Here is a 72,089-nt window from a genome sequence, read left to right as displayed (position 1 = left end):
CCAACATATGTCTAGCATGCAACGGGTCCTAGCATGACACTAACCACCACTTTGCGTGCTTGATAACCCTATCTATCTGAGACTCCTCTCCCTATGGTCTGATAGCACGTGGAAACAGCAGGTTTTCTATCCCCGATGAAAGTTATCTGATCTTTACCACCCTAACCGTTACAACAACAACAGAAACAATACATTTCACTGTCTTCGCTAACTACAGAATAATAAAGTTCGATAAGAATAAAATCTTCCGATGTTAACACAGTTTACCAGTAATATGGAAATTAAGCAGAAATTGCCTCGCTTTTAATAGTTGATGCTTGCAAGAGACCAATCGGTCGCCTTATATTGTTCTAGAGAAGCGATTGGGAAGGAGAAGGGCCTCTCACCAAAAGCCGTGCTCAGGTGTTTTATGGGGTTGTTGTCTGGTGGTGGGTTCATGGAAAAAACCACACTAGCTGATGCTTTTTCACTGATATATGGAAGTTAAGAGGAGGGGTAGGAAGTGGGATATTCTGACGGAAGCTCTCCATCAACTCTCGTTTCCGGCTACCAGACCTCTGTAGCGTCATTCAAGCGGAAATGGCTGCCATCAAGGTAGCAATATATGTACTGCTCCGAAGTGTAACTTTCTTTAGAGAGGAGTGCATTCAATTCGATAGCCGAGCGCCTATATTGGCTTTGAGAACACTCATCTCGTTAGCTGTAATATCAAGCTTTTTCCATACTCCCAGTCACAAAGAAAATGCAGGACATTTTTGACGGACGCTCTTGGCTATAGCTGTACAAAGAAAGGCGAGGTGGAATTATCCTGCCACTTTCTCTTATATTGCCCGCCTTTCGCCACAGACTGAGCTTGAAGTATCAGTAAACAAAAGTTCGGTGAACCTAGCGAAGTGGCTGGAATTGATATTAGCCGCCTTAACAAATTCGTGGTTAGCTCAAAACTCTTCGTTAATCTATGACGATTTTAGTTGTGCGGCTGAATGGTAAAAGCATGGATCCATTCGATATGTATCTTTAGCAAAAATGATCAAGCAATCATCATTTATTTTTACTAATATTTTAAAATCACACTTCCTTCTTTTCCACAAATATACTCGTTAAGTATGAAGAAAACTAATTGTGAATAATGAACATCGTCGCTGTAGGGCCATAAACTGACATAAAAACTATTTTATTGCAGAGATCATATAATGGCTTCTAGTTTGTAATAACACTTCTCATATGCGTATATCATACAAAGTTAATTTAAGAATCTTCGAAATCACTACGATTTCACTTCAAAACATACAAAAACATGATATTTTTTCTAAACAACGCCATAAAACAAAACAAATATGTTGAAGTCGTCGGTTCGGTTTAAATTGAAAGTCATAAAGTCCCGTATAAAGAAACGAGAAAATTATTAAACAAACAAAAAACAAAAACACTTAAGGAAATCGTTGAAAATCATTGCAAAATCATAATAAGCATATTTTTTTTTGGTTTAATGAAAACAATTCCGCAAGATCAAAACAAAGTATAGAAGACAAAACATTAAAGTAAATAATTCTTATTCAAAGGTGAGTTAAGTAATCTTTTCGCACTTAGAACCTGAAAGTCGTTGAGCTGCTGAGTATGATTTAATAGCTTAAAGAACAATAACATGAAAGGCAATTGCAAGTGTTATTGAAATCTCCAAGTGGTGAGCAGCTTATGTAAATCGTAAAATTTTAAATCCAGATGAACATTAAAAATGTATTTAAAAAGTTAAAAAGAGACAAAAGTTAACAGATATGTTAACAGATATGTTAAAGTTTGTAGGACTGAAAGTATAGGTGCTCATTTATATAGAAAGATGTTGAGTTTTTTTTTTCCTTTTTTCAGCTCAGCCCTAAGTTCCAAAAAGTGAGAAATTCTCTTTTGGAAGTGCCACTCATTTCTGCGGTTGTTCACAGTTTGAGGGCAGAGGAGAAGGCATTTCAAAAACCAAGTATATATTGATCGGTAAGAGACACTTATTAATATGAGGATTGTCTGCCAACATCACAAGAGCTACAACAATTCCTTCGTGAATTTCTCATCATTAGTTTTACTCTTGTTAAACCGTCAGAGGTGATCTGTTGACTAATGCCCAGAGCATACTGAAATTTTGAAGGGACAACTTGTTCCTCCTACTGAATGGCAGTGAAAGCATAACACCCGGTTTTCTAATCGATGACAATGGAGTAGACATTCCATTGACCGACCATGAAGAAGTTCGCATATCAATTACCCATCTGAAGAACAACAAAGCGGTGCGGTTCGATGGATTGAAGGCCGCGCTATTCATATACGAACAATAGCATGACCGACGGTTGGAATTTTAGTTTGTTCTGTAGAAATCCACAAAAAAAGGGACCTCACAAGCCTCCTCAACATCGCATATAAGGTTTTATCGAGCGTATTGTGGGAAAGATTAAAGCCCACCGTCAACAACCTCACATCTTATCAGTGGGGTCTGAATTTGATCAATACCAAAAGATCCGTCAGGATCGGAAAGGACCTCTCCGAGCCGTTCGATACCAAACGAGTTTTAAGACAAGGCGACTCCCTATCGTGTGATTTTTTCAATCTTCTTCTTCTTCTTCTTAATTGGCGTAGACACCGCTTATGCGATTATAGCCGAGTCAACAACAGCGCGCCAGTCGTTTCTTCTTTTCGCTACGTGGCGCCAATTGGATATTCCAAGCGAGGCCAGGTCCTTCTCCACTTGGTCCTTCCAACGGAGTGGAGGTCTTCCTCTTCCTCTGCTTCCCGCGGCGGGTACTGCGTCGAATACTTTCAGAGCTGGAGTGTTTTCGTCCATCCGGACAACATGACCTAGCCAGCGTAGCCGCTGTCTTTTAATTCGCTGAACTAGATTTTTTCAATCTACTCCTGGAGAAAATAGTTCGATCTGACGAAGGTAGCAAAGAAGAGAAGGGGTCTGGTAGTGAACGCGGGCAAGACGAGATATTTGTCATCAAACCAACAATCGTCGAACTCGCAACTTGACTCCAACGTCACTGTTGACATTCATAACTTCGAAGTCGTAGATAATTTCTCCTATCTTGGAACCAGCAACAAAAATGTCAACCTCGAAATCCAACGCAGAATAATTCTTGCCAACTGAAGCTACTTCGGACTGACCAGGCAATTGAGAAGTAAAGTCCTCATTCGACGAACAAGAACCAAAATCTATAAATCACTTATTATTCCCGTCCTGCTATATGGTGCAGAGGCATGGACGATGAACAACGGCCTCAGGACTGTTCGAGAAAAAGGTTCTGCGAAAGATTTATGGGCCATCGCATTCGATGGAACGAGTTATAAGACGGCATTTCCATAGTTCAGCGAATTAAGAAATTGCGACTACGCTGGCTTGGTCATGTCGTCCGAATGGATAAAAAACACTCCAGTGAGTATTCGATGCAGTACCCGCGGGGGGAAACAGAAGAAGAGGAAGGCCTCAACTCCGCTGGAAAGACAAGGTTGAGACCGACCTGGCTAGATTTGTAATCTTCAATAGGCGCCAAACAGCGAACAGCTGGTGCGCGGAGTAAGCGATGTCCGCGCCAATAAAGAAGTAGAGGACGTTTGCAAGAAAGCTATTGTTTATATGGACAGACGGACATATGAACATAGCTAAATCAACTCAACTCGTCACCCTGATCATTTATATATATATTTTATAGCTGTGTATCGTATTATTATTTTTTTCATTTGAATTCAATCGACATAAAGAAATCTTCAAGCAAGTACAAAAAATGACACATTTTTGCGCTTAATTGCACATATAAGGAAATATTCACTTGGAAACTAGCTTCAGGCTATCAAATCAAATGAGAATTATAAGATTTATTTTTTTCTTTAAGACTCATCCAAACACATGAAAGCTATATTGTAATTTATTTTCGGGAATTTAACAGAGTTCTATTGTTTATACAAATGTACATAAGTACACATGAGCATTAATGCTTATTTTTACTCTACACGTGCAGATGATATTGTAATTTATTTTATATTGCCATTATTAAGTTAAATACGCTCACATACACACACACACATAGACACACCTTTATAAGCAGATACATATCAAAAAGCGTAGAAAAAGGTGTCATGTCGGTGGGTATCAAGTGGAATGAGTCGATAATTCGCAACATGAGTAGATGATGTGGCTAATTGATTTGCGTACACATAAACATACAAACACACATATGTATGTATATGTGTACAAAGTGAAGTGAGTTGGTCAGTTTTGCGAAAGCGTGTGATTTATTCACCTTTTTCACACAATGCTTTTAGCCACGGATAAAGTAATTCTGGCAATTAAATTATGAACGCAGGTATGTACATACGTGTGTATATACATATGTGTATAAGATATTATAGTATATAAATATAAATGAGTGAATTTATATACGTAAGGCGCATATTGTGTGTGCGTAAAGTGCGTGTCTTGGATAGACAATTACATAAAGCACTCGAACCTCACTTGAGAATTCATCTAACGAAACTTACGAGACCAATAAAAAGTTCTTTGAGTTGCTCTTTAAGCGTTAATTAACCCTTGTTGAGTGGGAAAATTAATGAATTTCGAAATAGATATATACTTATATGTATGTAAGTTTATACTGATATGGAATATGTTAAGATCGTCCCGAAGTTTAAACTACCCAAAAAGAAAAAGGGAGACCCTAAGTAATGCAAAAATATACCAGCGTGACAAGCTGAATTTTTTTTAGCTATTTCTGTCAGTCTGTATATACGTATATGCATCAGTTTTTGAGATATCGACAAGAAATTTAGCAATAAATCGCACATTTGATGGAACCGCCGATATCGGATCCTTATAGCATATAAGTAGCTGCCATATATACTGATTGACCAAAGTCAAGCCTTTGAATGGAAAACTTTTTTATTTGAAGAGATATCCTCAATAAGTTTTGCGTAGATTAAATTACTGCCTAAGACATTGCTATAGTCTGCGAATATATTGTTGAGATCGGACCTCTATAACATATAGCTCTCAATCAAACAGATTGTATAAGAAATTTAGCGTTCGTTAAATTTAGTTTAATTTTTTAAGTTACCTTAATTTAATTTTGTTTAATTTTAATTTATTTTGATAATATTTTAATATTTTTTTAATTTTTATTTAATTTATTAGTTAAGTATTAAATTAAATTTTTATTTTATTTTTAATTATAGTTTTAATTTTTATTTCTAATTTTAATTCTTTTTTTTTAATTTTATATTTATTTTTGGTTTTGATTTTAATTTTAATTTAGTTTCAATTTAAATTTAATTTTATTCTTTAATTTTAATTTTACTTATTCTTTAGTTTTAATTTTACTGCTAATTTTAATTTTATTTTTAGTATTAATTTAATTTTAACTTAAATTTTAATTTTGACTTTAATTTTTATATAATAAATTAATAAATTAATAAATTTAATTTATTTTTTAATTTTAATTTTAATTTTAGTTTTAATTTTACTACTAATTTAGTTTTATTTTCAATATTGATTTTATTTTATGATTTGATTGATTGATTTTAATTATAATATTACTTAAATTTTAATTTAACCTTTAATTTGATTTTTTATATTTTATTTTAATATGATTTTTAAATTTAACTTTAGTTTTAATTTAAATTTAAATTTTATTTTTTTAATTTTAGTTTTAGTTTTAATTTATATTTATTTTTTACTTTTAACTTATTTTAGTTTATTTACTTTAAATTAGCTTAATTTAATTGTGTCAAATTTGATTTTATTTTAATTGATTTCATTTGTCTTGATTTTTACTACTTGTTAAATTATTTTATTTCGACTCATTTTAAATAATTATTTTATTTAATTGCAATTTATTTAATTTTCCTGAAAACCCACATCCTTTCATTTTTATTTGTGGCATGTTCATTGTGATTGACATCTTGTCAAAATAAGTAAACAACTGTCAAGAATTTTTAAAGATGTCACGAACGAAATACGTTACATGTTGATCATTTATTAGATGCAACAGTACGTGCGCTTTTTATAAGATTTTCTTTGCGTAATCATTAAAAATAGCAAATAAATTACATTTTTTATATATATACCATATACCTTTATATGTGAATAAGAAGTTACAAAAATGTTAATTTGAGAAAATTTGTCAGCATCAAAATTTCAAAATCCCATCCCAAAATCCGTATGTACGCTTCTTCATCTCAATTTATAATTCAGAAACCCCATTTACTAACCCTATTTATTACAAAAATAATAGATTTTTTAACTTACAATATGTAATTACAATGTTCACGCAGTGAGGAAGTTCTCTGAGCGCCCTTCACTTCGGAGTGGCCAGAAACGTTTCTTTTACATATGGCTCAAGCAGCTCACGACTTCCGGGTCTTCAGATCAAGTAAGTAGTCCTCTAAGAAGGCTAGCTAAAGAGAGAAGGCGAATCATCCCTCCCCAGGAAAAGGAAACAACAGTCTTCTACAAGTTTAGTTCCCATAAAAAAGTTGTCACTACTTTCTATATAAAAAATATTTGGTTTTAGTTCTTATAGTGTTAGATCGTTAAATGGAGTACTGGTCGACAAACTTACATATTTAAATTAAAATGTTGGTAATCTATAAAATCTAATTTTTAAACCAAAATCTTTAAACTAAACAAGTAAGGAAGGGCCAAGTTCGGGTGTAGCCCAAGCTTTTACACTCTTGTAACTAGCAAAAATCAAAGAACGGGAAATCCCTTCAGCTGCTGGTAAAACTTTTTATTAAGTATCGACTTTAGTATTGACCGGATTTTATCTATTTTTGCCAATTCCAAACTATTCATAAAGTACTTTACATACAGTCGCCATTCATATGAAATAAAGTCAACCGGATGTTTGAAAATCCTCATTTTAGTTACTGTTTCATATATTTTAGGCAAAAGGATACAATCTAATGAGTAAAACACGCCACTTCTGTTTCATTGAGATAACTCAAATATTAGCCGATATACATATATGGTATATGCCAGGAACTTCGAAAAACTATATTTTATGTATATGGGGACTCAAGGAAGTATTGATCCGATTCAACACACAGACATGTTATTAACAAGAAATAATTTTCACTGTGTTTCAATTTTATATCTCATACATTGTCCGATATTTGCGATCTATAGATACTGGAGTATAAATAATCGCTATATAAGGGCTTGAACAGTTTTTATTGGATTTAAACTATTTTTGGTCATAAGGTAGCACAAACTGAAGACATTATTCTTGCTGGTGGATGGAATTTATGATATTGATGTATACGGGAAGTAGGCGTGGCTGTAGTCCTACTTCACCCATTTTTACACTGTATCATAGAAATGTGAGACAAATACCACATACCAAAATTTGGTTGAAATCGGTTAGGCTAATATCGAGTTATCACCTAAAAATAGACGGAGCCACGCCCATCTTCTAATTTTGATCCCGGCTCCTTTAAAGTCCTTTCATACCTTTTTTCAGTCAAAATATTATTGTCTCTGGAGTATCTAGTTATTGTTTTATAGCGCTTTAAGAGGTTTTTATCATACCTAGGGGGTTATCATCTGATTCATCCCCTTTCACATGTTGACGGTCTGAGTTCTCAAAAATATTGTGCACCTAAGGTGAATTTGATTGTTGTGGCTTAACTAGTTTAAGTTTTTGCTTACTTCAACTGCGATCCACTGTGCCAAATTACAGTTCAATATCTTAATTTAGTGCTTAGTTACGGCACTTTAACATCATCGAACTCGTAATTTTTTCTTGTAACTACTAAGGAACCCACATACCAAGTTTCATTAAGATACCTCCTTAAGTTACAGCTTGCACGGACGTATGAACGGACAGACAGACAGTCATCCGGATTTCACATCCTGATTATTTATACATATATAACGCTACATCTATCTCGCTTAGTTTTATATGATACATACAACCGTTAGGTGAACTGATTACTCTGAGGCAACATATTGCAAGAGTATAAAATTTCAACTTTTATTCAAAATGTTCCATAATGTTTCCAGCCAAAGCCTCCGACCTTCTCTTACGATATTATATCAGACTATCAGTCTATCAGGATATATCCAAACGAGAAAAGTAAGCTTTCAGGATAAGAAGAAAATCGAAAGCCTATTTCCATCAGCTACTAAGGAAATATAATTTCTTTTCAACATTCTTCGCAAGAGTATAGGACAAAGTTTTAGATAAAGTTTTACTCAAATATCATAAGCGCCGTTACTGATTTTAGATGCTACTGAATGTAAAATGTTCTCTAGAACTTACTAGAGACCGTATAACGTTAGGCATACATTAGGTCTAGATAAAAAAAACTATCAATAACAGCTACATTCCGCTTATATGTCAAATTAAAAGTTTTAAAGTATTTTCAAATAGTAATTAGAAATATAACAGTATTTTAATAACATTGCTACCGTAAGACGGAAATCCTACACCCTCTAATTACTGAAACGCTGAAACAGTTGAAGACAGTTAAATTTTAACAGTACAATAATTGTGGTGTTTTGCGAAAAAACGGTAAAACTGACAAATAAATAAATCACCGCAGAGTTTTGGTAATAAATTTTTCCAACATTGTTAGATTTATACTGCAACTAAGTGACCAAATCACTGACTGAACGCCTGACTCACAGGCGACAGTAGCGAGTGAGTAGTCATGTGACGGAGGGTGTGTGCGCGGCGGGTGTGCTGGAAGAGGCCATGAGTGAATGACCTCTAAAGTATCTTCTGAGATATAAAATGACTGAAGAGTAGTAACACGTTTATGCATAAATCTATGAAATAACTATAAAATAGGTAAGTAGTAGCTAGCGCATGAAGTAAGCAAAGGCTATTAGATTAGGAAGTCAGCGGCAATTTGGTTAATTGGCAAAAAGAGAAGAAGGAGTAGAGAGACAAGCAGAGGCTCACACCTTCAAACATTTGAGTTCCTTCCGCTTTTAATTAAATTGCCAACGCATGACACACGCACACACACACTACTACAATCACGCTTGTATGGGGGAAGTTGAGTGTGGTCACGCCTTGAAATGCGAAAAAGCCGTTATTGGGTTTGGTCCCAGCAAAACAGTGAATGCCTCGCTTCTTTATTTTTTATGAGAAATACATAAATAAATGAATCGCGAGATTCACCCGTATTACGTAAGCCTTTCCTACAAGCGAGTAGTTGACTTCGAAAACACTATACGGAGTATATAAACACATACACATATACTATGTTTGAGTATATTCTAAAACGTACGCAAATGAATTCTTTAACCAATACGGTCGTCACTGACCAGCCGTTGCTAGCGCTATCGCTTCTTAGCGCCACTGGAGGAGTTGTCTCTGATGTTGATGGATGTGTTGAGACATGTTGGTGGCACATGCAAATTGCGTATAAAATACAAAAGCAATATTTATATTAATGATTTTACAGTATTGTAATAGTTGTTCTAGAAAGTTCTGATTTGAGTGTGGTCTCTAAGGATATCCATTGTCTTATCGTTGTGTATGTGTGTACACGAATGAAGTTGGAAAACGGCAGAAAGTGAAAAATTGCACTTGCGTGGATTTCAGCACAAGATAAGTGTTTTAATAAAGAATTACTGGTACATCTATTATTAATTGTAATATTAGAAAAGAAGTGAGAACGTTTTCATATTTCTTTTTAGTAATTTCTTCAACGGCCGTATATCGGTGATTTCGTCCTGCAAATAACGCTATGTAATAACTGCTGTTGATGGTCTTTTCTTTTTCAAGGTAGTCAGTAAAAATTATTGCATGCGCATCCCAAAATACAAAGGCCATAATCTTGTCAGCAGACTGTTGCATTTTTATACACTTGGAAGCGGCTTCATCGTGTGCAGTCTCGGTTGACTGCTGATTGGACTGCGGAGTGAAATGATGGAGCCGTGTTTCATCCGCTGCCACATATCGATGCAAAAAATGGGGTTTATTACGCTTGAGCGTTTCTAAACTCTGCTCCGAATCATCAACATGTCGTTGTTTTTAATCCAATGTAAGCTCGCGCGGCATCCACTTATGCACGGAGCTTTCTTATACCCAAATATTCGCGAATGACACGTATATAAGTTCAGTTGATATCTTTAGAGTGCCAGCTATCTCGAACAACTTCACTTTACGGTCATCTAATATTACAATGTAATTTTTTTTGATGTTTTTGTCGGTAGCAACCTCTTTTTGGCCGTCTACACGTCTTCGGTACTCATTTTACCACCTTTAATATTAGCATACTAATGCTGGATGATTGATTTTCCACTGTGTACATCGTCTTCAAGCTTCAACTTCAATCAAAACGCAAAGGAATCTACTTTTCATCCATTTTTTTCTAACAAAAGGTGCTTCACTCTTAATGATATATGTACATATACTAATGATCGGACTGTTGCTTTACACGCGCGCCTTTGTAGGTTATGGCTAACTAAAAATCATAAAGTATTTAAAGCGTCATCTATGTGTCAGGCGGGGACTTTGACATGTTAGAAGCATACTATTTTCTAGAGAGGTACTTGTCATAATACATACATGTCTTTGAAATTCATGTTCAATTTCCATCTGTAAATTTCTTCCATAATATCTAACAATCGTGGAAATATATATTCAAAAGCTTCGTTATGAAATAATATCAATCTTTTTAAACCACTAACTCTACGACAACCAAACGTCCGTGCGAAAAAGGATGAAATCGGTTGGTACGGTACTGTTAAAAATTGCTTAGAGCGCAATAAAGCAATAACTATGTAAATACCCCAGAGACAGTAAATTTTACACCCAACATTGTATGGAGCGAGGTAGACCCGCCCGACCCGTTTGAACCGAATTTGGTATGGAACATTCGTCTAAGGTTTGTATATGACAGTGTGAAAATAGGCGACAAACAAGCAATTAATATAACGGGATAAAAATTTGCATAATAATGACTTTAGAGTACGTCTCTTTATGGAAAAAAATTCTCAAAATGCAACAAAAACTGTTGAAGCTCCAAAGTACCGAATATTTGGACCCCAATACACATAGAATATCTAGTTAGAAAATATTGGTCTATGTGTTAGATTTATAATTGAAAATCAGAGAGAATTTTTCCCTGATAGTGATATGCCTGTGTCTTACAAATGAGTTGCATCCGGTTGATAGTACACTTAGCCCTCATATATGTACCTAATATAACGATTTTCGAACTTCCGGGTGACCTTATAACGCCTATATCGGCCAATATTTGACTTATCTCTATGAAAATTACAGAACGTGTTTTTCTTATAACGGTGAATATTTGTGCTTAAATTAAATAAAATGGGGTGAAAACTCTTCTTAGACCCCACAAAGTTAACATGCCTGTTGCAAGATTATGAAATGTTCGGTTATACCCGAACTTAGCGTCTCCTTACTTGTTCTAATTTTTTTTTAATACAATAATCACAATTATACGAAAGAGAATATTTTGTTATTACTTATTATTTGGGTTGTAGAGGGTTAAGCCTATATGACTTCAGTGCTATCAAAAATGTATGAAGAGAAGTTTTTGTTCAACAATTTGAGAGCTAGCATAGGAAGTGTCTTAGATGAATGGGTTGTTATATTCGCTAAATGTGTTTTGCTTACATATTTCGTGTAAATTGGCGGTTGTTTCTACTTAACACATACAGAGGGCGCTATAAGCAATAATAATAGAGCGTTGTAAAGAAGACAGTTATTATTTTTGTATATGTATTAGATATTTGTATATGTAGAAGCGTTAATATTAAACAAAGCTGAGCCATGCTTGACTCTATTATATTTGAATGTTAATAAAGTTGGGACTCACAATTAAAAAGCAATAAACGCTTATTGCACCCAGAAGGAAACGTCGGATACCCTTTAAACTAAATATACATAAGTATATTATGTATAAATGGATGACGAATGAAGAAGAACACACACCAACAAATTACGCTAACAACATTGTCGTCCTGCTACTCGACCAAGTCCAGGTGAAAACAGCTGCTCGGCTTGAGAGTAACAAAGGCTCAGGGCGATGGATTACTGGCTGAGCTGTTAGACGGCAGCGAAGAGCTGGAAAGGCGCATGTCCCAGCTGCCAAGCATGATTTTGTCGATGAATATATGAACTCTGCTTGGAATATGAGTGTACTCTGCCCTATCGACAAAACAGAGAAAGTAGGTAATTATGGCTAATAAATAACGTGTGATCAAAGTAGAGGTAATTTTTTCAATGGCATTTCAAGATGAAAAGATGTAGAAAATATAGCAACCATAGCTGAAAGTGTACACGCAAACCATGGAGAGTCGATTCGGCGTCGTCCGCAGCAACTCGGACACACGATTTAAGGACTTAGCGCATTTTACGTAGATATGTGTCCTAAATTGGAAGCGTACAAAAGTCAGATTGTGCTTGAACTGAAGCCGTTCAACCTTCCCAAGCGACATCGCTTCACTCTATAGGCTCTTGAAAAGTTCCAAGAAGATTCGACGTTTTCGAGCCAAAATTTGTTCAGCGATAAGGCCCATTTCTAGCTCAATGTGTATGTAAAGAAGCAAAATTGCCACATTTAGGACGAAGAGTAAACTGAATATATTCAAGGGCTGCCATTTTATCCAGAAAAAAAATACGGTTTGGTGTGGTTTGTGGGCCGGTGGAATCATCGATATATATTTCTTCAAAATTCTTCATCGAAAATTGGACTCATCAGATGGACTATCTGAGATACCGCGACCAACATTTGAAAGATATAATTTTCAAATTATAAATGCCAAAGAATGTAAATTTGAAGTCTCTGTTTTTTTTTATTTTTATTTAAAATAGTAGGGAACCTCCAAATTGATCATACGTTATGTCATTATGGAATAAAGTTTTTTTTTATTTTATTTTTAATGACAACATTTTTTTACTAAATTAAGAAACAAACAAAAAACTTTGCAAGCTGTACAATTACAAATTCAGACAGATTTATTTTTCTAACAAACACTCAACATTCAACTGTTCACGTATTGATAACAAAGGACATCTCTTACTAGCACTTATCAACCCCCAAATCCTCTTCTTGCACGCAAATTAACCTCCTAATGCTGCTCAGCATTATTGTTACTCAAGATCCACTTTTATTAATCACTGTCTTATATCACTTTTCCAATTATGCTGAGCTATTGTTTGCGTTACCGTTGTGCGGCAGACACTTAGAGAAGTGGGTTGTTGTCGCCGATGCTTTTGAGGAGAGTCAAAGGATTTTGGCTCATTTTGACTACACGCAGGCACTGCACAGCTGTCACCCACCCAATAGTTGTCACATGCAAGAAGCGAGCGAGAGAGTGAGGAGAAGCGGGCGAGAAAACAGTGTCACTCAATGTTGTTGACACGAACACTTAAGCCCGTCGTTGACGCTTTATGACACGTGTAATGCGATACAAAGTATGCAATTAAACAAAAACTTTTGGCTTAACACACTCACCACGCCGAAACTGTGTGTGGCTGTGTGTGGGGAGGTGGGGTAATGTGTTCCATTCATTTTAAATGATATGAGTAAATATTACAAGAGATGTGGGTTGGAGGCGGCGAATCTGTCAAATTCACGTTGCATGCAACAGTCGAGTTAACGACAAAAATATTCAAATAATCGCTGTAAAAGCGAGTTCAGGCAGCAGGTCCCAAAGTGCGGTGGGTGTGAGAGAAAAAAAAAAACGCGATTTTGTGCAACAGCAGTCTTCTTAAGCAACATCGTGCAGACACAAGTAGACATAAGCTTTACTGCAACTAGACAAAGTTCAGATTGTGAAAGAAGCAGACACTGGCACACGCAGACAGACAAAGCTTCCACACAAATTTTGTTTATTTGTATAGTATGTATAGATATATAATATTTCTAAGTATGTAAGTATGAATAAGATTCATTAAGCACAACTTTTTAAAATGTCACCAAACAAAAGTATCTATGTATGTGAAAATAATGCCGCAAATGAAAAGGAAAACTTCTTGAGGACATAAATATATATATACATATAAGCGTACATACATATGTGGGACAAGGAACGTCTACGACGTATCTAGTAGAGCATTTTCACACACACTTGACAGCGATATACATTAACATATAAAGGGTGATCTTTTTTAGACATATTTTCAAGAAGAAAAAAAGATATATATAATCTGGTGTTATTTCCAAGAATTAAGCTTCATTATATAGTTAACGATTTGCCATTATGTTTTAAAAATCGATTTTTTGTTTGCCTTATTAAATTCTACAACACCTCTAAAATATTGTTGTAAGTTTTCAAGTTGATCCGAATAATAGTTTCAGAGATACAGCCTTGAAAACATATGCGCTCGGGGCTAGCTACGCTAAATGCGCCTTCTTTAAACGCGATTTTTTGTTCAAAGTAAAAAAAAGGAAAATTTTAATATTTTTTTTATTTCCTTCGTTCAATAACGAGAATTATATAAGCATTAACGAAAATGTTTAGCATTCAAGATGAGATAATAATAAGTTATGCTGTCCATGACGAGAGCAATTTTTTGTGAGACACTCAGGGAGATAAGGTCTTTACGGCTGAATTTTCAACACTTTTATATCATCGGTGGCCATCTCGTTTTGCTTCAAAGTCGTTTAACCTCGATTTTTGGGTGAATTGGATTCTATAAACCCGTAAACTAAGATCCTTTATCCATAAAGTGGATGAGCTCTGCTGGTCCTTTCGATGCGATGCGTGAACCGAGCCATTATTTTGGTAATAAATTTGCACGATTTGAAAATGTTGTTTCGTAAGAGGACTGTTCATTATAAAATAGGTAACCACACTGAGTATAAAATCAAATCTTTCAAAAAGACAAACTCGGAAAAAATATTGCTTCATTGAAAACCGCACGTCCAAAAAACATCCGTTTATAGTACATATATGTTTAAGTAACTTTAAGTCCCGTCCTTATGTAGAGAACAGCAAAATACAATTAAATAAATACAATAAAAGAACAAAAAATCTAAACAGTAAAAGCTGCTTAAATGATAAGATTCCTGATGCAGGGTATCCAATATTTGCGTTTTTTTAATTATATTGGGTCGTTCCTTAATTTCATTTGAAGACAACAGCTGATCTTAATGAAATTTTTCGCAGCCAACTTCACATTTCACCGCTTTACCAATATATATTTAAACAGCTGATAAAGTACGGCTTATTTGTAAAAAAATTTCTTAACTTTTTTTGGAATAGTTTTTGTTTGGTACCCAAGAGAAAATGGAAGGTCGAAAATAGTATTTTAGCATATTTTCCTGATTTACCATCAAAAGGGTAAGAATTCAGTTCAAGCAAGGCAAAAAAATTGTGAGATGTGTACGAAGAAAATGTCTTGACCGAACGACAATGTCAAAATTAGTTTGCAAAACTTCGTTTCGGAAATTTCGATCTTGAGAATGCACCACGTCTTGGAAGAAGTCATGAAGCCGATGTGGATGAAATAAAGTCTTGAAAGAGTTGAAGCAAATCGGCGAATAACAACTCGAGAGATTAATGAAAGTTTAAGATCGTCTGACGGGACCGTTCACAAGCCCATGAAACGTCTAGGATTAATTTCGAAGCTTAACATATGGGTTATTCAGGTTTTTATAGAACGAAATTTGCTCCGTCTGATTAAGGACTGTGATTTGCTTATCACATGTCAAAGAAGTGAACCATTTTTGAAGCACACTGTTACAGCAATGTGAAGTGAAAGAGATCATGATCGAAAATGGATAAACCAGCTAAAACCTCTTCATAGGCCGATAGTCACAAAAAAAGGTTATATTGTCTGTTTACTGGAATTTCAAAGGATCGTTTATTTTGAAGTGTTGCTTTTTTTTAAATTGAGTGAAGCTTAGAAGTGTCTAGGATCGCCCAATAGAAAAGGTATAGTGATCCACCATGGTGAATTTTATGACTCTGAAAAAAAAATGAAAAGGTATTTAATTAAAAGGGAGAATGAACTACAGGTAAATTTAGAACTACGCGGCCTACCATAGAAAAAAAATTTGTATGGCAAAATTCGTTTTTTTTCAACATAGTTCAATTGTACCCCAAATTATTTTCAAATTTGGATATAATGATAGTTAAGACTTAGGATCAAAGCTACATTTTGCTTCATAGATCGATGGACCACCGTTTTCCTGTTCTTGCATGTTTTGGAATATTAGTATATACTGTGTACCTATGTAAGTTACATAGAAAAGGACAAGACTTGAGGGATATTGAAACCTTTCATCGTTGAAAATATATAACTGCGGGCTTTTTCGTTTAGTACGCTTTGCAATAATCCTTTACCCAAACAATAGATTACAAAATTTGATGCACACACTTAATAAACAAATTGGTTTACACATAATAAACGTCTTATTTGATGGTGTTTGTCTCCTGGTATGAGACAATCGTCTCAAGCAGAATACCGATATTAATGTAATAAAACCAATCAGATTGAAAATAACCGACATGCCATACTCGCATTATAATATATTTATACTTAGTGACATGATGATATGGCATTTATCCTTGCGCAACAATTAAATGCGGGTTGTTGTTGTCGGTGTTGTGTGCTTGCGGACAAAAAGCATAAAAGTGGTAAGTGACATGCGTTTGACCCCCCACACACGAAAGTAAAATCTTCGATAGTGTTGTAATTGTAGTTTACTGCTGGAGGTCTTAAGAAGAGACGAGATTTTCATTTGTTCATCGGCTTCCCAAACTCCCGCCAAGCACAATTGTTATATGTAACAGCTACTTACAAGCATTTGCTTGTGACCTTTCTTACTTTTGTCTTCGTTTGTAGTGTACAACAAAGCGATACCAACAGTTGTACACAACAACAAAGCGTTGAAAGTGTCACAGTAATAAATGCATTGAGAAAAATAATTCTACAAGTATATACCCGTTTTTGGCATCATGATTCGGAATGTAGAAAGGAAAAGTTGATATTACCGATTAACCGAATGGTACGGGGGCTGTTATCGACAAAAGCATTAAAAAAAGTCCACAAAATAATTCAGGATGACCGTAAAGTGAAGTTGTACGAAGTAGCAGGCATTCTAAAGATATCAACTGAACATGTATATCATATCATTCACTCATATTTGGTTACGAGAAAGCTCTTTGAAAAGTGGGTGCCGGACGAGCTTAGTTTTGACCAAAAACAGTAACGAGTTGATAATTCGGAGCAGTGTTTGGAGATGCTAATGAACCCAAGTTTTTGTGTCGATATATGACAGGGGGTGAAACTTGGCTCAATCATTTCACTCCGATGTCCAATCGATAGTCATCCGAGTGAACTGCACACGATGAATCCGCTCCAAAGAGTGTAAACAGGCAACAACCGGCTGGCAAGGTTATGACGTAAATATTTTTGGACTAAATAGTTTTTATTGACTATCTTGAAAAAGAACAGCGACAATTACATAGTGTTACTGGACAAAATCTTCGAAAAGCGGCCGCACTTGAATAAAAGAAAGTGCCAAGACAAAGCACAGTGCCACAAGTCAGTGATAACGATGATAAATAGCCACTAATTGGGCTTTGGATTGCTTCCCCATCCACCGTATTCTCTAGATCTGGCCTAGCGACTATATTCTGTTTTCAGATCTCAAAAGAATGCTCGCCGAAACTGCAATCTATTTTGAAGCAAAGGACAAATTTTAATGCAAAAATGGTATCGAAAAGCTGGAGGGTCGCTGTTATCAGTGTATCAGCCTCTAAGGGAACTATGTATATTGAATAAAAAAAATAAAATTCAGAAAAAACTGTGTTTTATTATGATAGGCTGGGGAATTTTCACTTGATGTGTTAAGACTGTAAAACTCGACTCAGTATACTCATAACCTATATTAGTATTGCCGCTCCGTGTGAAGCGTTCCATTTTCTATCAATGACTCCGTGCAAACGATAACTTGAGTATAACTCGAGTTATCTTGATAGAACTTGCGATACGTGCTCCTTAATAAGCTGAAACCGAAAGGAAGCGGTGTATAATTTGGATATTGAGGACCACTCAACGTTATTCTTAACGTATTTTGTGAATTGTAACCATTTGTCATAATTTTAAATTCCATTACATTCTTTTTCTTTAGGCTCATCTCTAAAACGGTTATTGACTTCGCTAAAGGTAAACAGAAACATTATTGGGCCCAGAAAGCGTTTATGAGATCGCTAAAGGTCAATACAAAAAGTTATTTTTGTATTTTTTCTAATCAGAATATGCTTTTGCTAAAACTGTTGACCTAGCCTCTATATGGATCTATCTAGCTATCGGAGATTTAGCGAAGCCAACCACTCATTACCCTCTAATTGCTGGCCACCCTTAAGTTAGTCAAAAGGATCATCTGATTATCTTATACATCATCTGTATGTATCTTACGGAAATTCTAAGAGCATATTTTATAGTATTCATAGTAGCAACTACAGAAAATTTTCGACTTGCGGAATACGAAAGTGAAAGAGATCAGAAAAAGAAAAGAAAGCAATGATGGAGTAAAGAGTAGAGAGTAAGATAATAGTAAATAAAACAAGAAATGACAAAGCTACAGACCAAAAGAGTAGATCTAGATTAGGTTGCTTAGTTGACGAATTAATTAGTCTAAACTTGGGATAATTGGAGGAAAAAATTGTGATTTTACTTTTTCCAGTGCATTTAGTCGCCTTAGCGGTAGATACTTCATTTAAATGCAATCAACAGGGTTAACAAAAACAAGAGGGAAATCACAGACAGCGCGTAGGGCAGACAAAGCGTGGCCCGAGTGCTTTCATCAAAGCTCAACGTCGCGGCACCCAGACTGTGATAATGGGATGACAAAGCTTCCTGTTTAGTTTTGTCGCAAACACATACCATACACACCTACAGGCTTAACATCTATACATACATATTTGTATATCTATACATATTTATATATATATATGTAAATATAAATTGTGTTGCTTTGTTGTTTCTTTTATTGCATTTTCGCTTTGTTCTGTTGCAATAACAGTTAATAGTCCGGGACTGGATGCGCACAGCATGTGAGGTGGACGGGCGGACGGACGACAAAATGGGTGGGAGCTATTCGCTTTACCCGCCTGTTGGAGTGACACAAAAGATTTTCTCCGTTTCGAGTGATGGATTAGTGTGTTGACACGCTGTTGCTGTGGTTCTACTTTGCGTATGCTCGTGTAATACTACTACGGAGTGTTGTTGTTTTTGTTATTGCTTTAGTTTTACTACTTCGGTAGTTCGAGCGTCATGGCAGTGGGTAGTGGGTGTGGTGTTTTTGGTGCTTGTCCACCCACTGACGACTTGTTAACGGATTATTTTGACATTGGTCGTGTCGTTTCCCAGCTTGATAAGGGTAACCCGGGTATTTTGTTTTTGTGCGAAAATAAAATAGGCTTAAATGTGTCAGCGACTAGTTGCATGCGAGGATGAATAGCTGTCTGTTAGGCGGTGTGGCGAAGGTTAAAGAAAAGTTGTTTAGTTTCACTTGATAATGTGGGAGTCAATCAATAATCATATTAAAAATTCATAATACAAGGAGATGCAACCAGAAATTTCTGTTTTCCCTTATATACGAATATTAAACTAAGCTTCTTCTAGCCATTTTATTCTCTTATTTGCATGTACGTGTGTATGTGTGCCTATATCCCCGCATATTTTCTGGTCACCTAGCCGCAAAGTGCATAACAAACATTTACTAAAAGCCTGGCATTGCTTTCAATTATCTCGCAATAACGCTTGGCATTTGTTTGTTTGTGTAATTTACTGTTAGTTGCACACACACACGGAATTAATGTGGCAAAATACACAAAATTTCCACGTTAACTGCTCCATTTACCTTATTCGACGTTGGCAATAAAATTTACGCTGCTCGAGCGCGTGCAATTTTCGGATGCGTTCAGCTCATTACATGTAATTTTTGCTTTTCAAATAATTTTCCTGTTTATGCGAGAGCATGCGAGAGCATGCGTGAGTTTATTGGTAGTTGAGAACGCACGGTTGGTATTTTGAACGAACCTACACTTGATTTATGTTTCACCAGCAACAAAATTTCTGCGCTTGCCAACAACTGACGCTTTTGAGCTTTTTTGTTGGTGTTGCGGGTGATTGCAACCGCTTATATCGATTTCGATACATTTTACACATAATTTAGTAAAATTCAATTTTCTCGATTAGTTAGGATGGTAGGATGAAATGAAGTCGGAATTCTAGTAGAAAAATTTAAAAAAAATTGAAATTTTTTCATGTATACTACTGAGGGCAAAAACTAGTAATACTTTTTAATTTAAATTTCACGCGAAAATCCATTCGTGGAACTATTTTTTTTCTAGATTAGAATGAACGTCAGAATCCAATCTAGGTCGACACACATCCTCTTTACTATATCCTCCTCGCAGGTATTGACTGGGTAGTGGATGTCGCAGGTGGATATCGCTGTTGCCGGCTTCGCATCTGCACAAGTTTCGGTAGTAGGTATTGGCGGCGCAAACGGGTGACTTCAAGATAAGGATAAGGATTTATGTAAGCATCCGTTTTCACTTCCTGGTAAATTGCTGTGCATGCGACAATGGGGGAAGTTGCCGTATATCTACTACTGTTATTGCTAATGAGAAACCTTGTGGTAGGTATAAGACCTTCAGATGAAACAGAGCACTACCAAAGAGGAAGCTTTGATATGCTCTCCGAGGGATGCCAAAGGTACTGAAATGGCGAAAAAGACTAGGCGCAGTGCAAAACCCAGGAAGGTGGTGTTTAAGGTGAAAGCGGTCTATAAAGCTATGGTCAAAGTGCATAAGAGTCCATGCGGATGAGACGGAGGAAGATAGGAAAGGGTTGGTCTGAACTACGGAAAAAATGAAGGATGGCCTAGCTTACTATGCGTCCCGGTCGCAATTCACAGATCCGTTATACGCAAGCCGTATCAAGACACGATTTGAAGTCAAGAGGCAGCTGTCCTCTGGAAACGAAACAGCGGAGCCGTCAAAACGATCGAAGAAAAAAGACGGCGGTATAAAGCCAAAGTCAGACTCGATCGGGATAAATCCTTAATGTCCAGAGTGGTAGCGACGGCCATCCATATAGCCAACAGGCACTGAATTGGAGGATTGGAGTGTGCTGACGGTTACTAACTGCGGCAAAAGTAGTGTCAGCCAAAACTTCTTCTTTACTGGTGTAGACACTACTTACGCGGTTATAGCCGAGTTAACAATATCGAGCCAGTCGTTTCTTTTGTCGCAATCTGTCGCCAATTTTAGATTCCATGCGAAGCCAAGTTCTTGTTCATTTGGTCTTTCCAACATATTTCCTCTGCTTCCTCCGGCGGGTACTGCTACTTTCAGAGCTGAAATGTTTTCGTCTATTCGGACCACATGACCTAGACAGTTTAGTCGCTGTCTTTTAATTCGCTGAACTATGTCAATGTCGTCGTATATCTCTTACAGCTTATCATTCCATCGTGGCCAACGCGCAAAGGACCATAACTCTTCCGCAGAACATTTCTCTCGAAAACTCGTAACATCGACTCATCAGCTGTTGTCATCGTCCTCTTCAGACGTGCAGTCAAAACTACATTCTCCAAATAAACAAGGGGTCTTAGGATATTTTATATGAAAGGTTCGGAAAGATGGCGTTGAGCACAGGTAGCGTGTGCCTTTGTCTCAAAAGCACTACTTGGCCGAAAACAATGAAAACTGAAATAAAGCCAGATGAACAAGACGTGGTGAATGATCGAGGACAGACCCTAGAGGTCATGCTCGAAGACGCAGGTAAGGATGAGCCGGAGATTGAACTCGAGCATGAGAAGAAACCGAAACACAACAAAGTTGATAAAAACAATGTATCCGGACTAAAGTCGCTAACTTAGCGTATGAAATAATCAAGGTGAGAACAGCTGCAGTGGTAAAGAAAGTTATCCATTTACATAAATAACAGATAATCAGTTTACATGACGGTGGTAGCCATAAAGAACGGCGAAGATAGGAGGCTACTCTTTGCATTCTGTTACATGCTTCACGATTATGAAGCGCCACTAGCAGATTTCCGGATAATGGTAAATCCCGCTGATAAAGCTGATAAAGCGGTCAGGTGATAGGCGCAGACGCCAATGCGCACCACACAGTCTTTGGACTCTTTTAGAAGGTTTTTTTTTCCAAATTAAAATAAGAGTTCGTCAGAGGTTATCTCAATTTAATAAAATGCGTATAATTGAATTTAATCTTTATTTAATAGATAAGGGTTTACCATTCGTTTAGGTTATAAAAAATACAATATTTCGCCTAAAAAATCTAAAGATTTATAATATTTTCAATATTCATATTGAAAGTCCAGGGAACAAAACTTTTAAACACCCCAAAACTTCCAGCCCCTCACTTCCGAATTTAACACAAACACGCGGAACCGCACACTAATCGATTATGTTGTTAGAAAAGTGAAAGTACACATGTACAAACATGTCTATGTAAGTGTACATATGTAAGTACAACATTGTCGAACACCAGCCGCAGTCATAACAACGCATTACACGTTGCGGTCATGTGGCGCTTAATGAGTTTTTTGTTGCGGTTTATAACCAATTTTTGTGCGGTTTTCAGTTTGGTATTTGTTTTTGTGGCCATGGCTCGCTACAGTAACATAGGTATTTGGTAAATTTTCGAACGAAATTGGTTTTGATTTTGCGCGCACAAAATTTTTAAGCCCTTACCGGTGAGGATGGAGCAGGGAGGTAGTGGGCGAAATGAAGCGGCAAAAAACTAATCACATAGAATGTACACAATTGCCCACAAATGTAGCCACAATATGCTAGTCATATTGTTGCTGTAATTGTAAATGTTATGAACGCTGCGGTAGCGGCTGCCAAGAGCAATGAAAATTGCAATAAATGTTAGTAGGTGTGACGGTGTGGGTTTGTGTCGAGGCCCTAGTGTTTGTTTGCTGGTTTATTTGTGTCACGTTGTGGCTTCAACTGTGCATAATTATTGGTTGGCGTTTGAGTCGGAACTTATGCAATGTAGAATATTGGAAGTATTGAGATTCTGTATTTATGCTGTCGAAATGACATATGTGGCGGATATAGATTCGTAGAGAGACTCTGGTGAACGGACGCTCCAATTAGACTTTAGCAAATCTTTAAACCAAATATGTCAGAATGGCTCCGCTGAAGCTTCCTCTTTTTTAGCCATGACCTCAGGTTCCACACGTTGACTACCGCATCTTACTCAAGGGTTACTCGCGTTGCGCGCCGAGGGCGCAAGAGTAGGAATTGGGTATAGCCCTATGGCTGTAACTGCTGACTATACCCCATTACACCCCACGAACATTACATTCGGCGATTAAAGGCCAAACTCTACAATTCCCTCATTATACCCGTCCTGCTATATGGTTCAGAGGCATGGGTAATGACATCGACCTTAGGAGTAATCAAGAGAAAGGTTTTGCAGAATATTTATGGTCCTTTTTGCATTGGCAACGGTAAGTACCGCAGTCGATGGATCGATGAGCTGTACGGGATATATGGTTTGAAGATTAGGATACTGTTATATGTCATCGAAAGCAATTTTAAAACAGTGCAAACCTTTTAAAGTCCCACTATCTTGGTTTGTCTTCAGTATTTGTTTCTTTAAGAAGAGAAGCAGGGATGCCGAAAGAGGGAACCCTTATCATTTATTGACTTCCTGAACAACTATTTAGACTTCAGAAAGTTTTTTGCCGAATTTTTAGGGGATTTTTTTTTAAGGGATCCAACTTCGGTAGCCAAACCCAAAAGTAAGAAGGAACTTCCGACAAAGAAAATTTTAAAAACTCGTCAGAAGGTGAAAGTGTTCAATGAAGTCAAATCGGAACCAACTACCTTTTAAAAATTTACATCCCATTACACATTTATAATAAATAACTGAGTTAAATTGTGGAGAGAAATCTTCAGAAATAAAATAGTTTTCCATACAGGAAATTGAATTTGACCGGTAAGTTGTATAGAGGCTATATGCTACAGTTGTCCGACATCGGCGGTTCCGACAAATGTATAGCTCCTTGGACTGCGAAAAAAATAAAGAAAGATTAGTACTATGTATTCCAGTTCACGGATCCGAGATACGCAAAACGGATGAAGCCAAGATTTGGGTCCAAAAGGTAGCTGTCCAATGGAAGTGAAACCTGCGTATGGGATCATGCAAGATCATGCGATTTAATGCCTCTAGGTTATTTTCGGCTGTGAAAACTGACGTTCAGCAATATCAAAAGCTCCGTAAGGATCAAGAAAGACCTCTCTGAACTGGTTAATACCAAACGAGGTTTCAGACAAGGCGATTCCGTATCGTGCGACTTTTTCATTCTACCTCTGGAAAGAGCTATTCGAGCTGCAGAGCTGAATCGGGAAAGCTGCTGGCGTACGTTGATAATATTCATATCATTGGGCTCAACAACCGCGCTGTTATTTCTGTTCTCTCCAGAAGGGATAAGGAGGCGAATTAAATGGGTCTGGTAGTGAACGACGGCAAGACGGAATATCTCAAACAGTAGTCGCTTTCGCGATTTGCTCCCACGTCACTGTCGATAGTCATAACTTCGAAACCGTAGATAATTTCGCCTATCTTGGACCCAACATTAACACAAACAACAATGCCAGCCCCAAAATCTAACCCAGAATAACTCTTGCCAACAGCTGCTACTTCGGACTTAGTAGGCAATTCAGAAGTAGAGTACTCTCTCGACGAACTTACAACGACATTGACATAGTGCAGCGAATTAAAAGGCAGCGGCTACGCTGGTTAGGTCATGCCGTCCGAATGGACGAAAACACTCCAGGTCTGAAAGTATTCACCGCAGAACCCGCCGGAGAAAGCATAGGAAGAGGAAGACCCCCACTCCGTTGGAGAGATCAGGTGGAGAGGGACCTGGCTGCACCTGGTATCTTGAAAAGAAGAAACGACTGTTGCGCTGCTATAATCGCGTAAGCGGTGTACGGGTATAAGCCCGGAGAGAAGAAGTATACTATTCTCTGAGGGTATGTTGAATCAAAGGTTTAAGTCCATCGACCAGCAACGCTAGAAGTTCGAAAACAGAACATATATATATCCTATATAACCAAAAAAATATGAACAAAAGACCGACATTCAAAGGTGTGCCCCTTATAAGAACCTTCCTAACTAGTTCGAGGCATTCCGCGTTGGAAATTATTGTGAAATTTATTTTTAACCTTTATAACGAAATAACCGGAAACATTTAATGCAATCCGTGGAAAATTCTCTCTATTTTCCCACCTCCCAAGTGTAACGGTGTAAATTTGCATCTATCGGCAGCTTCACTTCATAAAACGCAAACAAAGTGCAATCCATTGTAATGCGGCTGTTTTTTCTCGCCTTTTCGCATTGTTTCATTGACGCTATTGTTGTTGGTGTTATTGTTATTTGTATTGCTGCGGTTGTGCTCTACATTCCGCACTACGGCCACCTTAATTAGGTTAACGCCTCAACCAAATGATCAGGTTTACGCTTTGTCTCTGTTGTCTCTGACTTTGCCACTGCTACGGCTATTGGCTATTGGCGGCTGCTATTGTTATTGTTGTTGTACAACTCCCGCTTTACCTACTGACTAATGCAATTTTGTTGCGGATGTGTGCGGCGGTGTTTATGGCGCGGCATTGCAATTGTAAAGCATTTGTGCAACATTGTTGTTGTTGTTGTCGTTGTTGCCGCTGTTTTGTTGTAGTCATTGTTGTTGCTGCGCTCGGTCCATTCATGTGGCGGCATTCAATTTAAATGCAATTATTCAGCAGTTTAAACTAATTTTGCCGCGTTCATGTTGTTTGGCGTTAATCGATTTTTAAGTGGCCACATTTTATTGCCGCCATGTTGTGGAAAATGCGCTTACATTTTTCTACCGTTTAACACAGCAAAGTGGCAACGGAGCGCGAAATATGTGGAGCGACGGTAAATAAGTAAGTGACCAAGTGGATTTGCGTTAGAGATAATGAGAACCAAGTAGAAACTGAAGTAATGTTTGGAAAATTAAGTTATTAAATATAAAAACACATATGAATATGAAACAAAAGCTGAAAGATGTTAAAACCTCATATATAGTTTCTCGACAGTTTGTTGTGTCAACTTCTTTGGAAGAAAATCTGTTAATTTAATATAAATAATTCAAAAGACATCTTTAAGCTAGATAATTGAGTGCAGTGTTGTCCAATCGTTTTATTATTGGGTTTTCAAAAGTTCAATCAGAAAAGATCACTTCGTGCGGTCTTAGATTTCTACCGATCGTTGACTGTCTTTAATAGACAATACGTTCATAACACTTTAGATTGGTAGCGCTCGGTCCTTTCGATTATGTTTAATTTTGTCAATTTCCAATGCTAATTAGAATTAGATATTGATTCCAGAAGTTGCTAACTGTAAAATTTAGAGCAAACTCTCTATTCATAACTCAGCTATAAAAGGATTATAAAACAAGTAGGGAAAGATTAAGTTCTATTGTACCTGAACAATTTATGTATACTCTTGCTATTTGCAAGAATCAAAGCAGGCGAAAATTTCTTTCGAATTTGAATAGTAAATATATCTAGAGGTTGACCGTTATTTTCGTTAAAAAGTTCGCAATAGTAATTGGCGTCCACATATTCTGGGGCTGGAATAGTTTTGGTCCCAATTGAACTATTTTTGGTCATAAGATGGCCAACCATTTGGTTCAATAGTCTCAAACAATGATCATTGTTTTGACTGGACAGGATATTATATTACGACACTATTATTAAAGATACTTTTAGTCGCAAAGCGGTATTCCAAACGAATAGCGTGAAATTTGGGAAATATGCCACGTAATGAACTTATTTTAAAAAACTCCTGATAGAGCTTGTAAAGTCAAAAGAGGAAACATAAATTTTCGTAGATAGAACGTAAACCTAATAGAGCCTATTACAAAGCTACATCGACTCAGATCGTCATGCTGATTATTTACAAATATATACATTTTATAGGGGTGTCGACGAATCCTTCTAAGTGCTAAAAGCTTTGTGGCAATCTTAATATACCTTATTCATGGTAACCGATTATCGGATTAAAGATTTAAATTTTAAGTTTCTCATCCAAAGATTTTTAAATAAAAAAACGCTACCCTAAACTTACAGTGTTGGAAAAAATAATAGAAACAAGTTGATTGCATCCATTGTCTTCGTAATGAACTAAGGTAATATTTATATTAAATAATTTAGTTTTTTCTGTAACATAGATATGATATACTTCATTATAAGTAACAAAAGGATTTTTTTGAATTTTCTGTTAAACAAAAAAAAAAGTTTTTCCCTTTGGAAAAAAAAATAATAGAAATAAACCACTTAAAACTAAGTAACACACAACTTTCTCAATTCTCAGTGACGTACCACTCGGATCTTCTCACAGTAAGTTCTTTTCTAAAGATCTTCCTAATTTTTTTGTTTAAAGCCTTCAATACTTTTTTTAATATCCCTCACAAGTGCTCTATTAAATTTAGGTCAAGGTATTGGGCAGACAACTTAATGTACGAGGGCTGTCCGATAAATAACCGACCTCAACGTGAAGCTAGCGGCACATCTGAAAAAAAAGTTTCTACTTCAAATTGTGCATATTAAAGGGTGATTTTTTAAGAGCTTGATAACTTTTTTAAAAAAAAAACGCATAAAATTTGCAAAATCTCATCGGTTCTTTATTTGAAACGTTAGATTGGTTCATGACATTTACTTTTTGAAGATAATTTCATTTAAATGTTGACCGCGGCTGCGTCTTAGGTGGTCCATTCGGAAAGTCCAATTTTGGGCAACTTTTTCGAGCATTTCGGCCGGAATAGCCCGAATTTCTTCGGAAATGTTGTCTTCCAAAGCTGGAATAGTTGCTGGCTTATTTCTGTAGACTTTAGACTTGACGTAGCCCCACAAAAAATAGTCTAAAGGCGTTAAATCGCATGATCTTGGTGGCCAACTTACGGGTCCATTTCTTGAGATGAATTGTTGTCCGAAGTTTTCCCTCAAAATGGCCATAGAATCGCGAGCTGTGTGGCATGTAGCGCCATCTTGTTGAAACCACATGTCAACCAAGTTCAGTTCTTCCATTTTTGGCAACAAAAAGTTTGTTAGCATCGAACGATAGCGATCGCCATTCACCGTAACGTTGCGTCCAACAGCATCTTTGAAAAAATACGGTCCAATGATTCCACCAGCGTGGGCAGTTCTTGAACGGCTTCTGGTTGCTCTTCACCCCAAATGCGGCAATTTTGCTTATTTACGTAGCCATTCAACCAGAAATGAGCCTCATCGCTGAACAAAATTTGTCGATAAAAAAACTTTCGAACCGAACACTGATTTTGGTAATAAAATTCAATGATTTGCAAGCGTTGCTCGTTAGTAAGTCTATTCATGATGAAATGTCAAAGCATACTGAGCATCTTTCTCTTTGACACCATGTCTGAAATCCCACGTGATCTGTCAAATACTAATGCATGAAAATCCTAACCTCAAAAAAATCACCCGTTATAATAGCTACTCGCCAAAATTTCAGAAATTTATCTTGCGCAATTATCTGTTGACAGTCGTTTTTGTGAGTCTATTTCGGTGATTTCCCCAAAATGGAAAAAATTGAATATCGAGCTGTAATTAAATTTTTATTTTTGAAAGGCAATACGCCTTCACAAATCAAAGATGAGTTGGACTCTGTGTATGGTGACTCTGCACCATCGTTTACCACCGTAAAATTTTGGGCAGCTGAATTTAAACGTGGTCGCAGGAGCTTGGAAGATGTTTGTCACATATTAAACCAAGATTTGGGCATGAGAAAGCTGTCCGCGCGTTGGTTGCCGCTTGCTTACGCTAGACCACAAACGTGCGCGCATGAACATTTCCAGCGCTCTGTTGGCTCAGTTTAGAGGATATAAAACCCGTTTTTGGCGCCGATTGATAACTGTAGATGAAACTTGGATTCATCATTATACGCCCGAAACTTTGAAAAAGTCGCGTGCATCATGGTAAGGTCGGTTATTTATCGGACAGCCCTCGTACATTAATTATGTGGTCCCGGACCTATTTTGAGAAATATTTGGAGTTATTATCCTGCATGAACTCCCATATTAATGCTATTTCTTCCCTGGGTATTATCACCCTAATTAGTATATGAACATAGCCTGGAGAACACATTTTCATCCAGAAAAAAAAAAAAACGGTTTGATATGGCTTGTGGGTCGGTGGAATCATTGATCCATATTTCTTCAAGAATGATACCGATGAGAACATAACCGTCAATGGCGACCGTCATCGCCCCATGATAACCGACTATTTCATGCCTGGATTTGAAGCACCTGATCTCGGCGACATTTTATGTCAACAAGATGGTATTACCCACATATCGCATCAAACAATGAATTTATTGAGAGAACATTTCGGTGAGCAGATAGTTTCACGTTTTGGACCGGTCAATTGATCACTAAGATCATGTGATATCACACCAATAGAGCTTTTCTGACTATGTCAAGTATAATATCCATGCGGACAATCCATGGAGCATAACATTACGCCAGTTACGAGTCGAAATACTTGAACTAGTCGTCGAAAATTGGACTTAACGGATGGACAATCTGTGACGTTGTCGCGGGTATGTATCTCATTTTCGTTACATAATTAACGACTTGGCTCACCCAGAAATTTGAATAACTAAATCTTGAAATTAACTTTTTAATTTTTTTTTATTTTATAATCTTAATGTGAATTGTTTTTCTGATTACTATGCGAGTGAAAGGAAGAAAATTTAGCAGACATTAATGAATTATTAACACAATAGACAATAGACAACCAACTGAAGACGTATAGAAATCACTTCAAATATTTACTCCCATCAAAGTCACCAGTTAATCAATGTCATTTAGATGTGTTGTCCTTAACCGTCAATATTCACTTAAGCAAACGATAAAAAAACAAACGGTGGGAAAAAATAATTGCCATATACGAGTATTCTTTCCAACAGTAAACGCAACAGCAATTTAAAAAAGTGGCAAACAAAGAAGACATGCTTTTCGAAGGTGAGTCAGGGAGCAACTAGCGCACTAGGAAGTAGTTAGGGATGTCTATGAAATGTGCAAAGTATGCGGTGGAAAAGTATTGCATACTCACAGGCGTCATTAGCGCATAATTTAGCATTTGTCGATAATAGCCAGGCGCTTTGTCTACGACAGGCAGCAACTTAGTGCTTGCCATGACAGCACGAGTACTAATATGTAAGGGTGATCAACTAGGAGTATATGTAAGCATATGTGTATGTGCGTTTGCGAATATCATATCTTCACCTGGAAATGGTCAGCGCTTAAGTTGCACTTGAGGGTTACGGCAGCTAGACGGCTTGTTGATTTATTATTTATGCGCAGCTGACAGGCGTTGTAAGCAAGTGTCCTAGCGGTGTAATGCACCGGTAGTGACAAGGAAGAAGCAATAACAACAACAATAGCAAAAAGAAAAAAATATAAAAGTCGTTGGTGGTTATTAAATACAAACGATTTTAGTGCTTTGAGTTGTTAAACTCTGTCATTTGGTTGAGTCGTTAAGTTGCTTTGGCAATTTTGCGGTATTTCTTTTCCAATTTGTAATTTCTTTTCGCTTACTTGAACACACACTTTAAGAGCATGTATGTATGTGTGTGTAAGCGTATTATTTTTCAGCTCTTCAAAGTGACACTCAATGTCATTTATGAAACTCTTTGATTATTAAATACGAATCAAGCACTCAATCCAATCGTATTGATAACTTCAAGTGAGCTAACGGTAACTGCTTTCTAGCGGAAAGTGCGCCAACTTCAAATTACTCACAATAACCAAGCAGAAATGGCAACAACAAAGCAGTACTTTGTTTGTCATGTCCGCCAAGAGAATGCCTTCTACTCTGAGTGTGAGTGTAAGTGTATGAGTGTAAATATACTTATGTATATAACTGTATGTGTGTATTTCTCTATTCGTGGAGTGACGAAATGACATTGTCGATATTTGACGCGATTACGGGAAATTTTCGAGTGAAATTTCATGGCGACGTTAACATGTAACTGCACTTTTAAGTACTGTTATAAAGGAGTCATGAAATTGATATCCTTTGTTTGACTTGTCATTGCATCTATTTGCGGTCTCACACACGATATGAGTGCTTGTATGTCCGTCTCTAATGGCAAATATACGTAGAAGGCCACGAACTGAGGCATAAAGGCACATAAATGCAAGTAAACACACAGTTACATACATACACACATATACAGTTTTACTACTATCACACATGTAAGGTTGTGCACACTATAATATCAGACTTGCAATCAACCGTATCATGCTGTATTGCCCCGTTGATGTACAAATATACATATAAAATATACCATATGTGTTTGCTTGCATTTAAGTTGTGTACATTAACCAATTATGTCCACGATATTGAAAAGTTACAACAACAAAAAACAAATCAGCAAAACCGTTAACTGTAATACCCTTCACAGGTGCAAAACTTATAGCATTAAATTTTATAAAAATAAATATCTGTTTTATCTTGGTTTTAGTTGGTCGTTTGTATGTCAGCTATATGCTATAGTTGTCCGATCTGCACAATTTATTCGGTAATTATTGAATCGTCTTTGATATCATTCTATGCAAAATGTCATGAGGATATGTTGTCAAAGAAAAAAGTTTTCCATACAAGAACTTCATTTTGATCGCTGAGTTTGTATGGCAGCTATATGCTATAGTTGTCCGATCCGACCAATTTGCTTGGAGATTATATCAGTGACTCAAATAATAATCCCTGCCAAATTTCGTCAAAATATCTTGTCAAATCAAAAAGTTTTCCATATAAAAACCACATTTTGATCGATGAGTTTGTGTGGCAGCTATACCCAATAACGGTTCAATTACGTCAGTTCTGGCAAATTAGCAGTTTCTTGAGAAAAGAAGGATCTGTGTAAAATTTCAGATCAATATCTCAAGAACTGAGGGATTAGTTCATGTACATATATACAGGCAGACGAACATAACTAAATCCCCTCAGTTGGTCACTCTTGTTATTTCTATCTAGTATTTTGGTATACATATTTCTAGCTTCTTCTACATTTCCTCCCGAGGGTTACAAACATCGTGGTAAACTTTCCATACCTTGTATAGGGTATACATATTAAAGAGTAACGAAAAAATAAAAAAAGTAAAAACAAAAGCAACACAAATGACGCATAAAACAACGGCGTGGCGGTGACGACAAGCGAATGAGTGATTGGGCGATAATGGCGGAGCGGCGTAGCGAAGTGCTGATGCGTCAAAATTTAACCGCAACGTTACTCAATATGTGGTTTTTGAAAAATTTTAGCTGTTGTGCCATTATTAATAATTTATCGATGGAAATTATGTGGCAGTTTACCTCACATAGGAAAATGGGGGATATTTAATAGCGGTAAAGCGCTGAAATACAGACTTGATGGCATTTTAAATGCAAACATATTAATTCCTTGTAATTTCCAGCATTTGTTTGAAAAAAGTTTTAAAAATATTTTAACAATGGGTGGGAGTGTTTCGAGTGTGAATCACAGGCGCTGCAGTTGTGGTTTGTGGTTGAATATTGTTTGCTGTCTGGTAGATATAATTTATTAATATAATTGATATATATAACTGCAGTGTCTGATAAGAGATTTATGAAAAGTTGTCAAAGAATAATTTCTCAGGGAAATAGTTTATGCATGTTGCAATTATGTACTTATGAAAAGTGAGATTTTTCGGAAGATAAGCTATTTCCTACACATCGCATCAATCAGTGGATTTATTGAGAGAATACTTCGGTGAGCAGATAATTTCACTTCTTAGGCCGCTCGATTGGTCACCAAGATCGTGTGATATGACAACGTTAGACTTTTTCCAGTGAGCATATGTAAAGTCTAAAGTCTTTGCGGACAATGCCGCTTCGATTCAGGCCTTGGAGCAAAACATCACTCGTGTCATTCGCCAGTTACCAGTCGAAATGCTCGAACGAGTCATCGAAAATTATACTCATGGATGGACCATCTGAGACATAGCCGCAGCAAATAACTGAAAGAGATAATCTTCAATAAATAAATGCCAAAGAATGTTCTTTCGAATTATAATTTTCCACTAAATTTGAAGTTTCTGTATTTTTTTTCAAAAAAAGTAGGGAAACTCGAAATGGATCAACCCAAATAAAAATGGTGAGGGGGATATGCTAAGCTGGTTTGGCTATGAACGTTAGCTGTGAATCCGCCTATCCGTTTATATATAGATCCTAAATTTCTAAAATATCTATTTTGATGATCTTTCACAGCGTTTTGGTCCTGAAGAAGTTGCTCATTTATCGGCACCGCCGATATCGGACCACTATAGGAAACTGTCACATATCAAACCCAAGTCTTTCACTCTTCAAGAATGTTTGACATTTAAACAGACATCTGGTATATATTTTAAACAAATTGCATTTAAGTAAAATTATTATCGTAAATATGCATGAAAACATAACTCCACAACACCCAACGAATGTTGCGTATACGCCGTGGCCAATATGCAAATCATTCATTTTCCAAAATTGTAAATTAAGCAAAAATATCTATTACAGCAAACTATTAATACTACTTGCCAACAACACACCAACAACATAACTAATACTATTGCAAATTGTCCATATCGCATAGCGCCAGCCATATGAACCAGCGTTGCAGCGGTAACACTTAATGCCATTTATTTTATAGATGGATGCATTTCGTTTATCGCCAATCGCAAGCAACGAGCGTTTTAAGAGTGAAAATAAACCGGTCATTTACGCTTTATTTGCCAGCTAATCGAAACTAAACAAGCGGCAATTTAGCGCCGCTTCGTACGAAAGCACATGTAGACAGGCAGAGGGAAATGAAATCGAGGCGCGACCGAGACGGCGGCTGGTGAGGGCGGGCGAGTGTAATTTAAATGATTACAAGTAATAACTTTTATGTGCAGCACAAAGAGTAAATGCAAAATACAGTAAACAACAAAAACAACAATTGAGTATACAAAAACAACAAGTGAGTATACGACAACAACAATTGAGTATAAAACAACAACAAGTGAGTATAAAACAACAATATAGCGTATATAATAAAATATAAAGGCTTCGTTGAATGCAACGTGTCAAAAGGTGAAAAGCAAATAACAACAATAACAACAAGCAGTGAATGCCAGACGGAAATAAAAATATGCAATGGAAATGGAAAATGTCGGAGCTAATATTTAAAGCGCATTGTTCGGAAGGAGTAAGGCTAATTTTTGTTTGTGCACTCGCATGGCTAATAAAAATGTTATTTGAACTAATGGTGTCTATAAAGTGTACACTACAGCACTAGTGGCACGATTTGCTGTTTACGCTGCTGTGGTCAGCAGACGAGGGCATCACTGTAGGCGCTGACAAATGCATGTCAGTAATTGAAGGCTTCATTGACGACGCCCTGCGGTTCAATTATTTTATTTGCCGATAAACACGCGGCCGCGTTAGGGCACAATACAGAGTTGCAAAGAAAAAATCTCTCTTTTATAGACCAATACAACAAAAAACAAGAAAAAATGTAAACTTTGGATATAATACCCTTCACAGTTGCATTTTTTTTTAGCATAAAAGGGTATACAATTACTTTTTCTTGATTTTCACCGATCACTTTATATGACAGCTATATGCTATAGTGGTCCGATCTGAGCAATTTTTTCGGAAATTATTGACACTTTCTGTATATTAATCTGTGCTAAATTTGAAGAGGAGATCTTGTCAAATCAAAAAGTTTTTCATACAAGAACTTCATTTTGATCGATGAGTTTGTATTACAGCTATATGCTATAGTTGTCCGATCTCAGCAATATGTCTTGAGATTGTAGCGATGCTTTGAATAATTTTATGAGCCAAATTTCGTCAAGAGACCTTTGTCAAGTCAAGTCAAAAAGTTTTCTACACATGGACTTGCTAGATCGGTAAGTTTGTATGGCAGCTATATGCTATAGATGTCGGATCTGAACAATTTCCTCAAATCTTGTTCTAATTTGTTAGATGATAATCCATGCTAAATTTCTTGAATACATCTCGTCAAAAGAAAAAGTTTTCTATACAAGCACCCGATTCCGATCGTTCGGCTTGTATGGCAGCTATATGCTATAGTAAGCCGATCTGAACAATTTCTTCTGATATTACATTATTTCTATAAACAACAACTCCTACCAAATTTCGCGAAGATATATCCTCAAATGATGAAGTTTCCCATACAAGCATTTGATTCCGATCATTCAGTTTGCATGGCAGCTATATGTTAAAGTGCTCCAGTTTTGGCGCTTCCAACAAATGAACTGCTTCTTAGAGGGTAGAGAAAATGTGCAAAATTGCAGATCGATGGCTCAAAAATTGAGGGTCTGTTTCGCGTCCTTCAGGCGGAGTGACAGAGAGCGAACTGGTTAAACTGGCTCAGCTCTTCATACTGATAATTTATTCTATATAAATATAATTTATGAGGTCTCCTAAGTTTCTCAATGAGTGTAACAAACTTCCTGGTATACTAAATATACCCTGTTCAGGGTATAAAAAATAACAATGAAACTAAAAAGAAAGAAAGCAAGCGATCTCCTTGACGTCTGCTATAAAGATTACAAGATTACTGCGAAATCGCAAACACATTTCGGTGGCCCGAGTTCAGTTGAGTTGTTTGCTACTGCATTTTTGTAATTTTTGTGTAATTGCGCTCGCATGCAATACAAAGTTGCACGCAAATATGCGAGGCACCCAAACGGAAATGCAGACGAATACTCACAGCAAAGCGAAAAAAACTACAAAAGTCATACGAAATAATAGAGGCAAATGAAATAAATGAGCGAATTGTTACTTTTGTTAAATTGTAGGCCTACCTGCAGCGACTGCAGTTCCAAGAAATCGTTGCCAATGCGAACAACTGCAATCGCATGCCACATTTTGTAGCAAACGTACTCTGTTGTTTTCTTCATTTCGTTCCTGCTGCAATTGGTTGAATCGAGGCAGGAATTTGTCGTACAATATCCAGTAATTAAACTCATTAGTCGTGCGGTGCATTTATGGCCCCGAGCAGTGTTGTTATTGCATGTTAAGTTCGTTTTTATGTCGAAGAGGTGGACAAAATGCATATTACAGTTGTGAGTTTGCCGGGAGGAAAGCACAAAATTTCCGCTAATTATTTTAATAAATGTGGAGCATTTGAAAGGAAAGCCTTGTAAAATATACTAACTGATCTATTTTAGCACGAATTTTTGACGATGTTACATAATATACCGTTATAATTACAAAGCTTATATACTGTGTATATATTTACATTTAATTTGCTATTTTTTAACGCATACGAAGGCGTGTAAAATTGCATAATTGAATAGTTACTTTATTAGCGAATATCATTTATTAATTACAGAATTTAATTGAATTAAAAGAGAAGGCAAGACAACTGTTATTTATACCTATAACACCATCATTATATTGAGTCAGTGAAAGGAGTTTTTTGGAAAATATGGTGAAAAATATGTCTGATGTTAGAAAGAGGGTCAAGCCACGTCAAGTGATCCAGGGAAATTTCGATTTTGAAAATTAGCAGTTAATTAGTAAGGGGACCAGACCCCCTGATATAAATATTTCGTAAAATTTTTTTTTTATTAAAGTTATTGCAGATTAAAATTTAGAAGACGATAAAACTGTAAAATTATTTTCTCATGAACTACTAGAGATAAATTGATGAAGTTTTCTGAAGTCAAAGAAAAATGGTCGAGCTATATTATAAATATTTTTATACTCTCGCAACAAAGTTGCTTAGGAGAGTATTATAGTTTTGTTCACATAACGGTTGTTTGTAAGTCCTAAAACTAAAAGAGTCAGATATAGGGTTATATATACCAAAGTGATCAGGGTGACGAGTAGAGTTGAAATCCGGATGTCTGTCTGTCCGTCCGTCCGTGCAAGCTGTAACTTGACTAAAAATTGAGATATCATTATGAAACTTGGTATAGGTATTTTTTGGCTCCATAAGAAGGTTAAGTTCGAAGATGGGCAAAATCGGCCCACTGCCACGCCCACAAAATGGCGGAAACCGAAAACCTATAAAGTGTCATAATTAAGCCTTAAATAAAGATATTAAAGCACAAAGGATCGCATTAGGGAGGAGAAAAAAGTTATAAAACAAAATTGTATATTTAAACATAGCTGAACTAAGGTTAAGAGCATAGAAGACTAAGAATCGTTTTTTTTTCGCCTAGCAGTTATCTTTCACTTAAATTATGGTTAAAATAGAAAGGAGTTTTAATTAAGTTAACGGGTATAATTGAAAGACGCCTTAGACAATGGACTAGTAGACTGTATCGAAAAGTAATCACCAAATTAATTTTTTGGCAAACACGAGCTTCCAATCTAATCCTTTGAAGGAATATATCGCTTTCACGATAATTAACCATTTCTTACATAAATGATAGTGCTATCAAAAGTACATGAGACTTAAGAGAATAGTCATTATAAAATCGCTTAGACTGAGACCCATTTCAAAGCAAAAGAAACTTTGCACTATAAAAATGGTTACGAAAAGTGGGAATTGCACTAAGTTTACACTAAAATTTGATTTGTTATATATATTTTTTTCGGTTAAGAATACATATTGTGTATGTATGTTTAAGAATAAATTTGGTTCGTATTAAAGAATTAATTTCTCAGTGAAAACCAGTAAAGGTTCCGAATTAATGGGTACAATGGAAATCGACAGGCTCAGTTGGACCGACTTAACGGTATAAACTGAAACGCACAAACTGCCAATTATCAACTAGAAACCTGAGATTAATCATAGTGAAATTTTAAGGTTAAACTACTACAGATTAACAAACATCAAAACTTTCTGAGCGAAACTCAGAGTCAAAGCAGATTTCTAGCCGAGAGGTCTATTTTTCGACCACTTTTTGCAGCATTTGGAGCCGTAATGATAATAATGCGCCAAATAGTCCCTTACAACACATAAATCGTTTCGGACTTGTCTGAGTAGACAAGCGACTTTACATAACCCTACCAAAAATTTAGTTTCATCATTTGATCTTGAAGATCGTGAAAGCCACACCACAGGCCCATGACGAGAGATAATTGGCTCACTAAAAGTCAATTTTAATAAACTGATTGCTGCGTTGACTGTACATTTCCCAATGATTCTTTCTCACCATATATCACACCAAATAGTGACTTTTTGAAGAGGTACCCGCGTCTCAACAAGTGCTTTTAGCTTATCGTCCCTACAGAGCCTTTCGTAAAGTCTCCCATAAAGGGAATTGATAAGCACATTGGCGTATGTAGTCTTCGATACTCTACTTCCCAGCTGCCGTCTTACCGTCTTCGGTGCACTCTATACGACATCTCTGAAGATGGTGTCAAACCGACTATGGTTTTTCGCATTATCGACTCTATTTGGTGACAGCGCCGCAGCGAAAAATCTACAAATTCATTTAACACTTAGCAGTGTGGTATCACGTATGAACATTTGTGTGAGTGTGTTTTTTAAGTATACAAATTTTGGCAATAAAAACTATTTTTATATATTTGTGAATTTATATTCTTGTTTACGGCTAAGATCAATCAAAATTTTTGCTAATTAGCAGAGCAATAATATTTTTGAAATTCCGATGAAAATATTCTAGTAACTGAACAATTTTGTCAAATTTTGAAAATTTTAATTATGCAAAATAAATTCTAAATGAATGGTATTAGCAGAGAAATTTTAAAAAATAATATTCAAATTCCAAACTAAAATTAGAAATACAAAATCAAGCAAGTAAAGCTCCAATATATGCTCAAAGCAACTTTTCTGATTTTCTACTTAGGCTATTTAGCGTTTTAAGTAAATCATTTTAAAAGTAAATAGAAAGAAAAACGAAAGCGTCTACGAAAATCGCATCTTCCAAATGAACTGTCGCGCTGTGCAGAAGGTGGCTGTTCAAAATAAATTCTAATTATACACTGAATTTAGAGACGCTATATACATATATGTAATGTTGTACAGACGCGTTAAAATAAATGCAGTTGGGAGCGCTGCTCTTGAAAGAAGAGTGATGTGCCTTCAAAAAACGCTCAGTACTTTGGCAGCGGCTGGCTAAGTAAGATGATTTGTTGTATGTTTTTGACACAAATTGAAACGGTTCGCATTCCCAGCGTTTTGAAAATATACATATGTACATACAGAAATCTATTATATGTTAAAAGATGCGATCGCGAGGTGCGGAGTGAAATGTGAAAATGTAGAAAAAGTTGAAAATAATTTATACATATGAGTCGCTATGAAATGCGGGAAGCTGTGTATGATCGTTTCCAAATGTGCCGCAGCCAGTTGCATATGAAAAGGCTGTGAGAAATGTGCTTGTGAGATTTGTATTTTGTGACGAGGGAAGCTGCGGTGTTCGTAATATTTGTGATTTTTTAAGTGAAATTTTCTGTAATCTACAACAACAAAATGCCACCAAGGAAGCATGTAATGTGTTGGAGAATAAAATATGCAAATTGCTTCTGCGCATTTTTTGAGATTCAATTTTGCTGTTATTAAGAAAAAAAATGATAATGAATATGCTTATGGAAATTTTTTAAAAAAATTTGCCATTTTGCTTATATGTTATGCTATGTTGTGTCGTGTTATGCTAAGCTATGTTGCGTTATGTTGCGTTGTGCGGTGTTGTTTTACGTTGTTTTACGTTGTGCTATGTTATGCGGGTGTAGTGCTGTATGCTATGCTATGTTATGTTATATGACATTATGGACCGGATATATGATTTACATACATATGTACATATGCTTGTTTATGTACATATATGAAAATAAATTTTCTTTAAGTAAACAAAAAATATCATCCAAAAAGTTCAGCGATACACTAAAATAAAATTCAATAAAAAACCCGTAAATTTTTTTTTATAATTTTAATAAAATAAAAATCAAGTTAACCATTTTTCCTGATGTTTTCTTTGAAAGATCTCTAGAATCTCTATAAATGTCATCCTAAAAATCCACCAGACCCCTAAAAAAATCCATTCAAAAAATCTCTTATATTTTTTTTCCATTAAAGTTAAGAACTTTTCTTCGAGAGATCTCTAAATTTAGATTTGAATATGAAATCGTATTTTTCTATACACTTATATCTGTTCAGAAACCACATTATTGTCAAATTAGACTCAAAAACAAAAATATACCCTCCATATTTCTACTACAAAAATCCTACACTCTCTCTTAAAGATTTGTTTGAATACCATTATTTATGAATCGAAATTCAGTAAAATTTATCTTCATTAAAAGCATAATAAAAATCAAAGCCAAACATGATAACAAATTTCGGAAATATCTCGCACATGCTATGTTTACAATAAACTACATATTTGCACCAACAAGCTCCGCGCGAAATGCCGCAATCAATTTGAAACAACAACAATTAGTGAAAAATCTCATATGCCTGGGAAAACGAATAAATATTTTCATCTGTTAGATACTTAAAAATCGTATAATGAAATTTATGTCATATATTATTGCGAGCCAACAAGTTAGATATTGCGTATACGCCGCGGTGGCCTGGGATCCAGCTACAGTGAATTAATGCACAGCGCCACGCGAATGTGAGCGCTTATAATTATGTACATACGTATGTGTGTGTGCACAAAAGCGCCTACATATCACTTAGCAGCCAGAACAATTGCCAACTAAAATCACAATAACAAATCTTCATTGGTTGCTAAAAATAAATACGAACAAAAAAGAAAATAAACAAAGAGCGCTGCTCAAAATCTCGTTGGCAGCAGTGAGATAAATTGCCACAGCGCTTGATAACTAGCTGAACGCTAGCGAGTATTGAAAGTATTTATGTGCCAAGCAGATCCGCATGGTTAATGATATATGCATGTACAGGCGTGAGAGCGGAAAATGTGTTGCTTTTGGTATTAAAAGCAAATGAATTAAATGAAATCAAATGCATATGTAGTACATGTATATTTACAGTGAGAGTGTATAGATTTTGCAATTTTGTTTATGTGAATTTCAGTGTCAGTTTGAAAATTTTGTTCGAAAAAAAAAAAAAATGTTTGTTAATTAAAAAATCTAAAATTAATATTTTACAGTAATTTGTCCCACATCTTGCCTATACCGTAATCACATTATTTAAATTTCGTGCTTATCCATAGCTTATGTAAAATTAACAACCGTATACTAAAATTTATTTTGCGTATGGCTATTGGATACTAATCACTGGCAACTAGGTTTGGGAATTTTAGGGTAAGAATATGTTGAAATCCTGTTTCATTTTCCAAGCTCTTGACGGAATTTGAGTAAAGCTTTGAAATACTTTAAATATTGATTTTCAAAAATATGAATATTCTAACATAGTCACATCAATAGCCATACGCGATACGCAATCATGTTATAGAAGTCAGGGAAAATATATCGGAAACTACATATGTACCATTAAGTTTACATAGTAAAAGTGTGAGTGATTCTGCCTTAAAAAAATCTATTAACTAATCAATCAATAAATTTAAAATTAGGAAACTAGTTTGTCATAAGCCAAGAATCAAATGAAGAACAATCTAATTAATAATAAGTTGACAGTGTCAGTTTTAAGTTCTGTCGATAGTAATAATATTAATATCGAAAACAATTGAAATATGTATTGTAACGGGTGATTTTTTTGAGGTTAGGATTTTCATGCATTAGTATTTGACAGATCACGTGGGATTTCAGACATGGTGTCAAAGAGAAAGATGCTCAGTATGCTTTGACATTTCATCATGAATAGACTTACTAACGAGCAACGCTTGCAAATCATTGAATTTTATTACCAAAATCAGTGTTCGGTTCGAAAATTTTTTATCGACAAATTTTGTTCAGCGATGAGGCTCATTTCTGGTTGAATGGCTACGTAAATAAGCAAAATTGCCGCATTTGGGGTGAAGAGCAACCAGAAGCCGTTCAAGAACTGCCCATGCATCCCGAAAAATGCACTGTTTGGTGTGGTTTGTACGCTGGTGGAATCATTGGACCGTATTTTTTCAAAGATGCTGTTGGACGCAACGTTACGGTGAATGGCGATCGCTATCGTTCGATGCTAACAAACTTTTTGTTGCCAAAAATGGAAGAACTGAACTTGGTTGACATGTGGTTTCAACAAGATGGCGCTACATGCCACACAGCTCGCGATTCTATGGCCATTTTGAGGGAAAACTTCGGACAACTATTCATCTCAAGAAATGGACCCGTAAGTTGGCCACCAAGATCATGCGATTTAACGCCTTTAGACTATTTTTTGTGGGGCTACGTCAAGTCTAAAGTCTACAGAAATAAGCCAGCAACTATTCCAGCTTTGGAAGACAACATTTCCGAAGAAATTCGGGCTATTCCGGCCGAAATGCTCGAAAAAGTTGCCCAAAATTGGACTTTCCGAATGGACCACCTAAGACGCAGCCGCGGTCAACATTTAAATGAAATTATCTTCAAAAAGTAAATGTCATGAACCAATCTAACGTTTCAAATAAAGAACCGATGAGATTTTGCAAATTTTATGCGTTTTTTTTTTTAAAAAAGTTATCAAGCTCTTAAAAAATCACCCTATAGTTGGTAGTAAGGTGAATGTCTGACGACGCATATAGATTTTTAAGGGGTCCATTGTAAAACTATCGGGACTAAAATCCTTTCACTTTATTATGTCCTCTCTGAACCTATGCCTGTGTGTGTCTAAACCCTGTGCTCCCGATAATGTTTTCAGTTTTAAGTTTTATATGCGCAATTTCCGAGAAATTTCCAAGAAACCCTATGACATGGCATCCTTAGTCTTCTACTAAAACAGTAACCTGTTAGCACTCTTAGTATATCTATCTAATATTATTCCTTTAAAATTTTAATATTCAGCATGGGCGGCCCATATTCCACTCATATCATGTTTGCCTGCTTGTTGAGCAAGTCATGTATTGATTTCTCCGAGTCTCAGCTATATCTATTACATTTTTGTCGACTAAAAATCAAGAAGCCAGAGGAATAGACTTTATCGTGTAGTTATAGGCTGATGCCTGCCCTGGCTAGTTCATCTGCTTAGCAGTTGCTAGAAATATCAGTGTGTCCTCGAATCCATTGCAGATTTATCGTGAAATAGAAAATTAGATCCACTAAGAGATCAAAGCAATCTTTTGTTACCTTCGATAAAACTGTAAGATAGTGATTTCAAAGTATATATAAATATATATCTTGTTATACGCGCCCTCCTTGTCATAACATGAACACTTCCCTTAATTACCGCCGTCTACGCTTGGAAGACATTGCAGTGGTTTGGTATCTATTTTTGCTGAAAAAACACCTCCTCGGTTATCTCTTTTAGACCCGTCCATTCATATACTTATTAAGCGGGTAATTGTTTTTATAAAATCGTGTATGCGGGAAATGTTTTACGGATCATTCTGAACAACTTTGCTTAAGAAACTAAGGATGAAAATCAGTTTTGATCCCTTAGCATTTGAGATTTAAAAAATCTAAATAGGTTGTATGGGAGATATGTGGTATACTATAGTTGTTCGATCTTGCCGATTCCGAAAAGTTATAAACACAATATCCAAATGCGCCTACGTATAAAATTTTCGTTTGGTTTTTTTTGGCTCCCTGTTATGAAATTATATATAATAATGATTTTTTCAATATTATATACAAATATTTTTTAAGAAAATAAAAAAATTTCTCTTGAATGCGCTCAGTAAACTCTAAATCTCCCTATCTCTTTAAATATCAGTTTGTCTCTACTCATTCGCGCTCTTGTCGCTCCCACATGTGCGCTCCGCTATTTCAGTTTTCCTCATATGCGTTTGACACAAAGACCCACTTTTCTCAAAATATCACCGCTCTCTCATGTACTCTCATGTGCTTTGTTGTTATTTGCAGTTTTTGTTTTGCTAACACAATGCTTCCACGTTTTTACAAATAACACCGAACGCGTGCCAAACAAAAGTTGTTTACAAATCTAGAAACATATAGGTAAATCGATGACATGAGTAATGTGGCGCGGAGAAACTAAGTAGTATGCGCTTTTTTAATCGATTGCCGGCTAATTGAGCACCTGTACATTTTGGCACTTGCAAGCAATTAACAAGATGAATGGCGCTTTGTTTTATGAATGAAAACGTGATGTGCAGAAAATAGGTGAAAAGTGTAATAGCATGACCTCGCTGACGGCGGAATTTGCAATAAAAAAATAAATAAAACAAAGAAATAGCTTTGCGTACTCGCTCAAGTTGCTTCTGTCTTTAAAATAAATGAATAATTTGTGTATTTGTTCTCTCACGAATTTTAGAAAAATAAAAAGAAGCATCATCAACATCAAGCTCAACAGCAACAACAAGCGTCACCTATGCAATCGAGCAATAAAAGTTCTCCAACCAAAATGGAAGGTAATATTGAGTCTTGCGATTCAACATCAAAGCAGCTTCCCTTTAGGATTGAAAAATCAACGGTATTGGGTCGCTACGTGGTGGCGAATCGCGACTTGAAAGCCGGTGAACTGCTCATTACAGAGGAGCCTTTAGCCATTGGGCCGTGTGTTTCAGCGGATGCCGTGTGCTTGGGTTGTTATATGCCAGTGGAGCTGCAGTCAGCACAATATCGGTAAGCTAAATTAGGTGTATATCAGACTAATTATTTGCTTTTAATAATAACACACATTTATTCAAAGAATTGGTCTGCGAAAAAGTATATAGTATATCATATATTTATGTATCAATAAATATTATAATAGTAGAAAGGAAGAAATTCATTTTAAGATTCCAATATAATGTTCTTCCTATATGTGTTATTCCAGTCTTCGCAAACCGACATATCTAATATCTAAGATCAGGTAAAAAGGATAAATTGAGGGCAATTAGTATTTTGTATCGATCTAAGAAAGATAAGATTTGGTATCAAAAATCTTCTCAGACTGTTTTGTTATTGTCACTATTTTTTGAGTCAAAGACTGACACCAGCAAAGAGAAAATAATCTACTACAAGCTACTTCCCCACGACCAAAGCCTAAAATCGGATATATCCTATTAAGTAAAAAATGAACTGTCGGAAGGAGTCAATCGCCTAGAAGTTGCCAACTTTGATCCATCAGCGAGAAATTGCGTTCTCACTGATACCATTTGGTCTATGTACTTGCAGCTAACCATTGGTAATTATTTTACTGGAGAAATATCGTCATCAAAGAAGCTATGAAAAAAAAAATGTGATATAGTACCAACTTTTTTCCCCTAGGGATGGGGATTTTTATGAGAGTGATATGATGAAATTACCTTCAAAATGGCTTTATGGACGAATAGAAAAAGGTTATTTTAAATCTACATCGGATCATTCAAATCACATTAACTTTTTTTAATGCAAAAATAATACATTCATTTTTACTAGGCATAATAATGTAGGAATTGTGTTGAATGAGTGTGTCACTTAAAAAAAAAGAAGATACCGCGGATGGTGCTTTTCACATTAGGTAACTCTGATTACAAAATCCAGTCTTTATTTTCATTTAACTTTACGTAAATTAGAAAATATGAAACAAAATAAAAAATGTGTTTATAATATTAGTTTTGTTTTGAAAAATACGAACACATTGAAGTAAGTAGAAAGATAAATGTTGAAAACGTTTCTTTATTGCAATAAAACTCCTTTGATGAGCATTTCTTCTAAAGTTTTTCAGCTAAAAATATTGGTTTAAGGACTAGAAGTAATCTTCTTCATGTGCTAATCGCATCAACCTTCATACCTTTTCTTTCATAAATTTTCGATTTTGGTGATATCGCTCTCCAGGTTCCTCTCTATATCAGTTTTTTGTCCGTAAATCTTATCTGATGATTGTCTATATTGACTCATTCTGATATTTTTTCCAGAGTGTGAAAGTTTGTCGGCATGTTTTACAGAATTCTTCTTCGTAATTGGGTACTTTATGGTTACAAAGAAATTTTTTCTATCGTCAACTGTAAACTTTTCCACGCTTGACTTTTCGAATCGGTCATAATTGTGTTAAAATCTGTAACTTTCTTGAATAGCCGTAATTGACCTTTAAACCTTAGAACCTATCGCGTTTTTTTCATATGTTTGGTAAAGAAGCGAGATCACATATTGCTTGTATATACGAAAAAGAGGCGCAGAGCCCTAAAATGACTAAAGAAATAAATTTTATGACTAATAATTCGATAATTGTTCAAAATATGTACATACAAGATATGCAATTTTCATGACAACAAGAGCAAATTCAATACTTTCATGAATATATTCGTAATCTGGACGATTGGAAACATAAAATTTTGCTAAGATATCCAGAGCAACAAAAAAAAATTTTTTTATAGTTGTATAATGAGGTTATGAAAGAAAGAAAACAAACCCTACAATTACAATCATTGCAAATATATGTATGAATTTTACAGTTAGTTCAGTCATATTGACCCTTCCGATTCTTTCCGTTTTGAGGTGAACATAGCATGATTTGTACCGAAATTGACTGAAATCAGATTACACCTTTCCCGAGCACATATATATGTAACTGCTTTCAAGTATTTCCACCTAAAAAATTTACATATATGTACATATGTATATTTTTTTGTGGGAATATTTTCATAAATTATTCTTTTGCCATCGCCCACTTGACGAAGTGTTTATGTTCACACATATGTATATTAGGGTGGGTGAAAACGAATATTTTATTTTTCGGTTGCCTACTCTAAAAATTTGGTTGGTAGATTCCACTAAGAAAAGAAATCCGAGTATGAGCTCTTAAGTGTAGCTCCGCCAAACGGGCTTCTTTATTTTCTTATAATCAGATAGAAAAATTCATATCTCGCTTCCAACCAGAGAACCTTCACGTCGCAATTAAGATCTCATACTTGAAAATCCCTTCTTAGAGGTGTCTTTCAAACAATTTTTCAGAGTACGAAGTGAAAAGTAAAACATTTGTGTTTTTTGACCCACCCTAATGCATATATATTTAATATTGTTTCGAAACCTATATATTTCAAAAATTAAAGATTAAATTATTGGGAAAAAAGTGCGTGGTCACGCCATTAGTCCAAACTAGCACGACTTAATAGACTTAGATCTGTTTCTATGAGTGCTTTTTACCGCCCACCTGCACAAAAACAAGAAGAAACTATAAATTAGAAAGCTATTTAAATGTATGTGCTGTTTATGCTGTATTGTTTTCAAATTTTTGTTAAAAAACGTAAAATTAATTCAAAAGGTGACAACTGTGAAGGTTATTGCAATAAAAAATTATATATTTGTTTTGAAAATTTCCCGAAGACACACCCACTTATATGTATTTAAAAAATTTTGGTTTTCAAATATTGTTTACATGCAACATTTGAATGCGAACGCAGCGTTGAGACGACAAATTGTAGTTTGAAAAGCTATTTTTAATAACAAAGTATGATATTTGAGGTTATTTTTAGAAAAATATAAAATTTTATTGAGTGAACTGTTTTGTTTTGGCGCTGGTGCAGTTTGTGTTTTCGATCACGTAGATCGAGATGCGGAACTATTAATAAAATTATATTTCATTTACAAAAACAACTACATGTAAATAAATTGGTGTATCGACGAAAACATACAAACATATATAAATATATCTATAGTTTTTTACAAGATTTTAAGTATGAGCAATCAAGTTTCGAAACTGTACCCCAAGCATTTAAAAAGGCAATCATCAAGTGAAGCGCTTCAGTCATGCCGTGACGGTGCTAGAAAGCGGAACAAACGAAGTAGTTTGAAAATTTATAATTTTTTTTGAAAGTGGACTCAAAATATGTTTACAGAAGTGAATTTGTGAATTTCAGAATTTTTGAGTTTTTGAAAAATGAGTCGCTGACCTTTTAAGGTAGCAGCAAGGATTCAAAAATAATATGTACATATATTAAAAACTTTCCATTTCCCTCCCGTCAGCTGCTCGGTTTGCAAATGGCCAATGTGTGGACCGCAATGCCGTGGCTTGCATCAGCCCACAGGACATACCGCACAGGAGTGTGAGCTGCTGCGTACGCAGAAACTGGGCGAGGCGCTGGAAGCCATACGCGACAAACCGGATTTGGTGAAGAACTACTATGAACTCATACTGATTGTGCGCATCTTTCTAATCAAGCAAAATGCACCGGAAATATACGCCGAAATATTGCAAATGGAATCACACAGCGAGTTGCGTAAATCCAATACCGAATTGTGGCAATACTATGAGCAGAATGTGGTGCAACGACTGCAACGTGATTGGGGCATGGCGGCGCTTACCGTCGATGAGATACACACTATTTGCGGTATTTTGGATGTGAACTGTTTTGAAATCGGTCAAAATTCAGCGAAGGCACGTTGTTTGTACAGGAGTGCATTTTTGTTGGCACACGATTGTTGTCCCAATACGGCGCACACCGATGATCCGCAAAGTTACGCGATCATTTTACGCACATCGCGAGCGATACGAAAGGACGAAGGCATCACACTGAGCTATGCTTATACGCTGCAGGTGAGAGCGGCTTTCTGAAGGTACTAAATTTGACTAATTTAATTTTCACGTTCAGGGCACCCTGAAGCGTCGCGAGTTCATGCACGCTGGCAAATTGTTCTGGTGTTGCTGTCAGCGTTGCGCCGATCCGAAAGAGCTCGGCACGGATTGCAGTGCATTGTTGTGTCCGAAGTGCAAAAGTGGTTCTGTACGTTCTGTAGAGCCACTGAATCAGTCGGCGGCTTGGAGGTAAGTTTAAGTTTTCATAAGCAATATCTTTTCAAATCTAAATCAAACTGATTTTTGTATTAAAATATGGCTTCTTTTTATTTTTATTTCGGAACTAGCTGTGATCGCTGTGACTATACACTGAAATCGACGGAGATTGTGAAATTATTAGACACAATTAATATGAATTTGGAGAACATAGATGCGCACAATATACCAGGACTAGAGGGTTTTCTGAAAAAGTAAGTACAACACAAGAATTTTTCCCTAAGAATGTTCTAAAAAGGGTTGAGTTGGAAGCGAGAATAATGTATTTTTTAATGAATGGCCTCTCGCTCTATTTGGTTATAGGTTTGGGGTTACATGGGTTTTCTAGGGTAAAGTAGCATTTTTTTCTACAATTGTTTTCTCTTATAAAAAATTAAATATTTTATTAAAATTTTTTTATTATAAATATACATTATTAACATAGAAATTCTGAAATTGACCCTTTAGAAAAAAGATGCGCCAGCGTTGGAAGGATAACTTCTTGCGGGATCATCTAAGGTGAAAAACATACACGTTTATGTTAAAACCTAAACTTAGAACTTGGATGAAAGAAAAAAACCGAAAATTGGATTTTTGGCAGATATTTTTACAAAAAAAAAATGAAAATTTCAGTGAAAATTTCGAGAAATTTTTTTCTTTTCAAATAGTTGTAATCGAAAAAAAAATTCTCTGTCCAAGTCTTTAAGAATTGTATCTCAAAGACCTGTTCAAAATTTCATGAAGATCGGTTCAGTAGTTCTCGGGAAATCTTGCGAGCGCACAAGTTCTCAAGGCTGTATCTCCGGAACTATTACTCAGATCAACTTGCAAACTTAGGACAATATTCTAGAAGTGTTGTAGAATTTAATAAGATAATAAAAAAAATCGATTTTTTGAAACCCGTAAACTCAAGTAACCACTTAACTTATTAGGGCTTTTCCAACCAAGCTTAGTGGGGATATTACTTTCTTGAGTAGCGTTGTTCAAAATTGCCTTTACAATGTTAGAACCATTAAATTTAACTATTAGAATAATACTATATGTGAAAAAAGCGGCGTAGCACTCTACACTTTTAAGCGAAATCTCGACAACTTCTCTACCGATTTCAACCAATTTTGGTGCATAACACTATCTTATGATTTTTATGTCACTGTTTCCAAATAGTGGAGATCGGACTATAACCACGCCTACTTCCCATAGCAGGTCCATAACAGGTTCATCATATTCTCTCCCTTTATTTCCTCACTGTTTCAATATTAAAAATCATTAAATATATCGATTTTTTTCGCATAATGAAAAAGTGAGGTTATGTATCATTAATAGTTGTCTTATCAATATTGTAAGGTGTTTGTGAAGCGAATATCATTAGCACATATTTACTATAAATAACTTTCCTTTCACAGATATGAACGTGTACTCGGACCCAATCATTATCTGCTGCTCTCAGCGAAATATTCTCTCTGTCAAATCTATGGTCGTATTGAGGGTTATCTGCTACATACAATGCCGCTGGAAAATGTAGAGAAGAAGGAAAATTATTGTCGCCATTTCCTGAGTATTATTAATGTGTTGGAACCAGGACTAACACGTTTGAGAGGTAAGTAAAAAATGAAATAAAAAATTAAAAAAAAAAAACAAATTAAAAAAGAAAAAAATTAAATTAAAAAAGTAAAAAAAGATTAAAAAAAGTAAAAATAAAAAAGTGAAAAAAAAACAAGTAAGAAAATAACTGAAAAATAGAGAAACTTCAAAAATCACAATAAAGATTATAAAAATGCACAAGAAAATTTACAAAAATACTAAAACAAAAATAATCTCCCTTACAGGTCTCATTCTATATGAACTGCATGGCGCCATAATGATGCGTTCACAGCGCTTGATGATGACTGGCGGCATAAATGAGGCAGAATTTAAGCGTAACATTAAGGAGGTCATCAAATGTTTGCAGGAGAGTCGAGATATTCTGCTGTTAGAGCCGATTGGTTCGAGTGAACATGAAATGGGCGCAGCAGCGGCTGGAGCATTAGCGGAAATGGGTGTGAAGTGAACCGCACAGGATCACTTCCATCAGTTTTTTAGTGAAACATACATTTTCGTATGCACTTCGCTTTAATTTTTGACCTCGAAGATGATTTTATACGCGGTAAGATTTTTTAGTGTTTTACTGGTGAGTTTACACTCAATATAGTTTTCTCCTCAGGTGCCGTAATTTTGGCTGTACTATCGAAAACTGTTCCATAAAACCCACAACAACACATTCGCACACACATACATATTTTTCATATAGTCTCAACTATACACATTTACACACAAACGCATCTCATGACTACGAGTAACTTTGCATGATCATGCACAAAAATACATATACATATGAGCATGAAAATGATATTGTACTCTCTGAAGTACTATTACCAACATCAATCTACACATACCACTACCAACATACTCGTATCTGCCATTATATTCCATACATTTGCATGTATCCATTTAAGAATAAAGTCTCTCATTACATTTTTTTAGTTTTAAAGTGTTTCATACTATATCGCTCTAGAAATAGTGGGTAAGTAAGTTCATCAACACAGATCACTAGCCTATTCTCATTAATGCATGATGTTATTTTGCGTTTTGTTTATTTTTGAGGAGTTTACTTGAGAATTTAAAGAATCTGAGAGGAATCCACTTAAGATCAATAGATTTTCATCAACTTTATTTCTTCAGTCATTTCATACACAAAATCTAAAATTGTCAATCATATAAAAATACCCTCTTAATTCACAAATCATGTTCCATTTAACATAATTCACAAGAGTTTTGTTCAGAAATAATTGAAAAAAATGGTTTCTAAAGTCACAGCATATATATCAGCATACATAGATCCATTCAAGAATCATTTAACAAATCATAAATCACAATTCATCAAAGAAAAATCATGAATCATACATTTTTATTCATATATTGTAAGTCATATATGAAGAACCATTCATCATCTTCTACCTCATCGATTTCTCTACTCATTGCACATTCATCGTCAATGATCCATACTTCACTGATTTCACCTTCATTATACATTAATGGCCCACCTTGAATATTTTTCGCAATTATTTAATTGGCATGCTCCATTTAGCATAGACGTGAACCATAATATTAATATTTTTCACAAATATTTATTTGACATGTTCCATTTATCATAGACATGAACCACTATATTCCGAAACATTTAAAAAAGATTTTTCACAATTATTTATTTGGCATGCTCCATTTAGCATTGACATGAACCATAATATTCCAAAAAAATTCAAATCATCATAAGACGATCATTTGGTTGAAATTTATCATTTATTCACTTGCATGGTATTTGACATTCATCACATCACTTCTTCGCTTGTTTTATTTTTCAATCACCATTTATTATGCATTCCTTAATCATTATGCATGTTTTATTCGCCAAATATTCACCGATGATGGTTGATGCATGGTTTATTCGTCATTCATTCAACAGTCATACTTAAAACATATTTTCGTTTCATTTGTCATATGATTTATAAATCATCACTTATAGTTTAAAATTTATCATTAACCATTGATCGTCAATCATTCGTCACTTTCCATTTTTCACTTATCCGATTTTTTATTCCCAATTCATTATACGCCACACAATTATAAAAGATTTGAACGTCGACAACTAGATAAATCCATACTCAGCAATCATACAAAATTAGTCATTAAACAATCACTTTTCAATCAGTATACTCATTTCTCATCATTCACTGCGAGTCACAATCTTAAATCAAAATTCATCTAAATCAAATCTAAAAAAGTTTTGCATGCTGAAAACTTAAAAAGAAATACATTAATCATCTTCTGTAGTTCGCGATTATTGTTTGAAAGATCACTTATTTATGATTTAATTGATCAGTCATTAGTCGTGGCACACATCAGCCAATCATCAAATCTAACACAGAATTTTTGCATGCTGAGCACTTAAATAAATATCAATCCTTACTCATCCTCATCCTTACTCATCAATCATACAATAAGTCATTTTATTATTACTCTCCATTTATTCGAATATTCACTTATCATGGGCTTCATGTCATATTCAGTAAATAAAGTTATTAGAGTATTCTAGTCTCACTTTTCAGTCATAATTCAAGATACGTGAGCGAAAAATCACTTTTCACTTATTCCTGATCAATCTCATTGGAAATTCGCCATTATTCATATCATTTGTCATTGGGGTCTAAAAATTCGGAGAATGATAGTTTGTTAATAATAAAACCTTGACAAAATTGATAGGAAAAGTTGCATGTGCGAAGTAGTTAACAGATCGATTCACAGAGTCTGCTTAAATCATAAATCAGCTCGCGGAAAATAATTTTAATTCCAATTCAGGAAAATTTACGAAGTAGCTTAAATATAAAAAATCTCTTAGAGGGAACATTTTCTCTCTAGAAATCTCCAGCAAATATTCGGGATCCGCCGATGTTATTTAACCTATTATCTATTATGTATTCCATCCATTTTGTAACACATTTCATATATCTTTTTGGATATATAGTTTATTACATATATATTTATTATATACTCGTAAACTAGAAGCAATGCATGATATTTATTAGCTGTCATCAGTTCTCTATCACACTCATATATATTTGATTATGTGAAATCGATCTTACCCATAAAACATTGTCATCTAAGATAATTATTTGGACATTTGTCATCTATTAGCAGCAGATTTTTCGATCGCTCCCATATAAATTTGTCATCAAAAATATTTTTTTATCATCTTTCATCTATTGTCAGCAGGTCTTTCGTTTATCGATCTTTCTCATAAACCCTTGGCATCTAAAATAATTATTTAGACATCATATATTTGAATATTCAGCAGGTATTTCACCTATCGATTATTATCTCCCATCTTATATTATTTTCCACGTATCATAAATTATCATTAATTTTAAGCAACATATTTGTCATTTATTATCGGTGGCACGCAATAGTACGAGTATAACATGTGTCATTTGTCATCTATCATTTGCCACATATAATTTTGTTTTTATTATTTTTAAACTGTTATCTGCATGTTTCAATCAACGAGATCAGTCATATTAGGCACTCTCATACAACCATTATGGATAATCATCCACCACTTTCTATCTTTCACATCAAACATGATGATCCCACACATGAAACATTGTCTACACTGAGTCGCATTATTCGGTATACACAACTGAAATTGATCATTTGGAGCAGTTAACACCACCAACGGCCAGCCTGCTACACTAAAGGAAACCCGGAAATTAATTGTTGCTCTTCTTATTATTGTAATCTTTTCTAGAACACGCGAAAAAGTAAATATAAGAATCTATGTACATGTATATGAGTATGTAAAAAATAGCAGTATGTCTCTAAATAATTGAATAGTTTTATGTCAGTAATTAAAACAATTTGTGGTATAATAACAGATAACCGCTCAAAAAAAAAGCATAATGACGTCAAAACAATTAAATTACACTTACAACATTTGTTGCATGTTATATGAGGTTATAAACCGCAACAGTGCGCCACAAAAATATAAAACTCATGCAAGTCGTTGGTATTGTTTGTATTCGTATATGAGTTTATGATATGTGGCATTTCGGATGGTCTATGCGGCGTCGCTGTGGTTGGTAATTATAAACGAAAACAAAAACAATTTGAAGAATTTTATGTTCATCGTGAGACACGAATATGATATAACGGTGTATTTGCGCATTCCAAAACAACAGAAAATATTGTTCACAGTCTTTCAATTAAGTTATGGTAACTAGTGCAAATTTGATTATAAATTTATGGGTTATCATGATTCATACACCCAAAAGCCTGTCGCAAAAAATGAGGTTTCTGCATTTTTTCAAGCGAAACATGATAGCAATTATATCATCTGATGTCCAGCGCATAATAAGCTTAGGTTACTAATTCTTTCAACAAAGTTGTGTTCCTCTACAGGTCGGAAGGATGGGATAGACTCAGAGCTCTTGGACGGAATCTGATTTGGAGTCATATGTAACGATGACTATGTATGGTACACTACTATATTAGAAGTCAAGATTAGGCAAGGCCCGAACCTCAGGTTACTGGAACTGTAATGTCATCTCGGAGACACCAACAACGGTCGTGAAAAGGTCAACTGATGGAGGTCTTTTTCGAAAATGAGTCATTATTGTTAACCTTCTTCACAGCTACGTTCAACGAACTGGTAGGATTCCTATTCGATTGAATAGAGTTTTTGAAAAGAAGAAGTCCTTGCAGTATCTTTGCTGGTTTAATATTACATATACATATATGTATATATTCATTGATGCATGGATGCAAAGAATACTATGATCTCCGCAAAGAGTAATTTCTTGTATATTCTTAGATGATTGTCTTGATTGAAAAACGAGAAATGCACCGCGACCTTAGGTCTATTGTACCCTCTTCTTAATCGCTAAGACTCTCCTAGCCCCAGCAAATTGATAAAGTGTTGGGTGCTAGTGAAGCGATGTAATACCTATTTGAAAATATGGATCCAAGTCTATTAGCAGAAGTTTCGGTGTTTCAGGCTCACTGTCGCAGAATCGGTAAGTGCTGAATTTGTCTCTAGGCAGGCTAATTACATATTTAAGCCTGCCTCATTACCAACTTGGCATGTCGAATGCCTTGGAGTTGTTGCCAATATCTCTCTCTCAATATCTCTTCTTCCTTGCCGATCAACTCTTTTATGGTATCGGGACCTACCGTGACAAAGGGTTCAGGCCCTACCATGTTCGTGGATGCTGCGGAGTGGACACTTGTCTATAGAATACTAAACTTTTGGTCATCAAAGCACCTCTAGACACTGGGTTAGGAACTTTATGCTCATTTTGTATACTAAAAGTAATGCAACAGTCGGTTGACTGAGTGTTTCTTTGGCGATGTCTCGGAGGTTCCACATATAAAACTTTTTGCATTGACAAACTTCATTAGGATTACAAGGTGGTTCAGAGAGGAAATAATAGAGGGAGTGAATTTTAGTGCTGATGGTTTCACAATGGGCGTCCTGAAGGCCTGGGTGCGTTGTCGGACATTTAATTTACCTACCTAACCACCTTCCTATGAGCTTCATCAACTTGTGGAAATTTATTTTCGAAAGAGTCATAACTGAAATCGCATGTGGCCTAATAGGTCACTACTTTTTCAAGTAGTTTTAAGAAATGTCATAATCAAAAAATTACATAGCGCCTAAAAGTATACCACAAAGAAGTGTAAAATAGTAGATTGGATGAAGAATACTATGACTTTTCCTATGAGGTCACCACATCAACAGTACCTCTTGTAAAGTTGGTGACAGAGATAAATACAACTGCGGAGACTATTTACGACTGTAAGGGTCCTTATGAAAACAAGGCTACGTGTAAGGTTTAAAAAAGAGCATTTATGAAATATGGGCATTACACTTTAGGATAAATATTTCTATAAATTCTGTAAATATGTCACTGACCAAAGGGCACTTCGTGTGAATGCCATTTACGGTTGCAATTCGGATGTTTCCGCTTCCGGCGCTGTTGCTGCCAACGACAGGCGACCAAAATCACACAACTTCGCTGGCTGACAAGATGTGTCATAGCGCATTTTTGCTGGCACTTTAATTGTTGTTGCTGCTGTTGTTATTGCAGTTGATTACTTCCATTTGCCGAGAACAACACGTATTACGATTGCGCGGACGCGCCTGTAACAATACACCACACACACATACCCACACACAAACACACATACATGTATATTTCAATACGAATGACTGCGTGTGAACTGTTGGGGATTGCAACACGTTAATAAGTTCCTGCAGCCACAATAAAAATACAAAAAAAAATTAAAATAAAAAAAAAATTCTGCAAAAGGCGTCGGCATGTTGTGCGGCATACGCTCACCGGTGTGTGTATGTTTTGAAATATGCGGTAAGGGCTGTCGTGCGCATTCCTTGGTGCCAGCTCTCTCGCAATGGCCTGATTCTGTGCCTGGCGCTGCAGGAGTCGTCCTCGACATGCCACTCACTCAAATGATATACAAAAATTCGCGGAATTTTTGAGTGAAATGAACTTACCGCAACATTTACTGCATGCAACGGCACGACATCGCATGACATGGCATGTTAGCCAGTTCATGCGCCTACCGCTATGCTACAATTTATTTGCACTTCAACAGATTATACATTTGCCATTGCGTTTTTGTCTGTTCGCTACATGTTGAGTGTTCGTGAGCGCGTGTTTTCGGTTGGCGTGTGTGTGTGTATGTGCTTTTGTGTGCCACAAATTAGTATGCCGCATGTGCAACTTAATTGTGGCACATCGTATTTTAAAATAGCTTAACAACTATTTTTGCAGGCCTTTTTATACACTCTTTTCAGTGTTTTCTAAATGTTTTCCAGTTTTTTTTTTGAATTATTTACAAGTTTTCAGCGCAATTTTTCTTTGTTGATTGAAACTAATGCATTCTGTAATGAATTTGAACACAAAGCGCGTTAATTTATTTGCCACCACAAATCATACGCTGCCGCCCCACCGTCGCCGTCGCCGCCAACTTCATCCGCGCTGTCGCCGTCGCTGCTGACACGGCTTTGGCTATAATTGTGCGGCTCAAGTTATGGAAAATTACATTTACGCCACAAACATATCAGATTTCATGGGAATTGCATTTGAAAATCGCCCTCCAGGTAATTGGCGCGGCGGCAGAGTGGCGTGTTGATGGATATTCTCCGAATTGAAGTGGACTTCTAATTGCAATGCAAATATTTGTGGGTGCATCTGTTCATGTACTTATGTGCACTCATGTGTGTGTGTGTGTGTGTGTCGCACACTTGTATACAACTATAAATTAAGTTGTAATGAATTGTTTGTCATAGTCAAATTGACGTAATTTAATTTTAATAAACTCAAAGGATTGAAGGATATGATTTATTTGCGCTTCGTGTCTTTTAAACCGAAATAAATTGAGATTTGGACATAATTGCAAGACTTTAATAGAGAGTTTAATTTAATTTTTGGTACTTAAATGCTCATAGGAAAATTTAATTTATTGCCTGCAGTAGTCGTATATGTATACTTGTGAGTAATGAATATACTTTAAGAAAATTTAAATCCGTAAACTTGGCGTATTTTACGTCGATAACTTAAATTAAAGGCGTACTAAATACAGCTTGAGCAAGTGAACTGAAGCCGCCATATCTTTCAAAGGGACATCGCCTGAAATTGAAGAATGTTCTTTTGAATAATAACAAATACACCCCATTAAATATGAAGTTTCTTTGTTTTTTCTCTAAAATAAGTAGGGAACTTCAAAATGAATCGCTTTTTATTATTCAATGCTAACCAGAAGAGTGGGAACTATTATATTTGTTGTCTAAGTCGAAAGTTGTTCTTGGTGAAAATTCGCCTCAAGAGAAATTTGTGAAATCTATTAGAGAGGAGTGTACGTTTTGCCATAATCTTTCTCACAGTGACACCCTATTTGTGTCTCAACTGTGGTTACGGGTATTTCCAAAATACCTGTACAACATGGGAGAAGCAGGAACGTAAACTACAAAGGGAGGAGGCGAAGGGAAAGTCAAAACTGACCTGCAAAAAATAAGTCCGTCTTGGAAAAACTAGATCTAAGATAGAAGAGGCGTGCTTTAGTGGGTACACCACTTACGAACACCTTACGACCTAAGAAAAAAAAAACAAGGTTGTGTTCCATAAAGTAAACAGGACTTAAAAAAAAACACAGAAAAAATGTTTTTTTTTTTTGGCAAAATTAGTTTTATTTTATTCAAAATAGACTCTTATTTGAAGCATACAGCCTTTTGCACGTCTCAAAAGCTTGTCAAACGTTGGCAGGTTTGGCCGCCAGTATGCCGGTGCAAGCCTTTTTGAATAGCCTCTACGTCTGCATAACGTTTCCTTTCATGGGCAAATGCATTTTGCCGAAAAGGAAGAAGACCCACGGTGCCATATCAGGTGAACACGGGGAGTGGTTAATGGTTAAAATGTGATTTTTTGGTTAATAATCGTCCTTCGAATGTTTGGATCCTGAGCATTTTTTGGTCGTCAGTCACATTTCTGCGGAATAAACCCTGCACACATCTTTCGTAAGCCTAAATGTTCGGTCAAACCCGATAAATCGATGTTCTGGAGATGTTCAATTCCATTTTCCATGAATTTCATGATGCTGATTTTGGCTGATTTTTGATGATTCATGCACAGTTTTCGATGGAGTTTGCGGTGATAACGGATTTTTGATTGGCCCACATGTTGGTCGTCATTTATGTCCTCACGAGCACTTTGAAAACCTTGAAACCCCTCGTGCACATCTGCTATGGTATAGGAAATCATCGTCATAAAACTTGTTTTCATCAATTAAAACGTTTTGGTAAAAGTTTTTACCAATTTTAAAACAAAATTTTATGTTGGCCCTCTTTGTTCGAAGCTCATTTTCGCACCGATGACACAAACATACCGACACTTAAAAACGCAATAACTTCCCTTCCAAACTATGAAATGTCATGAAATTTCTCACTGGACAATTGGTAAAGATAGCAGATTATAATGCACCAGTCGACATTTAGATGGCGCCACCAGGGGGAGCTAGATTCAAAAAAAGGCTTGTTTACTTTAAAACGCACCTTGTATTTCAAAAATACATGTTAATTATCTTCAAATGGCGTTATAACGAATATCTTGTGCACAACACTTTTGTTATAAGTAATATGGTCAAGCTTTTGAATAAAAACTGTTTTGAAATAGCAAAATGTGCAGAAAAGCATATTCTTTTTGATGGGTTTGCAATAGCACTTTCTTTCTTTCTTTTTGTCAACAAGAAGCAAGAAAAAAGGTAAACTAAATGATGTAGATCCTATGGAGGATACTGAGTGAAAGATTAAAAACCCACCGTCAACAAACTGATTGGACTTTAATCAGTGTGGCTTAAGACCTGAAAAAATAACAACTTACTAGATATTTACCGTAAGCCAAATCTAGGAAATGATCCGTCGGAAGAGAATCTACGCACACCACTTCTTCGTAGTTTTCAAAACTGCTTTTGATAGCATGAAAACGAGCTGGCTGTGGAATATGACGTTTGAGCAACACCAAAAGCTTCGTCGGGATGGGAAAGGACTCTCCGATCCGTTCGATACCAAATGGGTTTTCGGATAAGGCCCCTATCGTACAACTGCTTCAATCTACTGCCGAAAAAAATAATTCGAGCTGCAGAGCTGAATAGAGCAGGTACAATCTTCCGTAAGAGTGTACAGCGCGGCGTTTAGTTTCAGCTTTCTCTAGACTGGATAAGGAAGCGAAGCAATAGGCAATACTTCGGACTGAGTAGGAAATTGATAATAAGAGACTCTCTCGACAAACTAAGACCAAACTTTACAAGTTATAATGGTTTAGAGACATGGACGATTACAAAAACTGATGAGTCCGCGCTACGAGTCTTCGAGAGAGAAAGTGATTCTGAGGAAGATTTATAGATAGCTTTGCACATTGTAACGGCGAAATACCGCAGTCGATGGGGTACTGAGCTGTACGAGATATACGACGACATTAAAATAATTAAGAAACAACGGGTACGCTGCTAGGTAATGCCATCCAAATGATGAAAACACTCTAGCTCTGAGAGTATTGGACGCAATAAACCTGCCGGGTTATACAGAGGGAGAAGGAGAGCTCCACTGCGTTAGAAAGACCAGGATACCTGACTACACTTGGAATTTCCAATTGGCGGCAAACATGAAAATGAAGAACGACTGGCTCGCTGTCAATAAAGAAGAAGGAAAAGACGTAAAAAGTTTCCTCATAATTAGAAGCGGAAACATAAATGTAGGTTCAATTATATTTTCAATGACAATTTGCATTAATATATACCCTTATTGTATCACTATAACACTGATTTATTAATTCGAGCGAAATATTTGGCCTCTAATTAAGCAAATTATTACACCACTACATATTTGAAAGCGCATTTAAAACCATTAGCTCTGGAATGAAATCGTCTTATCTGCCGCAATGGCTGGCCTAATCGGCCACAGCATGTCGGCTTGTAAAATGATAAGCTTAAATAAAACATCTCAATTTATTTCAACTAACATAGCTTTCCGGTTTGCTTGCTGCTTTTGTGCGCTTAAATTTCGCAATTGACTCAAATATAAACATTATTGTGCTTGTTGCTTTTGTTGTTTTGGCAAATACCTTCAGCTGGTTGACAGTGACACTGAATGAAACGAAATATTTAAAAAACACGAAGATACTTTGAATTGCCGCAAACGAAAACTGAAAGGACATCATAACAGTGAGAGCTACTCAGCAAACAACGGTAAATGCAGAAATGAGTAGTTACACAGCTAACTGTACTTATTGTAGCTTACGGCGCTGAGTGGTGTCTGCGTGTGTTTATGTATATATGTGTGTGTGCGTCGCTCTCTGACACAAGCAAACGCTTGCCCATTTACGAGATTGTCGTAAGTTGTTGTGGCAGGTTGCCAACGCAGAAAGACCGCAATGTCGTGCCATGTCCTGAGATGCCCGCAAACGCTAGGCAGTCCTTACGCTCCAGACCCTCTTCCCCCCACCTCTTAGCAACGGAATGAGTATGCTAGCTGGCCAACCCTGCGATTCACCAGCTTAGAGGGCCTCCATTGTGAGCGCACAACTTTGGTTAGGACATTTTGGTGTAGTGAAAGCAATTAGCACTTAGGTCGGTTGCCGCTGGCAGGCTGGCAGGTTAGCCAAGAGTGTGCGGCCAGCGACTGGCGGCGTTGCCAAGCCATAGACATACCGTAACTGCAAATGAGTAGCGTTCTCCGCACTACTTAACCGTTCGCTGGCGCACAGTGAATGGTAACTGCAACAGCAACTGCAACAACAAGAACACAAACCAAATGCAGCGTGGCAACCCACGAGCAAGCCAGGAAGCATTCGCAAACTGGTAGAGACGTTGACACTTGGCGGTTGGACAACGCCGAGCAAAGCTGCATGCAACAAACAGGCAAATGTCATAATGGAAAATGGAGCAGTCAGTATTCTGATAGGGGCGTGAGTTTGCAAGACGGCTTGCAGTGCTAGCTGTGCTGGTGTAAATGATTAAAAATATGAGAAATGAAGTGTGACAAAAACCGCAACCGCATGTTTCTTCCAACAACAGGAATGTCGGCAGCAACAACAACTTCTTAAGAGGCACTGTCGCTTTTAGTAAGATCTTCATTTGCCATTTAATAAATAATATTGCGGAGTTAGTTGTGAGAGATCAAATCTGGATGACTCTGAATGGCGCTTTAATTATCAGAAATGTAAAATAATTAAAGAGAGGGAGCCTTGATGGGGCCACTCCGAGGTAATCGGTTTAATAGGTTAACAATGTCGCAGCGTCTGTTAACCAGGTGGTGCAACTACAAGCGGGCGTCTGCTTTGGGGAAAGCGGCTCGCTTTATTAAAGTGATCAACGAAACTTTTCTCTTTAGATGGCTTGGGATCCGCCACGTAAAATAAAATATGTAATTAAAATGAAAGGAACACGAAAGCCACGTATATTGACCACGACTACATCAAACTTATAAAGGAACACGATTTACGGATATGCACCTGGAATGTTAGAACCATCTATAGGTATACAAAGCTGACGTCACCACACTCCAGGAAATGTGTCGGATAAGACATGGCTGCACAAAATATGAATCATGGTTGGTCGGAGGCTTCGACACCAGATTCAGTCCGATGAGTGAAAGGATAGCCACAATCCGCATTAAAACTAAATTCCATCACATCAGCCTGATATGTGCACACTCCCCGACAGAAGAAAATGACAACGATATTAAAGAGCAATTATACGAGCTCTTGAAATAAAAACCGTGTGAGAAAGACCCTCGCCACGATATTAAGATCATGTACAGCGCCAAAGTGGACAAAGAAGGCCTCTTTGGATCGACGGTCGGAGAACTTAACCTTCACGATAACACCTCCGACAACGGAGAGGGACTAACTCACTGCGGTGCGTAACATGATCGGTTGTAGCGCCAGGTTTCAACATGTAAACACCTATAAAGGTACTTTGCGAGTTCACGCCAGTTCTACATCCCAAGAGCAGACAGGTCGCTATGAACTGGGTCCTTCCTTTGAATATGGAGACGTCTTTGCTTCTATTGTCCACCCGTCGTCTCGAAACGAAGGAGCTTTTCGCTGGAGGATCATCTTTCATGTGAACGACATTGCATTTTTATGGACTTAACTGTACCCATGTCGCTGCATAGCTCATGCAGTTCGTAGTTCCATCATCTTCGATGGTCATTGCTCACGTGGACGGCTTCAAAGTTCTTGCCTTTTGGCAAGAGTAAATTTGGCTCGGCTTGGATTATTGGTGGAATTCATGCTTATTCCGAGATATACAAAATACCAAACTTTTTCAAATTTTTAGTAGTAGTTCCCAAGAAGTAAGGAATTTTTGTATGCGCCCTCCAAGCACTTTGTGTTGCCCTCGTTTACCGCAATGCCAATCTCTTTCGATTCTTTTTCTATGCTTGAAAATACTGCGCTTGCTCTCTCTGTTGTTAAGACCTATGATACCAATGTCATCTGTATACCCCAATAGCATTGTACTTGAAAAGTAGTAGTGCCACTTGCAGCTATCGAAAAGACTAAATTCATTACATGTACCTAGTCTATTGGGACTAGAAAAAATAAGGGTGTAATTATATTCATTCACTCATTTATTTAATATATCTCACATATAGTCGATATATATCTCATACTTATATTCAACTGGAAGCATAAAGATCATACAGGAACTTGAAGAAGGTAAAGAGAGTTTTTTTAGACGTTTAGTTTTCAATAAGGCAGTTGGTCTTTTTGACAGCTTAATTAATTTTTACTCAGTTTGGGTTGTCTTTTCAAAATGAGCAGATTTAAATCACACCAAGCGCATCTCAGGTTCGATGAGAGCCCAAAACAATCCCGATTTCACAAGAAAATTTACAAGCTATTATTGAGACAGTGTTACTTTTAAAAAAGTCACTGTTCTTCAAAAATAAAAAAATACTGTAGAGAAACTATTAATAACTTTTTGATGCCTGATTTGGCGGATATGCTATAGAGGACGATCTTTAGTGCCAATAAGACGACACTCTATGGCATACAGTCAACAAGACAATCAATTAATTGAAGAGAATTTTTGGTGAGCGCATAATCTCACTTGACCTACAAGTTTTGTGATGTTATGTGTAGTCGCCTGCCTAAATAGAAAAGTCTGAGACGATTGACGTCTTGAAAGAAACCATTTGGCGCATTATTGTCATTACGACCCCCAATTGCTTCAAAAGTGGTCGAAAAATAGGCCTCTCGGCTGGAATTTTTTCGACCCGGCCGCGACGGTTACTTGCCGAAATTGTTTTTAGAACGTAATGCAAACCCCTATCTTTATAATAAAGTTGCATTCTTGGCCATAAAATTAAATTATATATACTATTTATTTCTTCATAAAGACCACATGTTTGAAATGAGTAAAGAAGACCTAAGTTCGTATACTACTGTGCCCAAAAAATAAGGTGACATTTCATTATTCATTATTTCATATTCTTACATTTTACAAGGATAAGTCCGGTACATAAGGTTTGTTGGTTGTATGGAGTCAAGTTTTCACCCAATATTATCTTCTTTTGGAAAACAGATACGCTGTCTCCATTTCATTAAAATAATTCCCACATTGGCAGATATACATATGTGTGTAGTGTAAAGTTAACTGGAAGTTCGATAATCCACATGTTTTGTGTAATATGTGGGGATTAATGGAAGTATTGATTCAACCCATTTTTGAAAGTTCAGGTAGCTTAATCCATTATCTCCACTTTGAGTTTAGATAACGTTTCAAAAGTAAACTAAAATAGTAAATTAAAGTTTTAATTTTAAAGCGAAGATAACCGAAAGTATGATTAAACATTCAGGTTACGAAAATTCAATTCTTCATAATCACTAAAAAATATTCACCACACACACAAAGTTCGTCTTTAAATTTGACATTTAACCATTTCAGAGTTTATAATAGCTTTCACTGAAAGCGGAGAATTTCAAATACAAAATAATGACCAACTAACTGACCTAGAGAGCAACAAAGTACTCGAACAAAAACCTAAAACCCCCAAAAAAAATATTGCTGATAATCTTGGCCATTAATGTTGATGTTGCTGCTTTTTAAACCTCTCTTACACTCCTATTCATATGTGTGCTTGTGCGTATATGTATGTGTATAGAATGTCAGAGTTGAGTAGCAGCAGATGACACTTTGACCCTCATTTTCGACAACAGTGTTGCCTTGACTTAACCGACGATGTTCACTGGCTTTTGTTGTTGTTATTGTTACTGTTAACGATATGATTATGTTATAGACAACAATTGCAATAACAGCAACAACATAAGTGTTTGAAGTATAATGGCAATGAGTGTGTACTAAAAATAACAAGCAAGAATCAACGCAAAACATATAATAATGCCGGTGTATGAGCAAGTTGGTGTAAGGACATAGACATACAAATATATATGTATGTAGGTTAGTATTTGTTTTCAGCAATACAATATTTATTTGAAATCAAAGTGCGGAGCACCGCAAAACTACTCGACCATCACCGCTTAACAACGAGCAACGAGCATTCCATTCTATGAACTGATATGGCAACCACAAATACAAAGTGTTTCAATTACAAGTAAGGAAGGGTTGAAAGCGGATGGAATCTCAAATAAAAAATATTTTAGGGTTTTAGAAATGGTATCTTTATTAGATATAGCGATTTTATAAGCCTTGGTTCTAAGTCAGTTAATAATCCAACATGAATGAAATACACGGATAGTCGGCATGCCTGTCGAATGGACAGTAGTTCCTAAGTTTGCGGTATGAAACTATAGAGCTACAAGGAAACTGTAGGAATTTATTTTTTGAAGCTTATTTTTGCCGTAGCCAACAACTTCTATAAAAGCGCTTGAGGTGGCTCGTTTACTTACAATGACTTTCAAACGGACGTCAAGACACTTTTTGAATATATTTTGGGGGGTAGGTGAGTTTGCACTCTGGTATCAACCAAATCAAAAGTATAAATCTATGTAAAATTAACCTTAGGTACATATGTGGATACGGATGTTAAGATGTATTCAGAGTTCAAAGCATTACAATATCTTGATTATTTATTAGCAAGCGGGTCTGTGGCTGAACCCGACAAAGTGTTCACAAGAAAGCACAAACTTCCTCAGTGGAGGTTCCCTTCGATAAATGGGATACAACTCTCTCTCAAGAATCGCACCAAGTACCTTAGGGTAGTCTTAGACAGTAAACTGCTGTGAAAGCACAAAGTGAAAGAAGGATTAACAAAAGCTAGCAAAGCTTTACATGTATGTAGGCAGATGCTCGGAGGGCTTTCACACTCTAACATGCACTGGTGCTGCATAGCTACTGTAAGAACAATTCTGCTCTACGGCGCAGTAGTATGATGGACAGCCGTACGGAAATCCACCTAACGGAAGCCAATGAAAAGCTCAAAGGCCCGATGCGCTGTGCATAACGAGAGCTTAAGAACAACTCCAACGGCGGCTCTTAAACTGGTACTAAACTTGACACGTATAGATCTACAACTGCGCAGTAATATCGACGGGTCGACTACTGACGGTGGGAGAAGTTACATATAAAACCTTCGGACATAGCTCGGTAGGTAACAGCGGTCGGGTAAACTACATGATCCCACTTTTAAACTGGGAAACGGCTTTAAAGTGAACATAGAAAAAGATGGCTAGCGTAAAGGTATGTTAGCTACGAGCACACTCTAAGCATCTGTAGGGATGGCTTGAAATTGGACGATGGAGTTGGTGCATAAGGCAACCTTTTAAATTGCCGAACAAAAGCAGTATATTTCAAGCTGAGGCCTTTGCTATCGCAAAAGGGGCGGGACTGGCCTCTAATGCACCTACAGGCAAATCCAGAGTCAACATCTACTTAGACAGCCAAGCAGCAATCAAGGCAGTAACTTTTTGGACGAGATTGCCAAGAATGGTGAACGGCTAACATCTGAAAATGTGAACAATATTAAGAAACTCATGCATTGTCTACACGACGATCTTGACAGGAACATGGTGAGGGAAATCAAAACCCCGTGGAACGAGCTACGTGGGTGCAAAACTGCAAAATTCATGTGCCAAAAGGTAGATCGGAAGTACAGAAGATTCATATTGGTACTCGATAGAAGAGATTGTAGGAACATGACGGGAATGCTGACTGGTCACTGCTTGGTGGCGACACACGTCCGCAGTATGAGGCTGACAGATCGGGAAGGCTGCGGGGAATGTCTACAGCAGGGCACCAAGGAAACAATGGAGAATCTCTTGTGCACTTGTCTTGCATTGGCAAGACTATGCTGTAAGCATCTTGGGTTCCCACGGTATGATGCACTGGCATCCTAAACGATGACTACACCGCTTGGACTTAGCAAATGAACTACAACTGGTATAGCAATGGCCCAAAACTGATCTCTGTGTGGCTTATTGCCACACCAGATTAACCTGACCTAAGCTTTGAAAGCATGGCTTGAAAGACGGACGCACAGGGCAATGGAAACGCTACATAATACATATATGAATGATCAGCATGACAAGCTCAGTCGATTTAGCGATGTTTTTCTGTTTGTAACTAGGTTAACTAGTCCTTCAGTTTTTGAGATGTGAATCAAAACTTTTACACACGTTCTTTTCACCTCATTTGTCGGAACCGTTGATATCAGACAACTATATCATGTAGCTGCCATTCAAACTCAATGATTGGAATCAAGTGCTTGTATGGAAAACTTCTTTATTTGACGAGATATTTTCACGAAATTTGGCATGTGACATTTTTAATAAAGCTATACTAACTAACTGATCCAAAGCTATATCCCTCCACCAAAAGTCGTTACTTGAACAAAACCATAATATCATGATAACAACATGCTACCCCGGGACAAAAAAATGTTGACCAGGAGACCAAACAAACGAAACTTACCATTTTGTTCTTATTGCAACAGAGGAGGACAACAAGAGTTAGAGATTATGGCCATTTTTATGAACATTGAACTAATAACAGTAAGAGTTGCTTATTGGAAAAATAGCTTGTCTACAAAACAAAATTGCCAGCCGCAAAAGAGCTGGATCAAGAAGAATAAGAAGAATAAGAAGAAGAGTTGGTTAAATAATAGAAGATCAAAAGCTGCAGATTTGCTACGCTTCAGGCTAAAAAGGTTAAAGAGCGAGTTATTGCAAAGCAGCAGATAATAAGGGCTAAGACACTTGGAGAAGCGTTTGAAGGAGCATCACTGCAATATAAAAGGTTCGTATTGGCGAACTATGTGCGCACTAAGTAAGCTGTTGTAAGTTGTAACTGCAAAAGGATAACTCCTCTAAGTTTAGGTTTCAATGTGTTGGTGCGCCATTTTTCCACATGGTTTATTGTGATTTATACATTTACATAAAGATACTTGAAGAAAACTATAAATTCGCCGTAAAGTGTGCGTGGGTGCAATAAAATGACTGAGAGATGCCGGCGTTGAACTCGCCGAATGCATTGAACCTCAAGCGGTTACAACTAGGAACTTACACATCTCGGTACATACGAAGCATACGAGCTTTACTTAACTCCAGTGACCGCACACAAACTATTCGAGTCATTTTTAGTGACTACACTGTCGCCAGCATTGTGTGTGTGTAAGTAGTAGCAACTGTCGGGGGTTAAATTTAATGAAGCGCGAATTATCGGTTCAATGAAATACATGAGGCCACGAAATGGACCAAGAAAGTGCACCAGACGCACGCTGCTGTCTGCATGCATTGTTTCTGTTGTTGTTGCTTTTGTGAAAACGATGGTGATGATGAGTTTACTTTGGCTTGAGCTGTTGATAGCAACATATTAATACAAGCTTGTAACATGACGGGCTGACCAACCATTACTGTGTCCTTAAGTGTAAGCGTGTGAGTGGTGGGTATACTTTGTGGAGTGTTAGCGACTCTTGTCGCTTGGAGTTGGGATGAATTGATTCTTTCAATTTGATGAAATCCTGGAAAAAGTCGAAGTTTGGGTGTTACGACTGGCATTGTTCTTATTATGTGTTAACCAGATGCAGGAAAGGCAATTCCACATGTGAATTTATACAATATATAACAAAATTGATAGGGTTCAGATCAGCTAGTAGCCTGTTAAGACTATTTGTAAGTAATCAATATTGTCTACTATTAAACGTGCAAAATGGTATGCTACAATCATTATGAGCTATACTTAGAAGGTATAATGTAAATTCGAGGCATAAGCTAACGTATGCACTTCAAAGGGATTTCTTCAACACTCTTACTAAGCATTTCACTAACCTATTCCTTGCCTTACTCTTTAAGATTTTCTTCCGTTAAGGTTTAAAGTTTTGCAGAAATAACTTTTTAATTATAATTGTGTTTCAATGAACAATGATGATGATGTTATTATTTGGAGATCTTACAGTACCAATATTTTTACGTACCAAAATACTTGAATCGTCTTAAAACACGACGCCGACTTCATTCGTCAAATGGAACATTTCTGTTGACGAGAAGTGGTCTCAAGAATGTTACGTCAAAACTGTCCAACAATCTGGCGAATGGCTTAAACAAAGAACCGAAACCAAAAAGAAAAAAACGAAATTGGCTGAAGGCACTCAAAGTGATACCAGCTTAGCCTTGTAACAAGTCGGAAGCCTATTTGTTATGTGATATTAAAAATTCTCAGTCCGGGTCAAATTTGATCAGTACGGGTATAAAAAAAAATCAAGTATCAAATATATACAAATTTACTAGATAAAAAAATCGTCAATAAATACATGACTTACCCTCTATCCACCACAAATATTCCGATTACCTAAAAGGAAAAGAAAAAAAACATTGTTTAAAATATTTTTTTTTTTAAATCAAAAGTATTGTAATACTCGTAAGCATAAAGTCTAATCATATTCAAATAGATTTTTAATTGTGCTTTTAAATGAGATATTGCTCCTAATTTTACTCAGTTTAATACGCAATTGAGTAATTGCTTTAATAGTGTCTAATTGACAATGAATTGATTAAAAAGTCTCTATGCAAGCCTGTCAAATATGAAGAAAATATTGTTATTGCAAGGAAAAAATTAGATTTCATCAAAAGAAATAACAAGTATCCTAACACAAGACGTTTTTGATAACTTAAAAAAACCAACATATTTCAAAATTTCTAATTTTAAGGGTATATTTACACCTCTAAAGCTTTTGGAAGATAAATTAAATATTTTTAGAAATATTTTTCAAAACAAGTAAGGGAAGGCTAAGTGCGGGTACAAAAAACATTTTATACTTTTGTAACTTGAAAATATTAAAGACCGAGAAATTGTTTGCGGTGCCCATGTTCAGTTTCTATTAAAAATACTTTAATATCGACCCGATTTTATCTACTTTAAAGCACAAAATGTGCAAAAATAGTCATAAATTTAGGATCAATTCACTTTTGCTCGATATGACCACCTTTTGCCTTAACTATGGCCTTGAGATGGTCAAAAACCGAATCGCATGCTGCCAGAATATGCTTTTCCGGTATTTTGGCCCACTCACGGACAATGACTTTCTTCAGCATCTCGAAACTGGTGTTTTTTTTACCTCGGACTTTGCTCTCCAAAAGGTCCCAGAGAGAATAATCCATTGGATTCGCTCCTGGTGAATTCGAGAGCCATTGTGTGGTCGTAATGAAGTTCGGAACGTTGTTTTTCAGTCATTCTTGGTTCACTCGCGCTTTGTGAGACGGTGCTGAGTCTTGTTGAAACGTCCATGGTTCGCGACCGAAATGTTTGTTTGCCCACGGCTTCAAATCAGCATCCAGAACACTTTTCCGATAATATGTTGCATTTACTTTTACGCAAGGCTCAATGAAAACAATTGAAGAGAGCCCGCCCATCTGCGGTGACAGGGCCCAAACCATTATTTGTGGCGGGTGCTGCCTCTTGGTGGCCAACCGATGACTTAGATTATCGCATGAACGGTCGGTCAAGTAAATCTTATCGTTTTGAGAGTTTACGAATTGCTCAATTGGAAAAATTCGATTGAAAAAACGTTAACTTTCGTTAACTGCCCTTCACAGATACAAAAAATCACCAAGAACTTGATTCCCATTGCTCAGCTTATATGGCAGCTATATTCTATAATGACTCGATATCGGCAGTTCCGACCAACAAGCAGCTTCTTGAGAAAAAAACGATTTCAGATCGGCATATTAATAACTGTAGGAATAGTTCGTTGTCAATTGAAAAGTTCCCGCCTTACGATAGTAAAACACATTTCGTCAATTTATTTTTTTGTTTTTATTCAACATATTTTATTTCAAGGGTGGTACACTGATTAAAGCGACTCTACAACCTTTCGATGCCATTTTTGTAGTACGATTTGTCCTTTTCTTCAAAATAGGGCTCAGTTTCGGCGTTTATCTCTTCATTCTATAAAAATTTCTTCCCAGTTAGCATTCTTTTGACATCTGAGAACAGAAAATTATCACTGGGGACCAGATCTGGAGAATAAAGTGGATGAGGAAATAATTTTTTCAATCGTCTTCCCTGTTTAGTGACACGGTCCATTGCGTTGGTGAAAGAAACAACACTTTCGTTTTCTTCGAATGCCGTGGTTTTTTCATGCTTTCATCCTTCAAATGGTCCAATTACGCTGTGTAATAGCGATTGTTATTATTATATTGATGGTACTTGAATAAAAATTTCTTGCTTGGTCAATAAAAATTATTACACGCGCATCCCAAAACATAGACGGCATAACCTTGCCAGCCGATCATTACTTTTGTGCACGCTTTGGAGCGGATTCATCGTGTGCAGTCCACGCGGATGACTGTCGATTGGACTTCGGAGTGAAATGATGGAACCATGTTTCGTCTATTGTAACATATCGCCCCATAAACACTCCTACAAAGATCAACACGTTTTTGATAGCAGACACTGCTATTTCGAACAATTTCACTTAACGGTCATTTAAAATAATTTTGTGTACTTTTTTGATGTTTTCATGGCAACAACCTTGCTTGGTCGTTCACTACGTTCATTGTCTTCTCTATCTCTAAACTTAGCATACAAATACTTAATGGTTGATTTTCCTTAGTATTATTGTATTGTATTTTGTCCCTTCAAAAGGTAATATTTTATCAAAACGCGAAATTCTTGTTATATTTTTTTTTTCAAAATAACAAAAGTTTTTTCACTCAAAATGATACATAGGCTGCTATATATATTTCTGGACTAGGCAATACTAAGTGTTACCAGCTGCAATCTGACATTT

The 72,089-nt window shown here is 36.3% G+C and overlaps 1 protein-coding gene across 3 annotated transcripts; it reads left to right on the top strand.

Moving 5' to 3' along the window:
- Window positions 1–39,310: 39,310 nt before the first annotated feature.
- On the top strand, window positions 39,311–51,880 carry LOC105227320 (SET domain-containing protein SmydA-8). Of its 3 annotated transcripts, none has more exons than XM_049452250.1 (8): window positions 39,311–39,487; window positions 44,321–44,631; window positions 47,935–48,505; window positions 48,561–48,733; window positions 48,832–48,954; window positions 50,143–50,336; window positions 50,566–50,882; window positions 50,940–51,880. In XM_049452250.1, the coding sequence occupies exons 1-7, from the start codon at window positions 39,470–39,472 to the stop codon at window positions 50,784–50,786; spliced, it is 1,611 nt and encodes a 536-aa protein (XP_049308207.1). In that variant the 5' UTR covers window positions 39,311–39,469; the 3' UTR covers window positions 50,787–50,882; window positions 50,940–51,880. The 3 variants fall into 3 exon arrangements, with proteins under 3 accessions (XP_049308207.1, XP_049308208.1, XP_049308209.1); XM_049452251.1 differs by having other exon boundaries at window positions 50,928–51,880; XM_049452252.1 differs by lacking the exons at window positions 39,311–39,487; window positions 44,321–44,631 and adding an exon at window positions 47,709–47,869.
- Window positions 51,881–72,089: the final 20,209 nt, after the last annotated feature.

Source organism: Bactrocera dorsalis, chromosome 3 (assembly GCF_023373825.1).
Source record: "Bactrocera dorsalis isolate Fly_Bdor chromosome 3, ASM2337382v1, whole genome shotgun sequence".
NCBI lineage: Eukaryota > Metazoa > Arthropoda > Insecta > Diptera > Tephritidae > Bactrocera > Bactrocera dorsalis.
Note: the sequence above shows the minus strand (reverse complement) of the source record. Positions and strands in the feature narration are given on the sequence as shown.

Excerpts from the sequence above, each read along its gene's own strand:
- LOC105227320 (XM_049452250.1), top strand. Across the intron at positions 48,734-48,831 it reads AATCAGTCGGCGGCTTGGAG|CTGTGATCGCTGTGACTATA; the intron begins GTAAGTTTAAGT and ends TTTCGGAACTAG. Across the intron at positions 50,337-50,565 it reads AGGACTAACACGTTTGAGAG|GTCTCATTCTATATGAACTG; the intron begins GTAAGTAAAAAA and ends TCTCCCTTACAG.